Here is a 62,746-nt window from a genome sequence, read left to right on the forward strand (position 1 = left end):
GTCCTATATTTTTTGTGGAAAATGTCCTATATGTGACAAGTCGATCACTTCTACCCCTGTAAAACTAAGCTTTTATAATTAGCATGGGTGCCCATATGCAAAATTTTAGGGGTGGGAGTCTCAAATATTTTACCCATGGTTTAGCAGGATGTTTTCCGCATGGAAACCGATTTCAGTAAAGATTAGAGTTATTTAAGTTTGACACTTTTAATAACTTATACACTAATGGTTGGAGAAGAAATCTTTTTACATTTTTGCAAAGAAAACAGTGCTAAAAGCAAGGAAAGTTCTAATTTCTAAGGGGGGAGGCTTGAGCACGCACTTGCCCCCCGTATGGGCGCCCATGAAGGCATATTCTGTTAATCAAATATTGAGCAGCAGAAAATGGATTTGAGAAGGGAGGATTCTTTTCTTTTAAGTTAATAGGTTATCCAGTGGTGGATCCAAAATCCGTACAACTTGGGAGAAGGAGTTGTGTGGATTTTAGGCCATAAAGAAACCAACTAAGCGGTACCTTAAAATTGAAGAATAAAACAATAAAAACTTTGAAATATTCATGAAATACTTCCTAGGACAATTGAATAGTTTATAAGCATTAAAAAAAAGTTAAGGTAACTAATTACTTCAGCTGTTACTCAAAAAACTTATGAATCCGAAAGTAACAATTGCTCTTGGAGTAACCACCACCACAAGGAAACAAAACCTAATAAATGTCGCCAGTTTGAAAACACTTAGCTTTTATTTTTAAATAGTTATGTCATTTGTTTGCCATTAAAAGGACCCATTTTTGCCTTTTACATGCCAAATGTGGTTTTATTTGTTTGTATTTTTGTTTATTTTTGTCTTTCTTTGATGCCACGCATAATGCAAAATATATGCGTTTTTCTGTAAATCTGCAGCAATATTTTAGCATCTGCTTTTGGTTTACAATATTCCTTATTATTTCTTTAATAGTACATAATGTAAACCATATTGAGCAAAAATACAATCAAATTTTTTTGAATAAAATTTTTATTTGATTTCATTGCTCGGATATGGATATTTACCCGATCCACTTCAGTGATCACCCACTCAATAAATAAATTAAATTAAAAAAAAAAGTTTAAAGGGCAAAGGAGGAACAAAAATTGCTTACATGTAGTTTTGTGTTATAAGGAACTCATTTTAAATGCAAGAAAACATGGGCTTGTAGAAGGAATGCATGAAATTGCTTCTATAAGCTCACATCTTTTTGCATTGAAAAAATAAGACTCACTGAAATTCCAAAATCACATGTCTGTAATTGCTATCTTTTGAGCTTTTAACGCCGTTATTGTTTTGATAATTTCTAGCTAGTGCTAGAATTCATTTGTAATAATTCTATAAAGTAGTTCATAATGTATATATATTTATTCATTTTGCATCTGTTTTGTAAAATTTAGACAAGTTAAGTTAGTTTTGTTAAAGCTAAAAGAAAAAAAAAACCTATTTGAAGTACTAGGGATCAATCTAGACAGAAATTAGATCTTTTATGGACCCCCCAAAACTGACTCTTCACAAAATTTTAACCCCTTAAAACAGACCTTTCACAAAACTCCCAGCTTCTAGCAGTCACTGAAAGTTATTTTATCTTCTGACCATGTAGCCACTCCGAGCGGAATGAGTTGCGTGCACGCACTGTAGCATCGGAGGAAGGATGACATTTGGCTTGTGCTGCTCCATGATTGGAGGGATTTCGAGTGTGCAGCGCGCGGGCCTGTTGGTGGTCTTTGTTTTATACCGCAGGCAGCGTGGCTACTGAGTAGAAATTGTTGGCGGATGCCTTGTTGCATGGTGTATTTGCTTCACTGTGTTCGACATCTTGAAACATCGGACTAGGAATGCAGTTTTTACTTTATTAAAAGCTTTTATTTCTACTCTGAAATTTATTAAAGAATGATTGATAAATATATCACTTTAAGATGTTTTTAGCCATTTTTTTTATTGTACTAGTCTGAATAATCATGTTTCTTAGCCATTTTATAACTTTCGAACAGAAAGTGCATGAGGAGTGAGTGAGTGTTCGATTCAATCCTTTCTTCTTTCCTAACATGCTTAAAGTATCATTTATTATTATTTTTTATAAGGAAAAGTTCTTAGGGTCTTTCTTTTTTTTGTTTCATAATATTTCAATTTTTTTTCACAAAATTCCTAAAAACGGACCTTGACAAAAGTTCCTGGATTGACCCCTGACATCATAATGTATTGTAATAGTGATGTAAGGTGAAGGATGCCTCACAATTTAGAAATACTTACACCACCCAGCCTTAGTTTGTAGCAGCACCCTATTTTTTTTTCATTCTCTTAAAGTTTGATTTTGTTTGAATGAAACTTAATCCACATTTATTCTACATAATTTTTATCATTATATTAAACACCATATAGTGCATATTAACAGCTGCCTCTTAGAAAACAAAGCATTAAAAATTCTTAAAGTGCCACCATCTTAGTTAAATATTTTAGTTGATGACTTTTCATCCAGAAGCTCACATTTCTTTGCATTGAAAAAGGTGTTCCTTGTAACACCGAAACACGTGTCTGCAATATCTTGCAATATTTGTGCTTTCTGACGTTGGATTACTGATTTTTTGAATATGCATATTGTTTGAAAAGTTCTATGTAAACTTTATGTGATCTTTTGTTATGATAGGTTTTACGTTATCAAAGGAAAGGAGTACCTTTATGGGTTTCCTCAGAGAATATACCTTCAAATTCAGATATTCCTCCTTGCTGTTGTGGAGCAAAACGTGATTTTGAATTCCAGGTAAGCACATATTTAATTATTCAATAAACCTGATGATGATGATGTCGTGTCTGTGATAATGTGCATTTATGTGGCTCCAAAGCTGTCATAGACAGCCTTTGCAACTTCGACAGCCTTATGTGTATAGAGTAGGTCCACTGGGTCTTCTAAGCCGATGTTTAAAAGTTTGGCCTGGATTGCTGGACAGCTGAAGATGTGTTGACGAAACAGTGGGATGTCATCAAGGCAATGAGAACAAAAGTTGGCGTAACTACGCTGTCCGTCCGCAGAAATCTTCATCCCTTTTAAGTGATTTGTCCTAAGTCGGGTTGTAGTAGTCTATATGGCTCTGTCACAGTTCAAATCTGGAATGGAGTTTCTTTTATTAGTCTTCGGCCAGCAACAGCGTTGGCGTCAACGAGGGTTAGGGAGTTGGATGGCTGAGGAGAATTACGGGATGCCTTTGCGAGCTCAACGACCTTCTCGTTACCAAAAAATTTACATGAGCCAGTATCCATTGTAATACAATAAACCTAATGTTCATAATTGAAAATCCTGCTACCAGGGTTCGTATGCTCCTTCAAAAACTCCTCCAATACTCCTTCATTCAGGAAATTTTCCTAAACGGCCCTTCAAACTCCTTCATTTTGGTTTTAATTCCTTCAAAACTCCTTCTTTTTTTAGTTCAAGACTACATAATTTTTCTCTGTGACATGGCTTAAAATACTTCAATCGACAACTTAACATCATCACTAGGGCAAAGGTATATTTACGATTTTGATGTAGTAATTTTATATATTTATTTTTTTCATAAAGATATGATTTACAAATTGAGCATAGGAGTCATAAAAGTTGAAGGTGAAAATATTATTCGATGACTAAGACATTTCATAAGTGAAATAAAACATGCTTAAATGGTACTTAGCAATTTTTTCAAGTTTTATAACTATTGCGTTTCCCTCCACCACACTCTCAGCAGCAAAAGTCAGTTTGTCTAATTATTATTAAATATTTAAAAATACATAAGTAGATGTACTATATTAAGCAATTGTGCTAAAGAAAACAATTGTTTAGTAAATCACAGTTCTGACAATATAAAAAGGGTCATCCATGTTTGATGTCATAACTTGAGGGGGAGCCGGGTTCATGAAATTGTGACAAGGGTAAGAGAAAGAGTGATAAAAATTGACATCACACAGTTGTTACAACACTATGTTATGACATGTGACGAGGAGTATTAAGGTGAAGTGTGACATTTTGTGACAAAGGGGAAGAGGGTCAAATACGATGAATAAAAGTGCAACACCATTTAAGGACAGCCCATTAGTACTCCTTCAAAATCTCATTTTACTCCTTCAAAACTCCTCCAAAAATCCTTCATTTTATTTCTGAAATTGAGTACGAACCCTGTGCTACATTTCACTTTATTGTTACTTGTTCTGAGCCCAAGCAAGGTACTTTTAATGGAAACATTTTTCATCTGATTAATTGGCTAAAATTGACCAGTTATAGTTAAAGCAAAGTGGCAGATTACCAATTGCTGCAGATTATTCAGTGCATTCCTCATTTTCACTTTTAACAGATACAATTGAGTTCCCTTTTTTTAGAATTTTGTTCTCTTTTTCCCTAGATACCATCAAAAAACATGCTGGGAGCTCTGTATAATAGAAGTTTACTTTCACTAAACTCTACTAAGACTAAATAAATCTTACAGCTTTCTACTTGAGTCAAAAGTGAATTTTATTTAATGTGTAAAAATTTGTATTAATGAATGCCTAATGTAAGAGTGAAGGCTTTCACGGCCGGTGTCAATATTATGAAAGGATTCCGGGCTGTTGTGCCGTGGTCTGAGTGTATATTCTCCAAACGTTTCGGCTGCATCTGCAGCAGCCATCCTCAGTGGTTCCGAGTTCGTAACTTCCAGGGAAGAGACTTCTTGGCAACTGATGCAAGAGAGAGTCGACAATTTTATCGGGCCTATGACGCCTAAGCATCTTTACCCGGAATCAGATGAGAGGTCGAATGAGAAGGAAAGGGGATGAATAATTTTGACTGGGCCTCCAGGCATTTAGGATGCCTGGGAAAAACCAATTCTAAAAAAAGGGGGGGGAAATAAGCTTATGGCCTCGCTAGGGCTGTGAGACCGCTTATTAGGGCGTTGATTTGCTGCTGCTGTGCCTGGAGTTGATGTAGAACTTGGGTCATAAGCGACATGAGTTGCCCCATGTCTTGTCCTGGAGTGGAAATCTGCTGCAGAGCAACTGGTCGAGGAAGAAAGTCCGTAACAGTAGAACTGCGGGTCCTTCGGGTCCAAGCGTTGGTCGGCTGGGCTGGAAAAGTTTTTGGAATCCTGGGCTGACGAGGTTTCGGCTTCTCGGGACATGTAGGTGCGTTGGCGGTGTGGGCGCCCCCGCATAGGGCGCAGCAGGCTGGGGAGGAGGAGTCCTTTCGGCATTCAAATGAGCGGTGCTCCTGTGCACATTTAAGGCATCGGGGAGTCCTGAAGCATTTCGATGCGGTGTGTCCGTAGCGTTGGCACTTATAACACTGTATGGGCGAGGTCTTGGGCCGGAGTCGCTCGACGGAGATGCGGAGGTAGCCAATGTGGCTAACCCCGAAGATGTCATCAGTGTTTTCCCCCTTGTTAATGATGGCAATGTAGAGGGGGAGAGGTCTTTTCTCTGGTCCAGCTTGCATCTGAATAACCTTGGAGACGTCGAAACCTAGGCCTTTTAGGTCACTCTTGAGCTCTTCTGTAGGATGGGTGAGAGGGAGTCCTCGGATTACTACCTTTAGGGGCCTCTTGGATGGGAGGGTGCGGCTGTGGAATTGATACTGCTTATCATGTAGGTATCCTTCAATAAGCTCAATGTCATCAATGAGCGATGGGAAGACTAGCAGATCGTCTCCGGAGATTTTACCTTGCAGATTTCCAGCACACATCTTGGCGAGGGTGTCCAGGAGTTTCACAGGTTCCGTGGCATTTGCGACCGTGATTGGGGGGGGGGGGCCTAGGCTTAGGAGTAGAGGGCTTGGTTGGTGCATCAGTCAAGCTTGGATTTTCCATCATTTCTGGATGGGGAGGCTCATCAACCTTGCTGCTGAGAGGCTCGAATTTGTTGCTGAGTGCTAATGCGGGAAAGTCTTTTGCGTCTGGCGTTGTCCTGTGGGCAGATGATTTCTTAATTTTCTTGAAGGGGGACTGCAGTGGTGAGTCAGGATCATTGTCGGAGTCCGTGTCGATGTCCAATGGTTCATCGGGGTGAAAAAGTTGCTGGATCTTTACATTTGCAGCCTTCAAGAGTTGGGTCGTTTGATTGGTGATGTTTCCTTCGTTATTGACGCTCGCTAGCAGAGGTATATCAGAGATGAATTTCTCGAGGTAGGCCTTGATTCCTACGAGAGTAGGTTCGTCGATCGCTTCATCGAGTCTTTTCTTGATATAATGGTAGTCATAGCGGTATTTGTCGAGTACTGCCTGGAAACATGGGTCCTTGGATCGATATCTGTATCCTGGTCTATCATTCCGAGAGGAAGTCGTAGAGGTAGTTGACGCCGGAGAAATAGAAGCGCTGCCCTGGGGGACGGTTTCGATGACGGGGGAAACCCCGCTGGCCCTGAAAAGGGCCTCTACGCCGTTATCCCCGGGAGCGTTCAGTTTCCTCCGCGGGTTGTGCCTCGACATGGCGAAACGGAGCGGAGAAAGAACACGTCTGACTGGTTCGGTCGCTCAGCTCGGAATGAATGAATGATGAAATGTGTGTTGATGCAAGTGTCGAAGTGCTGTCAACATTTATAGGGCATGGGTCCTCTTGGTTCTGGACTGGGATTGGCTGGTGAACGTCTGTCTTCATCGCTTCCTGATTGGAGCTTAGGCTCTCCTTTTCCTGCTCGGGGATTGGCTGCTGGGGATTCAGCTGAAGGTCCGTCCTTGTTTCTGATTGGCTGGAGGTTCTTGTTGTTTTGATCCTGTTCAATATGGGATGCCAGAGCTTGTTTATCTTTATTCCTTCTTCTTTTTTGTTGAAATTATTTGGATGTTTGAATATCTCGATGGCTTCTCTGTTCAATCTCGCATAATAATGGCAAGTCCTTGAAAGTATTTTTGTCTCTTTGAATTTGATGTCATGGTTCCCCTCACTAAAAGTGTGTTCTGCGACTGCTGACTTCTGAGTGTGGCCTAGTCGGCAATTTCTTTGATGTTCTTTGATTCTAGTGTTGACGCTTCTCTTAGTAGTTCCAATATAGGTAGATCCGCAGGAACAGGGAATCTTGTAAACACCTGCGGCGGACAAGGGATCTCTTGCATCTTTCACAGATCGTAATAAGTCGCTGATTCGGTGGGTGCGTTTGAAAACAGTCTTGATATTGTGGCGTCGCAGAAGTCTTTCGATTCTATCGAGCATGAAATTTCCCACCTCACAAATGTTTTCCAAGCCAACGGTTTTTCAAAGCAAGAGATCAAAAGAGCCTTCCACCCCAAAATAAAAAAACAGCCGCTTAAAGAAGATCCGATCAAGTCCACAGCCTACCCCTGCTATCGAGCATGAAATTTCCCACCTCACAAATGTTTTCCAAGCCAACGGTTTTTCAAAGCAAGAGATCAAAAGAGCCTTCCACCCCAAAATAAAAAAACAGCTACTTAAAGAAGATCCGATCAAGTCCACAGCCTACCTTCTGCTATCGAGCATGAAATTTCCCACCTCACAAATGTTTTCCAAGCCAACGGTTTTTCAAAGCAAGAGATCAAAAGAGCCTTCCACCCCAAAATAAAAAAACAGCCACTTAAAGAAGATCCGATCAAGTCCACAGCCTACCTCCCCTACGTTGAGGACGTCACTGATAGAATCGAAAGACTTCTGCGACGCCACAATATCAAGACTGTTTTCAAACCCACCCACCGAACCAGCGACTTATTACGATCTGTGAAAGATGCAAGAGATCCCTTGTCCGCCGCAGGTGTTTACAAGATTCCCTGTTCCTGCGGATCTACCTATATTGGAACTACTAAGAGAAGCGTCAACACTAGAATCAAAGAACATCAAAGAAATTGCCGACTAGGCCACACTCAGAAGTCAGCAGTCGCAGAACACACTTTTAGTGAGGGGAACCATGACATCAAATTCAAAGAGACAAAAATACTTTCAAGGACTTGCCATTATTATGCGAGATTGAACAGAGAAGCCATCGAGATATTCAAACATCCAAATAATTTCAACAAAAAAGAAGAAGGAATAAAGATAAACAAGCTCTGGCATCCCATACTGAACAGGATCAAAACAACAAGAACCTCCAGCCAATCAGAAACAAGGACGGACCTTCAGCTGAATCCCCAGCAGCCAATCCCCGAGCAGGAAAAGGAGAGCCTAAGCTCCAATCAGGAAGCGATGAAGACAGACATTCACCAGCCAATCCCAGTCCAGAACCAAGAGGACCCATGCCCTATAAATGTTGACAGCACTTCGACACTTGCATCAGTTGCCAAGAAGTCTCTTCCCTGGAAGTTACGAACTCGGAACCACTGAGGATGGCTGCCGCAGATGCAGCCGAAACGTTTGGAGAATATACACTCAGACCACGGCACAACAACCCGGAATCCTTTCATAATAATGAATGCCTAAGTTTTTTTTTTTTTTTTTTTTACATTGCTCTATTAAATACTTTAAGTGTCATTGAGTTAATAAAAACATTTTGCATTCATTTATTTATTTTGTTCAGGAAGTTCATTGACAATGTTTTTGTAAAATTCAATATTTTACTTTATATATGTTTGCAGGTGATGCCACAACTGCTGAATTATTTGTCACTAGATCAAGTTGAAGAAAGTATAGACTGGGGAACGTTACTTATTTATACATGTTCTAAAAGCTGCCAATATGGAACTGATGGCTATTGTAAAGAATTTTTGTGGAAACAAGATTTCTCTGATTCAAAGGAATAAACTTTAAAAAATATCTTTTCTAATTCTGATTTCTAACGTAATTGCAGAAACTGACGAGAGTAAAAAATGTGAAAGTTTTAAAACTTGATTAATGGGCAGTGATGAATATGTCATATAAATTGTGGTCAGAAAATCTAGATTTTCAAGTTAAATAGCTAAAAAGTATAAGAAAGAAAAAACACATTGCATTAAACTTTAAGGAGACATAAATTAATTTTACTAGTTTGATAATAAGTTAATTTCTTTTTGCTACGTATTTCTGGCCACATTACCCCCAGAGGGTGGGGAAAGTGGTCATAAGAATTCTTTAGGTAATTTATAGCTAGTGAATCTGATCAACAACCTGCTGAATCAACTCCAAAGTTGAATGATTTTCCCTTCTCTCCTCATATTTCATGCCTCCACAGAAATACTAACTGCAATAACTGATTATTTGGATAGCTTACACTTAAATTTCATGTATCAGAAAGCAACAGATTTATTTTTAACTTTTTATTCCTCAGCATATTGTTCTTGATCTCTTATAGTCAGTCATATTGGCGATGTTTTCAGCCAAAGCTTCACTATTCTTTATTTGGACTTGTTTTCTTTTTGTCTTTAATTCTGCACAGCTGAAACAGGTGTCAATGCTGTTAGATAGAATATCATCAGAATAGCTTGTTTCAAATTTTTTACAGATAAAGTTCTAGCACAAAACTTACATGTGGCACCCTTCAAAAAAGTTACTGGTCCTGGGGACCAGTTAGGCATGAAGATATACTTGTCCACGAATGGTATGACTTGTCCCATACCATTTAACACAGAGGTTTCCAACAGAGTTCGCCAAACCAGGCCCAGCCCGAAAAACCACCCGGGTTTTTCCGAAGAGGCCCACTTGATAAAACCCAATATCTCGGTAAAGTGATTTTTTTTCCAGAATTTACTTTGGTATTGAAAATATTTACTTCAGAAACAAACTAAACATATTACAACCATATTGATCAATACCATGTCTTGAACTTCCATCTTCCTTTCTGGACAATTTATTCAGTTTTAGAATTTGAAACTAATAATTTCAATTATTTAAATTATTATTAACTTGGTATAAATATCGAGTTTGTTTATTGGAGTTGCGTTTTAAGAACCTCGCTCTTTTCCTATTTCTTTTTTCAGCAAAAAAGTTATGTCCTGTTAAGCTTTTATGAAAAATGCAAGCATATCTACTCATAAAATTTAAATCAATATAAAAATATTCCTATTATGATTTAATATTGTAATTTATCGGTTACCCTCTTTGTTTAATTTGATGACTAAAAAATGTCTGCGTGCAATCTTTCCACTTTCATTGTGTAATTTGTCGACGGTTTCATTGTTTTTTTTTTCTATTCTTAAATTTTTTTTTAATGATTAAACAGCATAATTTAATATTTTTAACAATGTATCATGTAACTAAATCCATACATTATTACCGAAGAAGTCTTAGTTACATGTTCAATTTTAAAAAATTAATCAATTGGTTATTAAACTGTCTTTTTTTTTCTTCTTTTTTTTCTTTCATCATACAGCAGTCAGAAAAGGAGAAGTATAACTACACCTATACAGATTGTACGTAGTACAATCCAAAAGTTCGAGTTACAAAGTAAAGTTTTTGAATGATGCAAGTTTACGCGCATGACAACATCACAAGAGAACTTGCGATCATTAACTGAGGAGGTGTTCAAAATGGATATTTCGGTCATCCATATGTTCTTATCAGAGCCCAATTTTCCAATAGACAGAGTAGGCAGTTGCCTAGGGTGGCAAATTTTGCTTCAATCTCTCTTTTTTTTAAAATCATTATTATTGAAAATAAAACATCAGTTCTTTTTTAGTTTTTACCCAAACCAACGACATAACTGGTTCCAACTTGTCAGCAGACTTGACGGGAATTGTTGAAACCACAGAAGATGCGGTGTAACAAACTTTGGGTAATGGGTAATCAGTTTCATTTTTAGCTAGCAGCAGGGACGGAGTACATCTCCTATAGAAAACATACACTTTGATCTATACCTTCCAATAATTTCTTTCCCTTAACTCCAAGAAGGTCCTTCTGTAGCGCATCAAGAAGAGATCCTCAGGTAAAACAGACATAACATCTGGTTTCTCTTTAAAAAACTATGTGCAGACAGGATTTTATTCTTCTTATACCCTTAGGAGTGTTCATCATGAAACATTACATTACTTGAATGTTTAGACAGGGCGGCGACAGATCAGGGAGATCAGGGAAAAGTCAGGGAACTTTATTAATCAGGGAAATATCAGGGAATTTTGAAAAAATATCAAAAAATCAGGGAAAATTGATTTTATGAAGTTTTTTTTTTTTTTTTTTTTTTTTGCATTACAAAATTAAGTATTCTAATTCCCTACGCATTTTCCGCCAATTATCTGTTAAAAAAAAAAGTAAAATTAATGAGGTGCGATTATACACTGCTGCATATTGGTGCATCTTTTTTTTTTCTCAACGTCAAAGTATTGAATCTTACTTATTAACCACAGGATGAACTTCCTAAGATTGCATTAGTGTCTGTTAGGTTGTTTATTTTACTTAGCTTGAAGTTTCTTTTCACGCTTTCAAGGCTACGTAAAAATAAACAACCATACAGGCAAAGAGGAAACCTTCGTTAATGCCTTAGCTCCTTTGTCTTTATTCCATTGTCTTGAAGTAATTATCCTACTGTAATTACGATTTCAAGAAGAAATCTTTGGTTTTTGAATGATTACTGATAAAAGCTTAAAAGTTATTACTTCTTCACAATTTTAATTTAATTGCTAAAATTGAACTTTCAGTAAAAAAAACTTTTTTGCCATTATACTATTTGTTGCCTCCGCAGATTATAAAGGTTTTGTTTTCTTCAGACTTTAATGATTCTTTTAATTTATAACCAAGTTGTAGTCTTCTTTTATATGTTTTGAAATTAACAAAGTGCTTTTTTTTTCTGTTTTCTTTTTTTTCCCTTGCATTTCAAAGTTGTTTGTTACAAAAGCAATCTAAGATTTTTTTTTCGTTACATATTAAAATCATTTGAAATAGAGTTAACTTGTGTACTTAAGTAAATATCTTTTTTTTTGTATTGTTAAAATGCTGTATTCATTCATTAAAACCTATGTTCTTGATTAGAGAAAAGCTCCCTTTGAATGGATGTCAAATGGTTTCATCTGTTTTGCATAAATATGTCAATTAGTTATATAAGAATAACTACATTACTTCTATGCTTTCACTATTACTTTTTATTCTTGCAACAATTATTATACTGTTTGAAAATTTAGTTCAAAATAAATTCAATTACATTTTAGTTCTATCAGAAATACACACATGTTTTTAAGAGTGATTTTAATAGTTTCTTAAAATTCTTATGCTAAGTGGTTCCTGGAGGTAAAATATTTTTTAAAAAATTTCTATGATCTTTCCATGTAGAAAAATTTAATATACTGTTTTGTAGGATTTTTTTTTTTTTTTTTTCAAAAAACTTGATATGTTTTTTTAACCATTTTATTAAAAAAGTAGCATCTTTTTAAAATATATCTTTAGTTCAACAACTTTACACAACTTAAAACGTTTAAAATACTGCATTTTATACAAACATACAATGGATTTCAAGTAAAACAAAGAAAGAAAACCATTATCATAGGTAACGTAAATCAGGGAAATTTGGTGAACTTAATCAGGGAAATCAGGGAAAAGTCAGTGAACTTTTTTTCACAATTCCTGTCGCCACTCTGTTAGAATTTGAAAGTAATTTGTGATTATTACTTCCTCTCAGTAAGTTAGTTAAAACCTACTCCCTTCGGAAAGGCTTAAATACTGTTTTGTCCATTGATTTGTAGAAACCATTTATTTGTAGAACAAACCGGAATGTTTTTTTTTTTTAACATGTAATGTTTATTTGCTATAGGTAGCGTTTTAAAACGCCACAACTTGATAGGTTTAAGAAAAATATATGTTAGAAGATTGAAAGAAAAAGGAAGTAAACCGAATGATTTGAAATTACGCTGTAATTTATTGCGCAGTTAATTTTGTTCGGTTACTCCGTTAACAAAAATATGAACTAAATTCTGTTTCAGTCAACTTAAATGCCGTAGTCACTGTCTTATGTAAGTGTTTAAAATCGAATGCAAAATTTCAGGCACACAAATACTAAAAGGCAAAACATAATTATAAGAAATAGCTTTTGAATTCATCACGCTTTTGAAACAAACTAAAAAAAAACTCTTTAAGCCTTGTGAAGATTTAAAGCCCCATAAAGATTCAACATGCCTTACAGATTGCCTAAAAAGTTTGTGATTGCGAATTTTAATAGCAATCAAAATACTTGCAATATTTAAAAAGAAAAACATGGGGTGCATGCACCATATGACTAATAAGAAGTATAAAGAATACATGTGTATATATGTATATATATATATATATATATATATATATATATATATATTCATGAAAATAAAGCTATGGGTGATTTCGCGTTTAGTCAATTCGCGATAACTTGAATATTACTGTAACTCAAAAGTTTTTATCAAGTCCTGATCCCTTTGTTTGTAATTCCATGCTAATTATTCTCAATATCTCAAAGTTAACTTCCTTTAACTCGAAGATTTTTCAGAGATGTCTTGAAATTTATTTCGAAGGAACGAAAAAAAAAGAAAGAAAAAAGTAATTCTATAAGAGAAAAATTCTTTCACTTTGACTTGCAATTCCTGCACAATAGACCTCTAAAGCAAGGAGAACACATGTTGAGCCTATTCTATGTCACTCAAAAGAGATTTTCCTTCTGCTAATTTTCTCAAGGTTCCGATTTTTACAAAAGTTTTAGACAAACTCAATTCAAGCCTGGTACTAAATCGCAAAATGTTACAAGAAACCATCAATTTAAAAACTACTTTTCAAAGGTACAAAATTGCTGTTTTGCAATAATCAGGCACCCCTTAGCATCTGTAACTGTGCAAGTTGCTACGAGTTTCTTTGGAACCTGGGGAAGGGGGGGGGGGGGCTTTTCAAAGGGTTTGTTTTTTATTAAATAACTTGGGTATGCATATTTCCATCAAGTTCTTTTCTGGTGCGGAGTGAGATTATAATATTGTACTAATCATAATGAGCTCTTTAGGGTCATTCCATAGTGACTAACGTAACATTCAGAGCTGATTTTCCAACTCTTTTTGCTTTAAACTCAAAGATTGAAAATACAATTTTAGTTTTAATTTTGGGTTTACAATGTACATGGTGCATATGTATTATTTCTGCTAAGATTTTAAAACAAAATTATTTCTAATAGATATTTTTTCAACAAAAATTGCACTGTGACTAACGTAACATTTTTGCAACCCTAAAAAATGATGCCTATGTTACTAGGCAAAAATTTCTGAAAGTTAAGCAAGTGTTGAAAATTAGCTGATATATTCGAAAACTGGAAACTCTACTTTTAAAAATATAATTAACAATTATTAAAGTTGAAATTTTTTGGTCTTAAATGCTACTTTTACTTGAGATGGCATGTGACTAACGTAACCATCGAATGACAAGCAATAGATACATTCAAAACTATTTATTTTGAATAATAATAAATGTGGAATAGTGATAATGAACAACTACATTACCTTTATATGTTTTTCAACTTTTTATGTCGCAAAATTAATTTTTTTTTTTATCAGTGTAAGAAATTTTAAAAGGATGGCTCCCTTGTAACTCAATTGGGCCAGACAAAAAAAACTTGGCTTTTCCAAACTGAATATCATGTTTTGGGCCATTTAAATCCTTGTTGAGTTTCTCTCAAAAACCTAACTTTGTACATTTCAGAATCTTCATCGAATTCCAAAATTCAGCCAATTTTCCAGTTATCATCAAAAAATATTCTTTGATGATACTACTTTTTAATAATAAAGTATTCTACTTTTTAATAATAAAGTATTCTTCTTTCAGGTTTACTGCTTCATCGAATGGTGTTGTGTCACCTGAATTAGAATACAAACTTACGCAAAACTTCCTAACAGTTTTTACACAGTGAGCAGACTGAATGCCAATAAGAGCTTTAACACTTCTCATCAATTTTTCATCTTTCGCTACTTTATGCGAAATCTCACATGCCGATATAAATAAGCACTTTACATTTAAAGAGGAATGGACTTCGTTAAAAAATTCATTTGCATTAGTAACAATTGTTCGGCTTTGTATTACTTTCTTCCATACATGAAGCTTCAATGTTGCACCTACGCCATCATGGGGGTCCTTGCCATGATATGACTCCATGAAGTTCCACTGAGAATACAAAGCGTCCATAGGCATTAGTGCCATGTTATAACGGTTTTTGAAATGGGCTGCTGCCCCATCCGACCGCACAATAACTTTGTTAATTGTGTAATTTAAACTATCTTTGCAGTTCTTAATTAACATATCATTAAATAATTTGACTTCCAGGCAAGAATGTGTTTTGGTGTCTGATATTACTGCAAATGTTTGAACCACTAGATCATCATTGCGACATTTCCTGTAATAAGCAACAGCAGTGTATATTGTCACTGTAGCATCTGCAGATGTTTTCCAGTGTGCTGCCATTACCTCATTCTGGTGTTTTATGGAGAAGTTCTCTGCAAAATCTACTTGAAGTAATAGCTCTCCCTCTTTGAGATTGTCCTTCTGCTTTCTCAATTCTCTAGCTTGTGTTCTCGTGTTGAACACATGTTTAGGATACTTCTTAGTTTGTTTTACTAATTCTTCTTTGAATTCCTTTCTTCCTCTTCCAATTCTTCCTTCTCCTTTGAAAGATGTTTTCCCTTCAGTGAAAACATCTTCTCTTCTAGTTTCCCGCCTTTCCATTGATAGACAGAAATGTCTATTTTTTAAGTCCACGCTATCAGCAATGCATTTTTCATAGTTGTGCTCACATATTTCGCACCGTTGTTTCATACATTCACTATTTTGCTCATCACACACAATTAACGAGATAAGATCATTCCCACTTTGCACAGTAACCATGCTTTTCCACGTACATTTTTTTAATAAGAAAGTAAAATTTTCACAGTAAGGGCAGCAGCGTACATTTTGATCCTTAGAGCCCACTGTTTGAACTTCCTCCGGCCTTAACTCACAAAACTTAGCAAATCCAATTTCTTCATTAGGATCGTTTTTTTTATAAAGTTCATAAACTTCTTTCAAATTAAACATGAGCAAACGCTTCTGTAGTTCTTTTTCTCTTATTGGTAACAGGGTCTTTTACAGATTTAACATCTTTCTTTCCAGGAAGAATTCGCGAAATATCATCATTATAATAAAATTGGATCACTTTTTGTTTTGTAGTATCTGACAAAGTTAATGAGTGTCTGTGGGATTTAGGCCTTTCTATACAAATTCCTATATCTGATGCCAGCTTTTGGATAACTTCACTTTTCCTTCTGGGGCTGTTAGGTAAAGAATTTCGCGATTTCTTCATTGCTTTTCCCAATGCTTGCCTAGTAGAAAAAGGAGAATCTGAAGATGTGGAGGTAATAGATGGTTTTTTTCTTAGCACGCATCTTACGCATCCTTAGTTTTGATGCTTCTCTTTCTTCCTTTTTTAATTTCATATCTGTAGCTGTTCTTTTCTGTAAAACCTGCATCAAAGTTTTAGACCTTTTTCTTTCAAGCAGTTTTTTTTTTTTTTTTTTGCACCCTTTGATTCCCCCGACTTCTTCTTTTTCGTTCTGCAGTATTCATTTTGCAGCCTCAAATATTTCAGATTTACTCAATGTATTTATTTAGTCTAAACTGCAAATGAAATAGACACTAAATTAGTTAAGTTTTAAACAACATTAATCTTTTTTTAATTGTTATGTTTGTCTTATTAAAACTGTTACGTTAGTCACACCTATTCTGTTACGTTAGTCACACTAATATTTTTGTATTTACTACGTCTAAAATAAACATTTTGCAGTTTTTAAGTAGCTGTGATACTGATTTAAGAAAATTAATAGTTTCGAGATTTAAAATTTTTTAGTTTAGTTTTAAAGTAGAAAACATTGCATTTTTGTGACTAACGTAACACAAAATTAAACAGCAAAATAACGTCGATAATTAAAATGCTTACTTTATAAATTCCATGAAAACAACAGTCAATTCAATAGGATCTAGGTCTAAACTTTTAAAAAATATATAATTGTTTTGAAAATTCACAGAAATTTTATCATTATAGAAGAAAACAATGACCTAGGTATTTTGCACTTTCTAAGCCTTTCCTGCAACCATGCACTTCAAAAGCTTCAGCATAAACACCAAATGGATTTTTTCAAAACTGTTGCTAGATTTATATACTAGAAAGGTTGCTGAATAAAATGATAGGTCACAGTTAAGCCTCAGAGACATTTTTTTTTTTTGCGGTTCAGGTTGACATTTCTATGGAATGGCCTTTTACTTAAAATCTATTTTCTACAGGAGAGGGAGGGGAATTTCATTTTTAAAAATCATAATGCATATTGTAATCTGATTCTTCCTAACAGATTAAAGTATGCGTTAGGTTGGCAAAGATTTAATTAAGATTGTGAAGCAATCTTTGGAAGTTGGTGAGAAAACAGGGTATGGAGCACCCCTACTTGATTTAAAAGCATCTTAGTAAAACATTGCTAGGATATTTTTGTCGAAGACCAAAATGGTAGTTTTAAGTAAGCACTATTTTTTTTTTCTTTTTCTTACTACCTCTACATTTTTAAAGACAATTTTACAATGGGTTAAATTTAATGATATAATGTAGATTATGGGGTGCAACGTAAGTCTACCTCCTCATGGTGCGCCCTGGGTGACGCTAAGTGATCAACAACTTTGGCATGTGCCTTGTTACTGGCCACGATTGTCTCGCCAAGCATCTGCAATGAATAAAAATCTTGTCAAGTCCTACATGAAACATTTGAGTCACGCTGGACTGGGGACACTTGTGGAAGAAATATTGGAGAGCTCGACACAGGATGAACAATTTATAGACTTACTGTAGTTTCATTTTAGTTCTTACATTTTTTTTTTCAAACTTTTGTTCTTGTTTCTATGTTTGCTTTTTGTAAATACAGTTGTCTTTCAAACCATTAAAATTGGTATTTTGTTTAAATTTTGTATGAGAGCATCACTTCTTTTATACAAAAACATATTATTATTAAAAGTAAAAACAATAAGTTGAAACTTATTTTATTGAAGCATTTATATTATTTTAAAAAATACTACACTTAATGAGTCATAACTATTTTTCAAATTATCTATGGCTATATATTTTTTTATTATATAGATAGTTTATTATTTTGTGATTTGCTAAACAAAACATCTTTTATCCTTTTCAACATTGATGGTATTAATGCAATATGTGTATCAGCACACTTAACAACACACTGCTCAAAATCTTTCTTGAAACCAGAAACTTCAGCCTCGGTTGTGGATGCAGTAATTTTATCTCTGATATTGTCTTGACATTGCATAACACAGCGTTGAATTCTATCCTAAAAAGTATAATAAAAATTCTTTTACCATTCAATTTTGTTCCATTTAATAATTTACAAGTTTAAAAGAAACAGGTAAGAGTATTACTCTACCTGATAATTAGTAAGTTCATTTTGTAAAAAATTTTGGGCATCCGTAATAGTAGAACTGCAAGATTCTATACATCTGTGCACTTCTTCCATTGAGGCTGATGGATTGTCACAACAATTAGCCGCACATTTGTGCATATTACCCTAAAATTAAAAAGTTGTATCAATAAAGTTGATTAGAAATCAAAATTCAAATAAAAATATTATTACTTTAACTGTACTTGTTCAAAAAATAAAGCAATACTCTAATTAGTTTTTTACTGTAATAAAACTTTCTTTTTAATTTAAAAATGCTTTTTTAAAACATACAAGGGTTAATCAAACATAAACCGGAGTTTCTTTTAAAAAATTGTTTGTATAAACCAAAAAATTTTTACACCAGATATCCTTTTTCTACTTAGTGTCCTTCATCTGATACACATTTGTTCTATAAAATTGCCAAATTTTTGATGCCATTGTGATAGAAAGAAGAGGGATATGGGAGGTTGTCACTCATAAAAACCATATTTGAATCCCATTCTTTTCCTTAACATCCTCAAAAACAGCTTCAATTCGGAAAAAAAAAAAGTCTGTGCAGGGTCTCTCAAGGAAGGGGTGATCGCCTCCATTGCCCCTCCCTTGTATCCGTCCTTGAAAAACACTCAATAACAGCTCAGAAATCTTGAAAGTAAGAATTGAGGAAAAATACTTTCAAAATATTGCTTTCCAAAACTGAATGATTAAACTAATGAAAGATTGAAAAGAAAAAAAAACATAAAATAGCCAAACCTGTTGTATGATGTAGAGAAAAGCACAGTATGAAAATAGCTTTGCAATTCACTTCATATTTATAACAAAGTAAAATCTTGAAATAGTCTTAGAAATGAAAATTAATTATTTTATAGCATTCAATATTCATATTTTCTGCCTTTTTTCATGCTAGGAATCAAATTGATTAAACAGACATTTAGATCATCTCTAGAGTGTCCAATTTCAGCCATAAGACAGTTCCTCATTTCTATTACAATATGAGTTCTAGAACAAGCATCCTTTCCTGGACTGTTTCTAGGAGGGGGAGTGGGGAGAAAAATAAGTTATTCCCTGTTCACTGTAGTCGGAGTTGTGCATGAAAATCAAAAAATAAAATGAGACATTAAAGACATTCCACATGAGTACCAAAGACAATGAGACATTGGACATACCACTTGATAAGGTTCAAAAAGCCTTCCAGGAAAAATTCAGGGTTTTGTGTATGGAACAAGCACTTAAAGGCTCGTTTGACTTCAGTATTGCTTCCAAAGCGCTTTCCCTCTAAATTCTCCTTCAAGGCCGTCACTTGGTGCAAGATCAAGGCTGTATGGCGGATGGTTTAGGTGCTTCCAACTAAGAGCTGCAATATGGTTTTGCGTTTCCGTTTCCAAGTGTGGTCTCGGATTGTCATCCAACATCAGAATGAATCCGAGAAGGACAGACCGCTTTTTTCGAATAGCCTCTTTCAATTTCGACAGGGTGTCACAGTACCCTGTAGCATTGTCTGTATGCAAAGCCCGTTTTCCTTGAGGTTGTTATGACAAACGGCTCAACATGATTGGTACTTATGTTGACGAATATAGTTTTGGTTTCTTCTTATGTCTCCTTATATTATTTGACTTTCATACCATTCTTCATTCTTAGTTCCATTTAAAAAAGATTAATTGTGAATCATGGAGTCTGGCTGAAGTGGAACATTTTAAATTGGAAACCTTAAGCTTTGACGGTAAAGTTGGATGCAAAAATAAAACTATACTGCAGCTAACTGTGGGCTGATTTAATATTTTGAGGTTACTGAACTCAGGGACTGATTTAGGGCAGGGCATTCGGGGCCCGGGCCCGGGGCACCAAAGGAAAGGGGGGCACCAAATTTCTGTCATCATTTTTTTTTAGGGACCAGTGTTCGGGGCTTCTAAGTAAAGGGAACAAAAAAATTTTGTCATTTGACTTTTTTTTTTAATTGAAAGAATATTAGCCAATTGTTGTGGAAAACGATCAGTTTCGCTATTGAAGAGAATTAAGTGTCCTTTGCGTACTCTCATTTCTGATGGTAAATCATCTTTATTAGCTCTATTATCAATAGAAAGAAGTTTGACCAGAAACTTGATTATGAGGATTATAGATGATATAAAGAATTATTGATGCACAGAAAGCACATTATGATTCATCTTTACCATTTGTATCAAAGTTTTTCCATCTGCAACTGTAAAAAAATTTTTAACATGAAAACCATAAATTTATTTTAGATTTATATTAAATGATTTCTTTGCAAAACATCTTAATTATTAACTTTTTTTCTTATGAAATCGGTATTTTAAGTTTTCTTTCTATCAAAATAATATCCAACACTTACCATTATATTTTTTGTGGGGGGGGGGGGGGGGGGACACCATATTTGTCAGTGCCTGGAGCACCCAGGTGTGTAAATCGGTCCCTGACTGAACTACTCAACTATAGCATCCAAAAAATATATATTTCACAATTCCTGTGTGTGTATGAATAACTGAACCCCTCAATGATTCACCTTTGGGGAAAGTTAGCATTAAGTTTATAAGGGGTCAAACTTTAGTAGTTTCGAGAGGGATTCATTCTACTATAAGCTGAGCTATAGTAACATGGTCACTTGGTGAGACTGACATCAAATAGGGGGCCTTTAATGTTATTTAACAGCTTGATTTATACACTAAGTTTTTTTTTTCCTTAATCGTTTTTGATAGCCTCATTCATAAAAAAAAAAAAAAAATAGAGAGCCTTTGGAGTCAAGATTTTTAAAAAGTTGCCACAACCTAATTAACCTTACCATAACCTTGCCTTCTATGTATGCATATAAATGTATAACACGCCAATTACTTTTCTAGACCCCTTTAAATGACGGAAGTAGACGCGACAATGAAGTGATTGCAAAAGAAAAAAAGATTAATATAAAATTTTGTGCTCCGATCGCCATACCTGCATTTTTCTCATACAAGAACTGTCGATTTCTTCAAGCATTGAATTAATTGCCTCTTTTACACGTGCACTTGCCATCTCAGCCATGGCTCCTGATATATGATAGAATTAGATTTCTTTAGCTGTCAAATGAGAAATTAATTCTGTACAGATTTGACAGTATAACTTTCCTTGACGCAATCTTTTAAAAGATTGATTTTACTCAATGAAGTGATTTGTTTTGATCTTGAATGCGGTGCGGTGATGATTAAGAAATGGTTACAGTGAAGAAAGATATTTAATGAAAATTCTGTGTATTTTATTATACATACAATTTGGATACTTTAAATTAGATTCCTAAGCAAAAAAGGAAGTATCTTCACAAAAACATATCACTCGGTTACTCCTTTCCTACACCTAAATCAGTAAGGACTATTACATAAATTTAAACTGAAGTGAAATGTTGTGGATCGTCCACAAAGCGTCTGCTACGATTTGATTCAAACACAAACATGATTCTTAAAGTATACGTTTTTGTTTATAGTGTGAAATTTTTTTAATCAAGTTTGTAAAAATAAAATGTCACATTTCTAAGATTTGTGTCAGACAGTGACCGAGCTATTATTATTAGCATCTTGACTTGTAAACACAATGTCTGTTTTTTTGTACTGCCTATTTTTACTACTTCCTAGTTTGTGTTTTACCGCCGCAGAAAAACTTTTTTCTGCGGATGTTGAAAGGTATTTTCTATCTTCGGGATTTCACAGGTATGGTTTCATGGAATGTGACCTGATATTTTTTAATGACTAAGATTTTGAAACTTTCATTCAGGGTTGCCGCCACTGAGTACCGCTCTAAAAATAGTTTCTTCATTAGCCTGTAATGTAAAATACGATTTTGAAACTTTTATTCAGGGCTGCCACTAAGTACCGCTCTAAAAAAAGTTTCTTTAGTAGCCTGTAATATAAATAACGGTTTCTAAAAAAGTTGTCGGATGCAGAAAATAATCTCTTTTTAGCCTACTTTCCCAGTAAGTCAGAGAAAGAAGAAAAAAGCATGAAAGAAGGCTTAATGCATCTTAAAAATATTCCGAAAAACAAAAAAAAAAAGTCAAAAATAAATAAAATGGTTAGATAAATATTGAAAAATTAAAAATTGGAAAGTAGGGTATTGAGATGGGGGAAAATGTCTGTCTGTCCTCCCCTAATAACTTTTGAATGAATATTCTGATTCGAACAATTTTTTTTTTGTTAGAAAGATCTCGGCGAAGACATCTCATTCCCACAATTCATTTTTTGATTAGAATATTTTTTTGTTCAATTTTGAACAGTTCAAATCTCTTAACATTAGCACCTACGGGGAAACTGAAAGTCAATATAGATTCCGAACTTAAAAGTGGATTTACTTCAAACAAACTTTGTTGGAAATAGCTCTTGACGACCTACTCCCGACTCCGACAATTTTGGTGCTCCTGACTCCAACTCTGATTCTTGTACCCGAAAATTACTCGGACTCCGATTCCCCGACTTTGAATCTGACTTCATAATTTAGGCAAAAATTTATGCACGAAGGAAAAATGACTAACTCCGACTCTTGGAAATTCGACTCTGACTCCGACTCCTGTATCAAATAATACGTCTGACTCCGACTCTGCAAATATTGGCAGACTTGCGGACTTTTTGGGAAAATGACTGATTCCAACTCCGAGCCTTTGAATTTAAAACTTTCGGCTCTCGAATCTAACTCTTTTGCCCCAAAATTAGATTTACTCAGACTCTGACTCCGCAGCCATGGTTTTTACTGTGAAATAATTGTTTTTAATGTGTTTTGATTTTATTTTCAAGCTGAAGTTTTAATTTGTGTATTCAGTTTTTGGCGCTTTATGTTTATAAAGATATGCACAGACGACTTTTTTTTTTTTTTTTGAGAATGAAAATTATTTCTTTAACTTGGCATTTTATTGTTTTTATTTATTTTTGAAAGTACATCAATTCATTCTTAAAAATCTTTTTGGCAACAAGGGATTTTTTTTTTTTGATATGATGTATTTATTTAATGAGCTTTTAATTTGAATTCTTTTTTTTTTTCCTTTTTGAAAGCGGTTGAAGATTGTTTTTTTGATGGAAAAAATGTATTTAGCTGCTTTGTTTAATAGGTGCTGCTATTTTATTTGTTCTTTTATTTATTTATTTTTTTTTACGTATCTAATTCTTTAGATAAGCTAGGTATATTTTATTTCTCGAAATCAGCTTAAAATATTTAAAAAATATGTTTGAAATAATTTATGATTTAAGCTAATTTTGAGAATACTGATCAGATACTAGAAAGTCAATATTGGTACAGTGAAACCTGTGTAAGTTGACCACTTGTGGTGCTCTACTTTAGTGGTCAACTTAAGCAGATGGTCAACTTATAGAGGCTGAATTATATGATAAGATCTAATTCTGTGCCTGAAAATAGCGGTCAACTTAGACAGGTGGTCAACTTACAAGGGTGGTCAACTTTACAGGTTTTACTTATATGGGAAAGTCGACTCATTTAGTTCTAGACAGAACTTCTTGTTTTAAACAGCATTTATATCATGTAATGCAATGATACTTCAATTAATAGTTACGCTTCCTTACCTTGGCTGCATGGTATATGTGGAAAAGCTCAAGGAGGGGGGGGGGGTAAAGTTTACACCTACCCCTACTTTACCACGTTCTATCTTAACTAAATTAACTTAATATTTTGCTTAAGGGATACTTTCCCTGAATTTATAAAAAAATTAAACTTCCTAAGACAGGGTGGCGACAGGAATTGTGAAAAAATGTTCCCTGACTTTTCCTTGATTTCCCTGATTAAGTTCACCAAATTTCCCTGATTTACGTTACCAATAATAATGGTTTTCTTTCTTTGCTCTACTTTAAATCCATTGTATTTGTATAAAATGCAGTATTTTAAACTTTTTAAGTTGTGTAAATGTTGTTGAACTAAAGATATATTTTAAAAAGATGCTACTTTTTTAATAAAATGGTTAAAAAAAACATATCCAGTCATTTTTTTTGGAAAAAAACCCTACAAAACAGTATATTAAGTTTTTCTATAATGGAAAGATTAGAGAAAATTTAAAAAAAAAAAATACTTTACTTCCAGAAACCACTTAGCATAAGAATTTTAAGAAACTATTAAAATTACTCTTAAAAACTTATCCGTATTTATGATAGAACTAAAAAGTAATTGAAATTATTTTGAACTAAGTTTTCAAACAGTATAATAATTGTTGCAAGAATAACAAGTAAAAGTGAAAGAATAGAAATAATGTAGTTATTCATATATAACCAATTGACATATTTATGCAAAACAGATGAAACCATTTGACATCCATTCATAGGGAGCTTTTCTTTAATCAAGAACATAGGTTTCAATGAATGAATACACCATTTTAACAATAAAAAAATAAAGATATTTACTTAAGTACACAAGTTAACTCTATTTCAAATGATTTCAGGATGTAACGGAAAAAAATCTTAGATTGCTTTTGTAACAAACAACTTTGAAATGCAGGGGAAAAAAAAGAAAAAAAGCAAATTAGTTAATTTCAAAATATATAAAAGAAGAATACAACTCGGTTATAAAATTAAAGAATCACTCGAGTCTGAACAAAAGAAAACCTTCATAATCTGCGGTGACAACAAATAGTATAACGGCAAAAAAACGGCAAGTTTTTTTAATTGAAAGTTTAATTTTAGCAATTAAATTAAAAACAAGAAGAAGTAATAACTTTTAAGCGTTTATACTATTAATTCAAAAACCAAAGATTTCTTCTTGAAATCGTGATTACAGTACGCTAAATACTTCGAGAGAATGGAATAAAGGTAAAGGAGCTCAGGCATTAATGAAGGCTTCCTCTTTGCCTGTATGGTTGTTTATTTTACGTAGCATTGAAAGCGTAAAAGGAAATTTCAAGCTAGGTAAAATAAACAGCCTAGCAGACACAGAAGCAATCTTAGGAAGTTCATCTTGTGGTTAATAAGTAAGATTCAATACTTTGACGTTGAGGAAAAACGATGCACAAATATGCGGCAGTGTATAATCGCTCCTCATTAATTTTACTTTTTTTTTTTTTTGAACAGATAATTGGCGGAAAATGCGTAGGGAATTAAAGTACTTAATTTTGTAAAGCAAAAAAAAAAAATTTTTTTTTCCTTCATAAAATTAATTCTCCCTGATTTTTTGTAATTTTTTCAAAATTCCCTGATATTTCCCTGATTAATAAAGTTCCCTGACTTTTCCCTGATCTGTCGCCACCCTGTAAGAATACTTTGGGCTAGAGTTAATGAGCCATAAGCTGTACATCTGTAGGGTAAATTATAATGAATAAAATGTCAAAAACAAGTATATTTTTTACTATGTTTTTACCAATAAAGAGCTTAAAAATAAATACAAATGCAGAAACAGTTGATCTGTAATATGTTCTATGTCGATTTATCTTACTTCAACATTTTTAATCTAATTATAGATTAATTAAATTGTAATAAAACCATAATAGTATAAAGAATTGTGATTAAAAGTGGCATTTGTTTTTAAGTAGGCTTGCCAGATTTCTGAATTGTTCAACCCGGACACCGGAATGCCTCCTCCCCCGCTTCACTAGTATTCCAAGGAGTACACAACCCTGGCGTTTTTGGAGTGTTTTACAGGGCAATTTATTCTCAATGTAATGAATAAATGCTTACTAATTATGAACCTTAACCAGGGGTAATAAGGTAATTAAAAAATGACATAAATAGATAAAATTTGAACATTTCATTTCCGAGATGTCAGTATTTAGAATTTGTTTCAGTTAGAAAAAAAAATTTTGAGGAATCAAAAAACTGAACAATATTTAGATAAACTTCTCATTTTATAGTACATTTTTAGAGCCTATTTTGGTTTTAATGTTATTGCAAAAATTTTTGGAAGCTAATCCGGTATTAATTTTAAAGTCAATGATACATATGATAAAATAATTACCCTAAATAATCATTCACAGTTAACTATTTTTCAACTTTTTTGGTCATGATCAAATTTATCTTTTTCCGGGATGTGAAGTAAACTGGCCGGAACACCAGGATTTTGTTCGAAAACCGGGACTGTCCCAGGCAAAGCGGGACGTCTGGCAAGCCTATTTTTAAGCAGTTTTTTCCCTGAATTAAATCAAAATAGTTAAATCCTGTTAGTATAACAAACTTCAAAGAACTACGTTTGTTTTAATTGAATTCAAGTGTTGTTATGGCAGTTACAATGGGACTCGACATTTATTTTGTTGAAATGGACATTTTGTGGTATTAGTATTTACTGTCGTGAGATTTTTTGTATTAAGGACAATAAAGAAGTAATTGTTAAGTGAAACTTCTCACCAAGTTAAGGAACAAGACCATGACTAAAAAAAGCAAATAGTAAGAGAATAAGATGCAAAATGCTTCAGACAGTATAGATTTTATTATGTCAGGTGAGATTAGATTATTTATTTGTGGACTACAGATTCTGTACATAAAATTTTCTCTATGAGAAACTTTACTATTAAATGTACTATCATTATACATGATGCATTAATTTAAAACTTAGTTAAGTGAAATTTAATTTATTGTTACATTTGTTGTTTTCTTTTGTAGAATTTTAGTATATGATGTTATATTACAAGAAATAAACAATGCAACAGCCGTACTGATTAAAGAAATGTTTCCAAAAGACCTTTACGTTGATCCGTTTGAAATTTTAAATGAAATGAATGAAAGTAAAGTTAAAGTATGGCTTTTTCTTTTTCAAACATAATAATTGTACAAATGCTTATTATATGCATGCCTAAAACTAGATGTAATTTTTAAAAGATTTATCTTTTTTTTAGATTGAATTTTTTCTACATTATTACACTTCATGTTCTGATTGGATTTCTTTAACAGTCCATTAAAAGAAATTTATACAAATTTATGATTTAGAATGTATTTCAGTAGGTTCATTTTTATCTTCCAACATAAGCCCGAGAAATTTTATGCATTACTAAGGATGCATCTACTGCAGGTGATATATTAAGGAAGTGAATAGAATTAAAACTGTGAAAACAGGTTCTATTTAATTTTTTAAAAATGTTAGTCTAAATGAACTAGCAGTTTTACGTCTACAGTATTATATTTCAAAATATTTTTTAAATGTTTTGAATTCAGTTTCAGTAACCCAAAGCTTAGAAAGATGATAAAAAAAAAAAAAAAAAACTATGGAAAATACTTAAAATTTAATTTTTTTTAATGTAAAAGTGTCAAAACATAGAAGTTCTTCCAGCTTCTAACACATAAATGATATTCATCCCCTTTTTTTGATTGGTGGTAGTATGTGTTAAAAATTTTTTAAATCAACAGTAGAAAATTAGAAGTTGGAAAAAATATTACATTGCTGGTATTAATTTTTTTACACATTTCAGTACTGATTGAAAATATGTTCTCAAATTTGAAATTAAGTAGTAAAGTAAATCTGTATGATATTTGTATATTCTCCAATAATAGAGTTAAATCTTGTTAAAATGAATTCAAAGAGACCTTTAAAATGAGGTCTTAGCTGTAATTAGTCTCATTTGGATCCAATGCCCCCTTAAGGCTGCTCTTCAGTGAGGGAAAACATTGAAGTTAGGGTGTAAATGACTTTCTTCCTTGAACGACGGGAGTGAACCTGAATCAAGTGATTGACACTTCAACAGCCAATGGAGTGGACGGTAACCGATGTAAGGCAGGAACACGTGACCTGTCACAGCTGTCATTGTTCTGGAGGGAAAGGAACCCCTAAATGACCCCCGTCGTGAAGAGCAATCAGGGAAATTAGCTGGCGGCCAAAACCTCACTTGAACAGTACCGAAGCGAAGGTTGAACAGAACAGAAAATAAAGTCAGTACCAAAGGGTCTGCGGTAATTTTTGAAACAAAGTTTCTGTTTTTTTTTGGATATGCGTTCCCAGATTTTATATTCATGAAAAATTGATGAATGAAATGAAAATTTATCATAAATTGAACAGGAAAAACGATTGTCTTATTTTTTTTTAAAACGATGTTCTCAATTACCACGTCCGAATCTTATTTCGTTCATAAAGCTAATTCGTTTCTTGTCTGAAGTTTAATTAAAGAATGCAATTTTTTGCGTTAGGATAGGATTATATATATATATATATATATATATATATATATATATATATATATATATATATATATATATATATATATATATATATATATATATAAAAGGGAAAACATAAGAGGTATAAGCTTAGTGTAAAACTGTGGTGTAGTCCCGGAAAAAAAGGGTGAGGGGTGAGGAGGGATGATTACATATCGGTTATCGGATATTTACAGTCAAGAGGTGGAACGATGCTGATTTTATTTTTAATTATTGGGAGGACGGCAGAAATGGCGTAATCAGAAAACAATTTCTGATCAGGATATGGTTACATTTCAAAGAGGGGGGGGGGGGGGCGGGATCCCGCTATTTTTAGTGTATGTATATATATATATATATATATATATATATATATATGTGGTCGAAAAAGTTATACTTCTGCAATTCGATGGAGGATATGCAACGCTGAACTGACATTTTTGTTAATTAATCAATTAATATTTTAGATATTTATTTATATTTTTCCGGTGATTCATCATGCGCAGGGCTGCATTTGTTTACTATCAGTAAACAAATCATCCCGCAAAAACATAGATAATCAGCATGGTGACTAGAGCAGCATACACAAGACTAAATGATTAATATACTTCTTAAAATTGAAACTCTTTTTCAAAAATAATAATAATAATAATAATAATAATGATAATATTAATAATATTAATATTTTACGCATCAGACGAAAAGTGCAACAGGCTATAATAATAAGTAGTTGGTAAGTCTTTTATTGAAGTGTATTTTCGAAGCACGCAGTTACATGATGTTTGAGAACAGGGGCGGCAAATAGGGGGGTCAAGAGGGGGCGGTCGCACCCCCAAATTTTTTAAGCAGAATGATAGAAAATGGGTGAATTCAATTTATGTAAGTCGGAAATCAATGTTCATTAAAAAAAATCTCGCTGGTTCTCAGTAACTATTTGATGAAGCTCGACACATTCCCAGACTAGAAAAAGTGTTTTTCGTTATTTGGATGATAACTTAGAAATTCAAGAAGTATTTTTCGGCCTTTTCTCGGCTAAATATTTCATACTTGTGTGCCCAGTGTAACGATGGTATGTCCAATATGAGAGGCTCGTGCAAAGTGGTGTGGCTGCATGGTTTTCTCAAAAAAATTCCTTGATATTTTACATTCACTTTTACGCTCATTTTTTAAGTGTATATTTATTTATTGAGTGTTCATCGCTTTCTTTTGCTAGAAACACGTTTTAGCTGCTCAATGCATTATCTGCTTTCATAGAAACTTCTTAAAAATGCATGTGCTTATTGAATTTAAAAAAAAAAAAAAAACATATCAACAAATACCTTTTATGGGACTCTATAGTTATGCAATCTCGAAGTGACACAAGATGGTCTTCAAGAGTTAAAATCATAAAAACCTTTCTCTATAACTTCAAAGCAGTGATTTGACGACTGTGAGAATTATTGCAAAACGATTCTTTCAAAAGCTCATGCCCTTCAAAGCATGTATGACTTCGTTTGAATTTTTATTCAATTTGTTTCTATTGAGGAAAGTGTTTTAAAAATGCTTTACTCTATCAAAACATCTTCAATCCGCCACACTTAATTTTCGGACTATTCAAGCCACAGTTCAATCTACAATTGATCTGTGCGTTCATACTACCATAGTTCAATCTGCAATTGAAATTGAAAATAGATTTTACATAGATGCATATTTCAATCAATGGTGAAACGTTTTCAAAAAAATTCTTCCTCCGAGCCAATTTGAAAAAGGCGCTAAAAAAAAGAAAAATCCACATGATGATGTGAAGTCAAACACTGATTTTTTAATATTTTGTATGAAGTAATAGATTGTTTTTCGAATAAAATTAACACAAGATTTGATGATAATTATTTTTCTGCATGGTTGGATCTATATTATCTGGATTGGATTTTTTGAAAACGAAAAATAAAATGTTTCAATTATGAGTAAAATTTTTAGCACTAGGCAAGAAAAATTACAGGCAATATACCGACAGACCAGTTATCACATCCAGAGACTGCAGTTCCGTCCTTGTTGTGGACTCTTCAGCCTGGAATAGTGAATAACAGAGCTGGTGGTAGATGACATCTCATTGAAGCTGAGAGTGCCCACGAGACTAGATTATTCAATGATGAAAATTAAGCTCCTTGCAATTTTTTAAGTTGCCTGTGTGATTTTGAAGAGCAAGACATAAAAAGTGTTTTTATACATAACTTTGTTACTTCAATTATTTTTTAACTATTCCAATCAGCTCAGCTGGTAGAGAAAATTTTTTGTTAGGTTAGAGAAATATTTTCGAAGCACAATGAGCAAAAGAAAAAAAAAGAAAGAAAAAACCTTTTCTATTTAGCTGTACTGGCAAAACAGCACGACACTGGGTACTGATAGTAAGACGATTCCCTGCTCTTCCGAATTCCAAAAAACATGCATTAAAACATTTCCAAAAGGTATAAAAACTTCAGTATCGAGATGTTTTGTATGATAACTTTTTTGAAAATGAATCAGAATTTTAATTGCGTCTAAGCACTAATTTTTATTCATATTAAACCGATTTTATGACCACTACTTTTTGTTAGCTAATGTGTGTTTGTTACCGCACTGTGATAATACATATTTAAGAAACTCGACCCCCCAAATGAAATGCTGAAATGCCGCCCCTGTTTGAGAACATTTGAAAATACATTTCGTGGGTGGAATTACACGAGCAACAGGGAATTACTTGCAATAATGTACTTAAATTAAAAATACAAGCTGCAGTTTACTTGCAGTACACTTGGAACAATGTACTTCGACTTATTCAAATGCAAAATGTTAGGAGGAATAGAATAACTTTTTAAAACTTTTTTTTTTCTCTTCTCAGGTCTTTTTTTTTTCTAATGGATTTCAATTTTTGGTTACATTAGCTACGCATTGCTTTCTGCGATTCAAAATAGTGATAATAACAATAACAATAATCAGAAATGCTTTTCTTTCTGCGGATACTATGGTGAGAAAAGCAACGGCTAAAAGCACAATTTTCAGAAAATTCATTCATGCTCGCATTTCGAAATGAAATGAAACCTCTTTATTACCACACAATGTTGACAGCTGGACATGCAAACGAAGTCCTAAACTTGATAGCTGCACTCAATCAAGCTTTCATTGATGCAAATTATTGCAATCAATCAAACAATCGTAACAATTACGTAGAATATTCCCTACTTACGTCAATTGTTTGCTCGTAAGAACGTGAACAATGTCTTACATACGTAATTTATATTCAGAAAAAAATAACAGAATTGAAAATATAATCCGACATTTGCAAATCACACACATTAGTATACTATCCTTTAAATTTAAAAAAATTTCAATTTTTCTTTTTTTGTATAAAAGTATTCATGAAGCAGAATTTATAAATTGTTGAGTGTACTAACATTTATTGCTTTAATTTTTCTAATTTTTCTTTTTTTGATATCTTCTCGACTTCCCGGGGAAATTTTAAACTGTTAGCAAAATTAGGGTAACTCAAATAACTCTAGAACGTGGAAGAAAAATCTGTCAGGCCCAATAAAAACTTTTTGAATGATGTAAAAGACAGAAACACATGTATCTATCTCTATTGATAAAGATGTTCTTGATGTTCTTTCGACTTTATTTTTCTATGCTTTTAATGCAAACTCGTCTGTTCCACGTGTCTTCGCGAGCATGTCCCTCCTCCTGGGTGGTGAAGTTCATTTCCCCCGCTATCGACTTTACTTATTCCCGACCCTCTCGATTTTACACAATACTTTTCAGACAAAAACAGCATTCAGTCAACAACGTCCAGCATCCAGCCCCTGGAATTCATTTGAATGTAGACGTCTTGTATTCAAATCATGACTTTTTCAAATATAATTCGGATAGGAACCATTTGTAGAAATAAGAAATCCAACGAGTAGGGTTCTACCACAATTCGTGATTGTGGAAAACATAATGTAAATTCAAGACGTCAAAATTCAAATGAAAGCTTATGGGCTTTCTTTTCTGTTTGGTAGTAATTTTTTTTTTTTTTTTTTTTGAATTTTTTCCCCCAATTTATGAATAATATTAAGTAATGATAATGTTTCAATGAAGCTTTAACACCATTTTAAATCGGGTGTTCCAAAATATCTTCAATTTTTAAATGTGTAAATTGTAAATAAAATATGCACCTTAAAAAGCATGAGCTTTGTGCAAGGAATAGATAAAAGTCAAAAACAACGTCTTAAAAGCACAAGTAAAAGATGTAAATTATAAGTGTAGAAAATGCATTGCTTGATTGAAAACTTGTGGCTATGTATTTGTTTTTGAATCCAGGATATTAAAAAACTTTGACATTTGACACTTTGAATTAAAATTCAACTAGAAATTTTGGTTTTTCGTACTAATATTCAAGCCCAATATATTGTATTTATGGTTCAGTTCCCTTCTTGTTGTTTACCTTTTTATAGCGAAATTGAAGCTGTAAACGAAATTGTTATTCGGTTCCTTAGACTTCACTATGAACAGGCGCGACTGCACAGTGCATACACACAAATATATATTGATAAAGACCGGCTAAAATTGAAAAACCTTAGGTTTCAGGGAAATGTTTTAGACGTCAGACAAATTATTTGTCTGAGCTTATGAAAATTTCAGTGTAACACGACTACCGAAAGATTCTTCGAACATTGTGTATTCATCCAGTTAAAAACAAAATGGTCAGTGTTCTCCCCCTTCCCCCATCAGTTCTCTAATTATCTGTAAATTTAAACCAGTGGTTCCCAATCTTTTGCACGTTGCGACCCTTTTTTGACCAAGTAAAGGACCTGTGATCCCGTAGCCTACATGTCAGTAAAGTATCGCTAGGTGTGGACCTAACCTGGCAACATTGTGAAAGCTACGTTAGATCCTACATTACAAAACTGCTATGTTAGATTCGATCCACTCCCAACTATGCTGTGGTAGGAATAATGTTTCGACCGAATAAGAAACGCTACACGACCCCATTTGGGGTCACGACCCTGGGAACCCACCCCTGCTTTAAAACAATTTTTTATACTCATTCATGCTTTAAAGAAATGCAGGTATGTATCATTTTTCTCCTTAGAAAGTTTTCAAAAGAAAAATTCAGTGAAATCCTGTTACAACGTATATCAGTATAACCAAATACCCGTTTCAACCAAATAAGTTTTCAGTCCCGATTTTGAAGTTCATTGTTACTGAATTTCACTGTATTATGAATTACATGATCAATGTGTACATACCTTGTAAAGAATTTTTTACGAGTTTGGCTCGAGAAATTATTTTCAAAAATGTTTGTTGAGCTGTGGAAAGCATTTGATGCGTTTACATTTGTAATAACATAGTATAATATAGACAAAAATAGAGGAATACGGTTTTAGACCCCGGGTTTTTTTTTTTTTTTTTTTAGAAATGGTCGCATTATTTCGAACAAAGTCTCAAAAGAGTGCTGGAAATATTTTGCCAGATTTTTTATGGAGCAAAATGTCAAACAGTATCTACCACCTTTTTCAACGAAATTCATTTTTTCTCGAATTTTAAACAATCAAAGAATGGATATTTCAAAAAAGCAAAAAGTACACGACACAGATAGAGGCTTGAAAAATACTCGGAAAAAAATTTACATGAAAACTTCAAAGGAATTTGTAAAACCTTCACCCAACTTTCCCCGCAGGTTAACATTGGATCCGTCGGCTTTCAGACTCTCAGTGAAAAGCATCCTTAAATTTGCTTATAAAGTAGCATTAATATACATATTTATCTTTCTTTGGATGCACCAGCTCCATTGTTTATGCCTTCTTGATGTAGTGAAAAGTAATGGGGGTAGTGCATCCCCAGAAATAGAAATATTCATTAATGCTATATTATAAGCATACTTAAGATCATTTTAATCTTAATTATATCCGTGAATTAATTTGAATAACTCGGAAAGGTTCTTCACTGAAGGTCTGCGATGCAACTTTACGCAAAATGCGATACTTCCTTTTTTTTTTAAATTTACAACGTGAATTTTTTTTTGTTCGGATATAGGGTTTATAGGTGTGAGTCCTATACTCTGGTTTCATGCCAAAAAATAAGGGAAAATTGTAAAACAAACCCCTAGAAAAAGGATGGGTTTTGATGATTTTAAAAATATAATAAGTGGTAATACCCCCCATGAGTTAACCAATTTCTTCCATATGTTCTTGCATACAAACTTAGCACCTCTCTAGCCCTTCAGAAAAGTATTAATGTATAACATAACGATCCCTTCCCCTCCAAATAAAAATAAAGGCTATGAAACTGTCAAAAACTGAAAAAAAATTGCGGGCGACATTTCCAAAAAAGCGGGACGTGTGAATGGAAAAAGGTGGTCATATTTGGATTCAGGAGGTCATTTAGCACAAGAATTCACAAGAATTATCTCAGAAGCACTCTTTAAAAACTATATCCTTTCTAAACACAAATGAAATCGTTAAGATGTTTCCAAGCATGTGGATTCACTTTCAAAAGCACTCATTCATTCCTTCATTGAAAAATGCCTCCGGAAAAGAGGGGAGTAGTAAATGGAAACGGTCGTTTGCGCTAATGATTGTAAATCTTATACACCTCATCCGGTTTTTCTCCTCAAGAAAGGAGGGATCGGTGGTAGGCGTGGCTTAGTAGAGAAATTGAGTTTTTTCGAAAATATTTCAGATGGTTGGAACTCCGATATTTTTTTAGAAATGGTCGCATCATTTCAAACTTAGTCTCAAAAGAGAGCTGGAAATATTTTGCGTGTTGGGGCGTTCTTAAAATTTCGATAGCACGATTTGCAGCTTTTTTACAGAGCGAAAGGTCCAACAGTACCTCGTTTTCGAAAAAATTCATTTTTTCTCGAATTTTAAAAAATCGAAGAATGGACGTATCAAAAAAGTAAAAACTAAAATACACAGACATAGGCTTGAAAAATACTCAGAAAAAAAAATTGACCCGAAAACTTCAAAGGAATTTTGTAAAATAACATTCAACTTTCCCCGTAGGTTAGCATTGGATCCGAAGCTTTCAGACTCTCAGTGAAGAGCACCCTTAATACTAAATGCCTGTTGCTTTCTCACTTTTAACATAGAGCAAAAGTGATCCCGAATTGAGGAAACAAAGATAAGTCAATTTTGGTACACCTGCCATTGCCACCTATCGGAGGGTATTAGAAAGTAATAGCGAAGAACAAAATCGGTTAATTTCAAAATTTAAGTTGACCTATTAACAGTTTGATTTTAATTGTTTGGATCCACCATCATAGTGATGTCATCCTTGCATTAACACCAGCTAACATTGAAAGGTGTACTAGAAGTCAGCGCGGGCATTTGACAGAAGTACACTTTTTGAGGCAAATGCATTAGGCATTTAGTATTTAAGAGGGCGTTGTCTGGGACACAATAAACGGCAAACAATAGGACAAGGATTGAAACTAATTCTACTTCATCTAACAGTAATTTGTATCAGTATGTTTGAATTAACAAGATTTCACTGTTAATTTATTTGATTGAATCAAATTAAAAAAAAAACTGCTTTTTCAGCTGTATACCCTTTTTAAATGATTTAAATGCATTGAAAAGACATAAAATGCTTTTTGTATTAGTCATTTGAACTGGTTTCTTTGACTATTGTTTAACTTACTTATTAATAAAAAAATAATTTTGAAATCTTTTTTAAGATTCAAGTTCCATTGAAGTTTATTAATGCAGAAGCACCCAAATATTTTGCCCAGCCATTTGGTATAGAATTATGCAGCACTTCTGTGAGTAACTTCCACCAGATTTTCCTACCAATTCACAGTAGGTATCAAGAGCCACATTACTGCAAAAAGTTTGGAGATAACATCCCTATTGAAATGAACATGCCACTACTCAAATTCATTTTTAATGGTAAGTCTTAAGTTTATGTAACTAAGCTCTTTTTATCCAAATAACTAGTAAATATATCAGTAAATCTGTAATTGATACATTAATTTGATTTCCACTAGTGTATTTAATAGGCAATTAAAAACAATGGGCTATTCCAGGGAAAACAGTCATTTAGTCTCGCACATGATGCCTCATATATGCAATTTAAAATAATACTTTAATACATTAATGAACAAATTCTTTCTGCTTAACAAGTTACAAACTTATGTGTGGTATGTTAAGTAAAAAACTTTGTCATTACCCTTTAAAATCATTACTTTTTAATGAAATATATGAATTGTCACGTGCTGCTACAAGCGGTTGTCTTTTGTTCAATGGTCCAATTTTTAACCCTTTATAGGGCCGTTTTTTCCCCCAGCAATGCATCTTTGGGATTTGGGACCGATTTATAAAAAGGAATTTCATTTAGCTTATTACCGAATTTGTTATTGATTTAAAAAAAAAAAAAGCTTGTTTCGTTGGAAGTTTGTTTCCCATCACCCGCTGGGAAATAAGCTATTTTTTTTGTTTTGCATTACATTACGTTTGAGGCAGCGGAGGACATTTTCATGTTTTGAGTAAAATGCGTTTAAAGATTAAGTCCTAGGTAGGCTTTCATTGAAGTTTTTTTTCTAAGTGCAGAAGAACCTACCTGGGCTACTTATACTATCTCTTGAGTCTCTACTTATACTCCTGTACAGAGGAGAGGTTCCACTGCTTTTTCTACTATTTATTTTTAATTTTGTCACTAACATCCCTTTGCTTCTCACTGCCTCATATGACTTATCCTTCCAGACCCCAGTGTCTGCTCAAGAAATAGCACTTTTATATTCCCAGATATAATTTAACAGATCTTTTGTGGACTTGAATTTACATTTATTTTCTCAAAATGTTTCTATTTCATAAGAATTTTTAGAAGCTAAAACACTTGATTTTCGTTAAAATCAGAAAACAAACTTTTTATTGCACTAAAACTTTTTCACTACATCCTGTGCAGCAAGTAAAAATATATAATAAAAGTACATTGAATAAAATTGGTTTCAAAAAAATTAATTGGTTCAACCCTAAGTGGTATGAAAAATTCATCGAGCACAAGATATGTAATGAGAGATGCGGAGATAATAACTCAATGCATGACATTGATTGATTTGCCACAGAGTGAGTTTACATTCCTTTTGAAAGATTCGATTGCAAAAAAAAAGTACACAACTTGATGCCACATGAGTTGCATTTACGAAATTTAAACTTGATTCGTGTTTACCAAGATACATAAGAACTATACACGTGGATAAGACGTCATGGAAAGCTTCTCAAAATGGATTTGGGGGACAGTCAAAATTCATGTTTTTAATTGCCTACAAATTTTCACACATATGTACAGGCACTAAAAATCTAAAGTCAAAATTTGTTAAGATGTTTCTGGAAGGGAAATTTATACCAAAATTTGAGTGGTAAATTTTTCCTAAAACAAAAGAGTTTCGATAATTCCGGCTCACCTCTCCTTGGATTTTTTTTATCCGGAAAATTCTTCCAGATTAAGTTTAAACTACTGGATGACATGAGGAGGAGCACCTTTTACTTCCTTGCAATTATCATCACAAAACATTTATCACACTAACTTCAACATAAATTTCCATTTCAATTATGTCTTAATTAATTTTGACTTTAGTTTTTCATGTTGTTCATATGCTTTTATGTGTGTGAATTTGTAGATAACCAAAATATGCAGTTTGACTGTGCTACTTTGACAAGTTTTGTCTTGACGTTTGTGTTCGTATATATATGCACCTTGGATCATACAAAAACTACTAGTAGTAGTAGAAGATTTAAAAATTTCGTGTAAGCAACACATGTGGCATCAAGTTGTACACCTCTTTTTTTTTTTATTAATGTAATCGGATATTCCAAAAGGGATGAAAACACGTTCTTTGTGGAAAATAAATGTAATGTATTAAGTTATCTTCAAGGCATCTCTTAAATGCTTAATCCATATCTTCGATGAATATTTTGTGCCACTTCGGAAGTGTCATTAACAAACCTCTCAAAGTACTTTTATTATTCGCTGTATGTATTAATAGGTTTTACAGTTGCAAAATGGTTTTATTTTCAGATTTTAATGAAAATCAATTTCTTAGCTACTAAAAAATGTATTTTAAAATATAAATGAAGCACCTTGGATTAAGCAGAACCTTGAACTTTAAAGACTCTGTTGTACTTCCTTTTAGTTTTCAGAAATCCGAGGTGATGTGAGCCCCAACTTGGATTATAAAGACTCTACTGTATTACTTTCCATGAAATTTTAAAAAACTAAGATCAACATATAGAGGGACATTTGCCAGTTATTTTAACACATCTTGTTCTCTTCTCATGTGCTTTAAGTACAGCACAAGCAACCACTTTTATGTTTTTATTAAGTTGGCATATGGTTGCCAGCTTTAGTTAATCAGGAAGTCATGTTCTTTTTTCCTCCAGGCCTTCCTTTCCATTTATGACTTGAAAATCCAGAAATTAAGTTGAAAATCTATACATTGGTGGTAAAACGACTTCCTGTCAACATTTAAAAAATAATGAAGTTAGTGAGAAGTATACTTCCCATGTGATCTTATTAAGGGTTAACAAAATAGTGTTTAGATGTTTTATAAGTGACACCATTGTGTTGAGGAATTGTTGTTTGCACTCTCGCTTAAAGCATCATCACTAAAACAAAAATAGAAACTGTTTTTAGAAATTAGCTTTAGATGTTAGAAAGGTACTTTTGACATAATTTGCATACCATTTGCTTAGCTAGTTAAGAGAATATAGATCAGATACTAGGGAAAACAATATTGGTATACTATACAAGAAAGTAGGCTCCTTTAATTCTGGACAAAACTTCTTGTTTTAATGGTTCTAAAATTTACTGCATGAGTATGTATTGTTGATACATCTAGTGAATGTCCAAGTTTTTAAAAATACTTTTAACATGTATTTAAATCCATAGATAATGAGACCGACAAATGCAGCACTAATGCACTAGAACATTCCTGGAATGTAGTAGAAACTCTTCAAGTAAGACCTATATAAATCTTTTTAGAATTAGAAGTATTTTTATGTAATTATTTATGTAATTATGTAATTATTTTTCAACTATGTATGCAGGTTGTTTGTATTTCATTGGGATGAAAATTATTTTTGTTACACCATCAATTTATTTTTCATTACACCTTAAAAAAAAAGCTCTGTAACCTGAACTGATACATCAATATTATTCAATACTGCACTTGCAAGTTATGTGTATTAGTAAAACTCTTATGTGAATGCTACAACCTCATTCACTAAACTACCTGTACCAAGGCTGGGTGATGCATTGCAAATAACCTTTGTACACCTTGCATCACTAAACTGGTCTACAATCGTTCCTTTTTTAACCTCGTTAATTGATTCGAAATGCTGGGAAAGCAGGGACACCCCAATATAAGGTCAATGTGACCTACCAAAAATGTTCTTATCCCACAATTTTTTTCTAATGCTTCGGTAAATTTGGAGACTACTTTGATTGGCATTGAAAAGAGTGTAAGAATATAAAATACTGCATTAAGTAAAGAAAAAAAAATGTTATTCCCCGTTCAAGCTTCCTAAGAAATAAAACTTAATACTTTGATGACTAAGTGCTAACTACTTGCTTTCAATCATCGATTTAATAAGACTTTAATACTGAGAAAGTAATGATTTCAAAATTATTTTCCAGGTTAGCAACCAAGATTTTACTGTTCCTGTTGGCTGTAAAGAAGACTTTTTAATAACAATAACCTTAACATCTTCCACTTTGGGACTTTCAACAATTTTTTTACTGCTATTCATTTATAAATTTAGCACATACAATCAACTCTGAATTTATATCAAATGTCTTTCTGCTTTTGTATTTTTAGAAGGTCATAAATTATAACAAAACAGATTATTGTGCAATAAAAAAAGCCATTTCTTGCCAAAACTTTATTTATACATTACATTTATGCAACCATGGCAGAAGCAGTAGAAGATTCACTGAAAAAGAAATAAGATTATTATTAGCTTTTTGCTTATTAATTAAATAGCAAAACCTAATCCTAATACAAAATTTTCAAAATACCATTATTTTTTAAAAATTGAAGAACATGTTTAAAATATACTTCTGGTCATCTGAAAATATCCATCCAATTAAGATGGATGCATTATTTAAAAATGTAAGAGGTTCATTTCAATGAGTCACTAAAATACTTAGGCCAAAAAGGTTTTATTTCTTTTTCAATTAAATATATTAACTCAGGACAGGGAAAAAAATAACATTGTATTTATTAAAAATAGGAACATTTTGACCAAGATCCAAAACTTTTAAATATAATATAAGTATTGAAACAACAAATACAGTTAAACAGGAACCCTGCTTAGCAAACATTTCACAAGGGGGGAAAAAAGCTTTAGTATAACATTCAATTTGTTAAAAATACAAAGCAAATAGGCCCAAAATAGAAGTTGAAATGTAATATCAAGGATAGCAGAGTCAAAAAGCAAAAATTTAAGGTGATAAATTTACGTGTTAAGATAAGTTTTTGAACAAACTTAAAAGCAACTGCATTAACACTTCATTTCTTAGCGGTAAAAGAATTCCTTCAACATCTATAACATTAAGAAATACTATTTATTTTTTGGTACACAAAAAGGAAAATTCATTTGCCATACATGCTGAAAACAATTAAGGAGAGAGGAAACAACCTCTTCTACAACCTAATTTCCACAAAATGAGCAAACTTAACGTAGCTGCCTAAGTTGAACAATTTTTAACTTTAAAAAGAGTGGAACAAACGGATCAAACACTGCACTGCATGCAACTTTCAGTGATACATATCCTTGATGCTGGGCATGAACAACCCCCACTCCCCTTCCCAGCACAATTTTTTTTTTTTATAAATTATGAAAATTGAAGTGCTAAAAACCATTTTTTAAAGGCACAAGGAAATCAATCAAGAATGAAAATTATTTATAATATTGAGTAGTTTTGACGGAAGCTATAATAATTTCTAATACATCAACCTATTTCAGCATTTAATTTAACACTGGATGATTAAAAAAACTAAGAGCTTTTAATTGAGTGTCAGTTCCTTTACCTGTAATCTATGCATTTTAAGTACAAAGAGAAATATTGATGAGTATAACATTGGGGGGGGGGGGATACAGAAGCTTACAGAAATGCTACACGTATTTTGGCAACTAAATACAATTTTACAGTGAAATAATAACAACCTCACAAACTACAATATTAAGAGAAAAAGGGCAGAATCCAAAACTAGAAAATATCTTAAAAACTGAAATACTAGAACAATCAAATGGCATAGACAACATAAGCAGTGGCATATCCAGGATTTTTCCAAGGGGGAGGGCTCCCTAGATCTTTGATGTGGACACGCCACTGAACATATGTATGCTTATCATACTATGTCATTCGAACGGTAAGAGAGCTTGAGGAATACTTACTATTTCCAATTGGGTGGGAGCACTCTTTTGGCCTTGAAATACCTGGCAAGTCTGTGAATTCTGCTTTCAATGAGAATAAGACGAAATTTGGAGTCTTTGTCTTTCCTGTTTCTTTCTAAATGTTTCCTTACTGCAACTGCTTTTTTGATAAGGTGATAGAGATCTTCAGGAAGGTCAGGGGCGAATCCTTTAGCCTTCAAAATACGTAAAATCTTGTTGCCAGTGACCCACCTAACTTGAGCAACACCATGTGAATCTCTCAAAATAACACCTGAAAATAGAATGCAAAAGCAATTATCATAAAATGTTATTATGCTTACGTATATTCATACTTAACTGTCATTAAACTTATTTATCTATTTATTCATTTTTTAAATTTTTTTGTCAGCTGCTGTAAAATCTCTCTTCAATTTTTCGGGCCCTTGTTCATTTAGATTAAATTAAGATTTGTTTGTTTTTTTAAATTATGTTACACAGAATTATGATAAATAAGAATTACTAAAAGTATGCGAAACACTCACTTTATATTTCGGTTATATTTGTTCTATGTAATTTCACTACAAAAGTTTTGTCAAAGTCGACTTATTTAAGGTTTTTCTTTGCGTATTACCCACATTACCTTGTTCATCCCAATTTTGATCATTCGTATTCTGTTCAGGTCAGGGTTGTAAGAGTTTCGGCCAGGGTTGGGTTTTTTGCCGGGACAGTGGAAAAAACCATGGCAAAAATGGAAAAAAACGGCAAAAATGGAAAAAACGGCAAAAACCTAATTGCAAATAAAGTAGCATTATAGTGTTAATCAAGAAATAGTGACAATATAATATAAATAATGTACTTAAATATTTTAGTTATGTCTCTCCATGTTACTTCTAATTTATAAGGTAAAAAATAAATAAAAAACAAATGTTGGGATTGCAAAACTTAAGACTTTAAATGTTTGCTAAAACAATTTTTTCAGAATGAACCAATTCCTTCAATGCTAAAATAAAGAATGTTTACTTAATCTTAGTAAATTAATAAAAAGATTGAATTCTAATTATATATATATGGACAATGCTTGTCCCTTCAATTTAGGTAACGTTGAAACTGATACAGAGAACATCTTATTTAAAATAATTCTTCTTTTATTTACATTATGTACAAATGCCGCCTCTTGGCTAACAAACAACTGAAGAGAATATAATTGAAGCTTTGATTGCATCTAATTAAGGTTGTTAAGACAAAATCAGTCCTTGGACGTTATAAAGAATAAATGAAAATGTTACTTCCCGGTGGTTCCAGTCCGTGGTATGCGGAATAGGTACTGTTGAGGTTGACTTTCCCGAACTAAAATAGAAGGGCCGGTTATACTCCAGCGACCTATCAGGGGTCTGTCCAGGATTTTTCACAGGGTCCGTTTTTTGTGAAAAATAAAATAATTTTGTGAAAAATCAATTATTTTTGTGAAAAATCAAATAATTAAAAAAAAAATTTCTTGTAAAAACGAAAGTTTAGACTCTTGAGATGGTGGAAACTGCATCATTGACACTTAAAGTTGAGTGTTTTCTCTCTTTTCTGTTGAGAATATCATTCTTGAGTGTTTTTTTAGTATTTGAAGAGAGGGGGGAGGCATCGCTCCCTGGGAGATGGGCACCCCTCAAGTATCAATATTTATCTACCATTCTACATCATGTTAAATTATACTAGAAATGTTTTTTGTATAGTATTTAAAATAGTAAGAAAAAAAATTAGGCAGGGGTTCAGCATTTAACTTTTTAACCCAAGACACTGTTTAAGAGCACAGAGTTTCGTTCAAACCATATAAACTCCGTGATTTTCACAAAAATAAAAAAATATTTAATTTGTTTACCTCTTAACTAAGCGTACTAAACATCGAAAATTCTAAAAATCAGATTTCCACAGCAGACGCAAAGAGATTGCAATCTTCAAAGTGAAGGAATCAAAAGTATAAAAACTGCTTGTAAAATAAATATTTTTGATAAAATTACTTTTGAATTGCATTTTAGAGTCCTATGATAAACATAACATTAATATCTGGACACAGTTGAAGCAAAAATAAATAAATAAAATAAAAAATAAACCATCGATTCAGCATTTTAATTATTGACTCATAAAAGAAAATGGAATTCCCTTTAAAAACTTGAAATAAGCTTTGTTACAAAAATAAAGAGGCTTTTCATTTATTTGCATCCTAATAAAGCGAAGTTAGCTTGAAAAAAAGAATAAAATATAATTCTCATATCGGATGTAAAAAGATTGCGTTTTTCAAAATGTAGACATCTATCGAAAAAAATAACGGTAAATAACAGTTTATTTAAAGTTAATTATCCTTTTTAGTATCGCAAAATACCAAACCCATATAACTTTCTCCCAAAATAACAGTTTAACATTGCACCACCAGACACTAAGTGGCGATAAGTTTAAATTTTGTAACCCTATCTGAAGCGATCACATCCGCCCCACCCATACTATCCTTTGTAGTTCTTAATTCATTTCGCTGTATATTATTGATGATTAAATCATGAGTCGGGAGAAAAGTGCTTACTACGCCTATTCAGAGAATGTTGACGCTTTTCCAAAGAAGTTTACAACAATACCGCTGCATAAAACAAACAAGCAAAATTATAAACCAAACTGACGTTCAGCTGTTAATTTCTTTCAAAGAAACCAACAACAGGCATTATATTTATTTGGCGGTAGTAATTATTTATGGCTTGCAGGAGCATCACAAGAGTGCCGATTTTTTTTTTCCTTTTACAAAATTAGCTGATTTTGTACAAGTTGATTCCTCTAATTTAACTTTAAATATGCTGTATTATTTTAATTTGAGATTTGCTCTTTCAATAAACAATTTGTAAAAGATCCGTTTTTGTTTACCAGAATTTTGTGAAGGGTCCGTTTTGGTTGATCGGATTTTTGTGAAAGGTCCGTTTTGGTTGATCGGATTTTTGTGAAGGGTCCGTTAACGGACCCAAATTTGCTCTGGCCAGACCCCTGCTTATGGATTATGCGCACAATGCAGCTTATAGGAAATACCTCGAAACAGTCCAATCGACTACTGCTTGATCTATGAAAGAAATGAAGACGACCACACATAGCGCAACTCGCGCTTTTATTCAGTTCACAGCGTATGACGTTGAATCTCCTAATTTGCATTTCAGGGCGGAGACTCTCCATATATATATATATATATATATATATATATATATATATTTAATTAATCACTTTTTTTTGATCCCACTAAGATTTTTAAGCTATTTAATTAATAACAGAATATTTACTTGAATATAGAAAAATATTAACTTTTCCTCACTAAAGAAATAATGCATTTTTTCTCACTTACTGGGAAAATGGATAGCCAAGAGAAGAATTTAAAAAGAAAAAAAACTGATCAATATGTGCATTCTATATTTATTCTACTTTTTAGTAATACTAGCCCACTCTACAGAAAATGGCAAAGCCTTTTACCAAAATCTTATGCTTTTACTTTTATATAAAAGGAAAAAAAACTGTCCGTAAGTTTTTAACACAAAATCTATTTTTGCCACTTTGGCAAAAACCTATTTTTGCCGGGCGGTAAAAACTGGTTTTTTCCGCCCCCGGCAAAAACTTGCCAACCCTGGTTTCGGCCATTGATGGTTTTAACCATGGATACAACTGGCTTGGATAAAATCAGTTTTGTCCAATTTGAACCATTGGATGTGAATATAGGAAATAATAAAATTTAAATTCAAAAGTAAATGAGTACATAATTAAAAGACATATGAAACATCGATCCCATGATCTGTCATTAATCATTATTAAAGTAAACAGTTAATTTTACACCCAAGGCAAGTAATAAATAATGGCATGTTTAAAAAAGTTAGTATAGTAGAAATATGTCGTAATTCTTTAAAAATGTTTTAAATGTTTTAATATATACTTGTATTTATAGTTACAGTGGCTTCCAAAAGTGTTCGTACACCTATGACTTTCAATGAAAAAGGACCCTATGCATTAGTTAGAATCAATATTTCGGAATAGGTATTTAATTATAAAATCTATGATCTATTTTTAAAACTACACGAAAATTTTTAATAAAACATTAAAACTTAATTTTTTTAAAATCAAAAACCAAAAAGTGCCGGAAATTTTATCTCACAAAAGTCTTTGTACACTTTGAAAAAATGTTAAAAAATTAGTAAATAAAATAACTTTTTACAAAATTATTATTTAGTAGAATATTATGCAGTATCAACAACAGCTTTTAAATGTCTGGGAATATATTTCATTGTTCTTTCTTATTTTACGCAATCTCTGAATAAGTGTTCAGCCGCACTTCGAGTCTTACTGTTTCTAATTTGCTTTTTTGTTCCAATGGTTTTACTTTCCTAATCTAGCCACCAGATATCTTGAAATATGTTCCATTAAGTTTAAATCTCGCGATCGAGGAGATATTTTTAAGTTTAAGGACAATTTTTGAGGCACCAAACGCAAATGTGTACTTCTTATCGTTCTTCTGATAAAAAACAAAGTTGTTTCCGATTGTCAAATTTTTGGCTAATAGTTTTAAAAAATTTTTGAAATATTTAAATGAACAGCATGATTTATTATTTCATCAAAAAATTCCAAATTTCCAGGTCCTGATGCTGTTATGCACCCTCACACAAGAACACCTTCACTGTCCTGATTAACTGATCAAGCTAAGTTCTTAAGATTAAATTCCTCATTTTTTCTTCTATTGACAATTATACAACAATTTAACCAAAAATGTTGAATTAATTTTTATCTGTAAGTAAGACGTGATTCTAAAACGTTTTTAACTTATTTATAATTGATTTTGCGACGAAAAGGGTAAGCTTCCTGTTTTTCGCACGACCAAAAAAATTTCTGCGGGAAGAGGTCTCATTTAATCCAGCCAATCAGAGAACTTGGCGAACAATTTTAGCTGAAAATTAAACATAAAATGTTTCATTCAATTCTGCAAAAACTTTTTCAGAGCTCAAATGTGTATTTTTCATAATTTTTTTAACTTCAAACCTCTGATCATGCTTTGTTAACTTTGCCAGTTGACCTTTTCTTACCTTGTTTTCAATCCAATTCTTGTCTTTAAAGCATTTTATCAAGCACTTCACTATAGAATGGTATAAATTAACTAATTTAGAGACATTTCAAAACAATTTATGGCTACAGTGAAGGAAATAAAATCAAATTTCGAATTGTGTTTGTTGTTTTCTACGCATACCTGCCATTTTAAGATAATAAGCAGAATATTAGGGAATAAATAAACAAAAAATTAAAGAAAAATGACTTTAGAGTGTCATTACAATGCAAAAATAATTAAAAAACCACATATGATAAATTCATATCATGAATTTATTCGAAAATATTTCAGTGTACGATGACTTTTGTGGCATATTTTTTCTGTGTCATCATTTTTTGACAAATTTTAAAAATAAAACTTGGCAATATTTTGAAAAAACCTACTGGGTTGTTTTCAGAATGGCATAGGAATGGTGTGAAAAAAAATTGGGCTTTATATTCGAATTTAGTTTTGCGTTATTTTGGTTTTACTACAAAATTTCAAGGTGTCAGACACTTTTGGGAGACACTGTATATGTGCACAAAATAAATTTCAAATTAAATAAAAGTACATTACCAGGGTTCATACTCATTTTTAAAAGTGAAAATTAAGGACATTTAAGGACTCATTGGAAATAATAAGATAATTTTAGGCACACCATTTCAAAGTTTCCCAGGGGGGGGGGGGTTAAGTACTTGATACATATTTTATATACACATACACAAATGCATAACATTGTTCCCAAACTACAGGAAAAGGAGCAATTGAATGTGATGCCCCATTATCAGTGAATTATATTTTAAAATGTCATACATCACAGAGATGAGAGTGATCTGAGATCAAAAGAAAAGAAATCCAAAAAAAATTTTTTTTTAATCATGCAGAAAAGGGTTGAGATCAAAATAGCCCTTGAAGTCTATGACATTCCAAAATTGAACAAAAAATGGCAAATTTACCAAATTCAAAGATAATATGAACTTTTCCCTTATTAATTATCTTTGAAATAATTGGGTAGTAATTAATACAATACACGGCACATATTGTTCTTAAAGCATTGCATTTATTTCTCAAATTTCAGTTATAAAAAAGATCAGGAAAATTAGGATAAATGTAGAAAATTATTTGTATATTAAATCATTGTTTCTTTAGCATACCTTATTGGAGTGAGAGGGAAATTGAAGAAAAAGAACTAAAATCTTTTTTCAAGGTATTCAAACTATAGTTTATTACTGCTTTGAATTTGTTATTGTTACTAGCATCCCATTTTGTGCAAATTTGCTGCATTGCACCAATCCTTGCAAGTTTGTTTTTATTTCAATATAAATTTTGAAAGAGAGGCAGCAATTTCTAGCCCCCCAAGTCCTGAAATAAAGAGTTGAGGGAGCTAGAGTTCAATCTTGGCTGTATCACTAAATAATGCCATTTTCGCACGAGGAGAATTAACGAGTGCCTAATGCTCGGTCAAATCAGATCCGAATGACGAGAAACGTGAAAGTATACGACGGGAACTTGTCAATCCGTTGAATGCTTTGCGCATATCTATAGGTCGGATACCGAATCCTCTCCCGATGGTCGGAGCTCCAACCACTGCGTTGCATTTAACCTCTGACAAAACTGGGTTTGTAAAGTTTTTAACTTGGTGATGATTCATAGTCATTGTGAATTTCAAAAGTAGTAAACCGATTGTTGCATGCATGATCCAGCAAAAAATACAAGTTTTGTGTAAAATTAACAATTTAATTTTCTTGTAGAACAAAACTTGTCCTCACCTCTTCCCATCATTTTAGATTTTTCAAGATAGTGGTCATCTTATTACTTCTCAAACGGTCCAATAGTTATTTGCCAATATGTAACAATATATTCATGCAAAATAATACATAAAAGTAAACTATAATAGTAGATATGTAGAGACTTATTGGCAGTCTTGCATAATATAGATGAATGCGCGAACAGCGTTCGCAGAAAAGTTTTGGCTCTGCAGAAATTTTTTTTTCAAACTGCCAAAGTTAATAATAATAATAAAAAAAATAATATAAAAAAAATTTCAGGGATTTTTTTTAAAAAAATGCCAGTTTATTTCTGTTGAAACTTTTCTCCAAAAGCCTTTTAAAGCACACGTGTGAAAAAAATAATGGTTTTGAGTTTTCTTCGGTTGATGAAAATTAAACACTAACTATATGTTATTGTAAAAAAAATTAAATGATTGTTTTTAGCACTTTTTTTGGCCTTTTTCACACATGAATATACATTTAATTCTTTATTAAGGGGTGAGTTAGGCAAAATAATTATTTGCAGAAAATTTTCCAGTTAGGATTTGTGTTTGCAGAAAGCTTTCCATTTTATCTGTTGTTGCATGCCCCCATGGTCAGCAGAGCTAGACCAGGTCCATGAGTTTGTTTACCCTCAAGAAATCCAGCACCAGCACTGGTTCTTCAGTCAAATCCCTCCTGGAGAGCCCCAGGAACGACAGTAGGTCAGGCGAGGCCTGCTCAACGGAACGCTTGGAACAAGTCTGAAAGGTCTTCGACTCCTCTGAAAATTTTAAAGGTTTAAAATGTCCACTACGAAAACAGGCAAGAGTTGTTTGTTCCTGTCTGTCAAACCCAGGGGTCAGGGAGTTACCAGGTCGTGAACATCTGTACCAATGGTGTTCTGGCAGGACAATCCAAGTGACATTATCCCTGTGCTTAATCTTTGAGTGGATCTCCTGAAAGGTGAGTGATGCCGTTGGCTCTGAGACCTCAGCAGCACCAACTTTCACCAAGGTATTCGCAATCTCATTACCCTCTATTTCCACATGGGGAGGGATCCACTACTGCATGTGAATTTGATGAGAGACAGAAAGTTGTTTTAGTTTGTCGAGTATTGAAACTTCTACACTATCTCTCACACTTTGCCGTCTGATCAGGTGCTGTATTGCACTTCTGATATCGGATAGAATCTAAATTTCGGTTCCATGAGGGCAGAAGCTCCAGAGAGTCTAGGGCTTCATCAATAGCTATTAGCTCACTACGGAACAGAGCAGTAATTAGGGTTTCTCCTCTGAATCCTCAAGTCAAGGTTTTGCGATTTGATGTAAATTCCACTACCAGAGTGCAGTCTTGCATAATATAGACGAACGCGCGAACGGCGTTCGCAGAAATTTTTTGGCTCTGCAGAAATGTTTTTATGAACTGCTAACGTTGATTTAAAAAAAAAAAAAAAAAGTTTTTTTTTTTTTTAAAGGGAATTTTTAAGAAAATCCCAGAGTTTATTTCTGTTAAAGCCTTTCTCCAAAAGCCTTTTAAAAAGCACATGTGCAAAAAAAAATAATGGTTTTGGCAGTTTTCTTCAGTTGGTGAAAAATAAGCAAACTAGATGTTATTGTAAAAAAAAAAAATGATTTAAAGCACTTTTTTTTTGTCTCTTTCATATTTGAATATAAATTTAATTTTTTTATTCAAGGGTGAGTTAGGCAAAATAATTATTTGCAGAAAATTTTTCAGTTAGTATTTGTGTTTGCAGAAAGCTTTTCATTTTATCTAAGTCTGCCAGAGTGGTTATTATCATCTCTACTGCCATTCCGTGTAGACTCAAATAGCGTCAATTGGAATCTCTCCAATTCTCTCTAGAGCTACTTGTCTTAAATAGGCTGGAAGATCTGTTTGTTTATTCACTTGAACCGGTAATTCAGGATGGAAAAAGACGCGGTCAGGATCATCTGCTGGGTCTAGATATTGTATCAGATGATGTGATTCCATGGTATTATCGATTATATTAAGAGAGGCTAATTGGCTGAAGGGACTGTTCCTTCTGAGCCTTTGATTATTACGCCAATTTTCAAAGTCCATTTTATCCAAGTCTACTTATTGGTAAAAATAATAAATCACTGCCTGCAACAAATAAACAAGGGCTAATGCTTATGGTATTTCAAAGGTTTTTCTCATGTCCTGGTAAAAACATATTTTTCCCAGTAAAAACGTAACCCTGCTAACAGATAAATTATAACCTAAATAATATATAACCTAATTACACGCAATGCACTAACATTGCACAAGCCTATTTTCCACATGCACACAATAGATCAGTGGTGCTGAAGGATCTCAGAATGGCCGACACGCCAAACTCCTAACCAAAAACGAGAGAAATTGATACCTGAACGTAAAACCGGGAGAAATATTCAAAAAAAGGGCTAATTTACAGGTCTGCCACTGCTATATAATACTTGTGATTCCCACTTGTAGCGTTAGAAGATCTTAGCTATTGGAAGGTTTTTTAGTTGTGAAACATACGCACATTTCGAGTGCAGTTTTTAATTGCCAGTGCCTATTTGGCTAAAATAATTTCAGAAAACATCAATAAAAAGGTGGATTGGAAATACAGTCGACGCTCGATATAACGACCATGATATAACGACCATCTCCGTCCCAGAGAAAAAGGTCTTTATAACGAGTGGTCGTTATAAGAGGTATAAATTTAAAAAATGTACACCGTCATCATGCATGCCCAAATGTTTTTTATCATAGGAATTTTTAGAAAAGTAGGGTGCAAAATATTATGACAGAATATTAAACAAGTTTTAAAGTAGAAAATATAGGGAGGAAAATGTTACACACTTTCAGATCTACTACTACTACTACCACAACAATTTCTGAAGATAAAAACCAGAAACAGAGGTCTGCCTTTTTAGCAGACGTGATTTTTACAAAACATTATTTTCTGTTTCAAAATATAGGTGATAAATTGTGTTTCTCTTGCTTTCCAAAGAAACATTTAAAAGTCCCTCGAGAACCCCAAATCTTCAAAAATACTAGATTCAAACACCAAACTACCAATACATCTGTCAACTCCCTTTTCTTAGGAATCTGGAATTTTCTCGATTTTTCCTCCCATTATTTTTTCTGTGCTAGCTGTGGTGAACCCCAAACCACTTAAAGTTGGATTTGACATTGAAAACTGCAGGCAGATGTCCGTAAACAATAATCAATGTCATTTTAAGCTACAAATTTGTTTTATTGGAAAGAACACAAGAAATAGCGTCCGCTGATTCGGTCGCTGTATTGGATTAGTCGATACAGAACGGTCGTTATAACGAAAGCAAATTAACATAGAGTTTATAGGAACAAAGTTGGGACTTCTACCACTGGTCGTTATAATGGGACGGTCTTTATAATGTGTGGTCGTTATATTGAGCGTCGACTGTAATAGGAAAAAATACTTTTGGGGGCAAAATTCTCTGACATTTTTGAGTCATTTTCCCCAGACTTCCAGGTTTTCCGGAGCATATGAACCCTGTTTATTTCTATAGCTACAACATTTTATAATGTGAGAAAACCTTTAAATATTGAGATACCCAAAAAAGCTGTCTTTTAATATTTTGCTCCACAACCAATACAGTTGAAAGTTGGCACATTAGATGGCAAAATGTTATTGGTAATGAGGGTATTTATATTACTAATAAATCATGGCTAAAACAAAAAGTACATACCAATTTGAGAAGGTGTAAGACCTTTTTTTGCTAGCTTACAAAGTTGTTCAGTCACATCATCAGAAGACAGTTTAAGCCACTACACATGGGGGAAAATAACAATGTTTTAATCTTTAGTTCAAAATGCTGTAATTATATTTATTAATAAAATTAATGATAAAACTTACATATGGAACACTTCTTCTGTATGGTAATGATGACTGGGAAATACCCTTGCTAGATTGAAAAAACATAATTAGAAAATTAGTAACTATGAAAATACATTTCAATTATAACACAAATAAATTAAAATCACTATAACATCAGACCTAGAAAATGTAATCGTTTCCGAACTCAAAGCCTACCAGCTTGGTTGTTAATTTATAACAATTAATAAATAATTCAGTTTCACTTGTAACAAGCAATTCCCGCACAAACAACAAAATCAAGACATGTTGCAGAACTGGACAAATAAAAAAGAAAATCATTTATTTTTAAAGAAAATTTCAAAACTGTGAGAACAATTCGAAAATTATCTGCAATTAGCATTTGCCTACATTATCTGAGTTCGCTTAACACAACAAATGAATAAAAATAATATACAGCTGAACCTCGTTAAACCAGCAACCTAAGTGATGGCTGAAAGTTGGTGGAAGTCGAGGGTGGCGGTTTAACGAATTTCTTTAAATCCTGTACAAATGCATGTCTTCATAAAAAGAAATTCAAAAGCATGAACTTTGAAAAAAAAAAAAAAGAAAAAAAGGGAATTTTTTTTTTTTTTTTTTTTGCAGTATCAGGGTGGCGACAGGAATTGTGAAAAAAAGTTCCCTGACTTTTCCCTGATTAAGTTCACTAAATTTTCCTGATTTACGTTACCAACGATAATGGTTTTGTTTCTTTGCTCTACTTGAAATTCATTGTATGTTTGTATAAAATGCAGTATTTTAAACGTTTTAAGTTGTGTAAAGTTGTTGAACAAAAGATATATTTTAAAAAGATGCTACTTTTTTAATAAAATGGTAAAAAAAAACAAGACATTTTTTTTTGGGGTGGGGACCTACATAACAGTATATTAATTTTTTATACATGGAAAAATTATAGAAATTTAAAAAAAAAAACCTTACTTCCAGAAACCACTTAGAATAAGAATTTTAAGAAACTATTAAAATTACTCTTAAAAACATATGTGCATTTATGATAGAACTAAAAAGTAATCGAAATTATTTTGAACTAAGTTTTCAAACAGTATAATAATTGTTGCTAGAATAACAAGCAATAGTGAAAGAATAGACAGGGGTCTGTCCAGGATTTTTCACAGGGTCCGTTTTTTGTGAAAAATCAAATAATTTTGTGAAAAATGAATTAATTTTGTGAAAAATCAAAAAATTTCGCAAAAAAAAAAAAAAATTTTTTTTTTTTTTTCTTTTTGTTAAAACGAAATTTTAGAATTTAGAGATGGCATAAACTGCATCAATTAAACTTAAAGTTGAGTGTTTTCCTCTTCTACGTCGAGAAAATCATTCTGGATTTTTTTTACTAATATTTGGCGGGGGGGGGGGGGGGGGGGGCATCGCTCTTTCAAGTATCAATATTTATCTACCATTCTACATTATGTTAAATTATACTAGATATATTTCTGTACAGTACTTAAAGTAATTGTAACAAAAATATAAATAAATAAAATAAAATTCAGAATACGGTTCAGCATTCAACTTTTTGACCCAAGACACTCTTAAAAAGCACAGAATTTCGTTTAAAACTTATAAATTCCGTGATTTAAACAAAAATAAAAAGATATTTCAATTGTTTACCTCTTAACAAAGCGTAATAATCATTAAAAATTCGAAAAATCGGATTCCCATAGCGGATGCAAAGAGATCGCAATTCTCAAAGTGAAGGCATCAAAAGTATAAAAACGGCTTGTAAAAGAAATATTTTTGATAAAATTATTTTAAAATTGCATTTTAGAGTCCCATCATTAATATCTGTGGACACAGTTGACCCAAAAAATAAAATTAAATAAACCATCTACTTAGCATTTTAATTTTTGACTCATAACAGAAAATGGAATTTTGCTTTAAAAACTTGAAATGAGAGTTCTAACAGAAATAAAGAGACTTTTCATTTATTTGAATCCTAATAAAGCTAAGTTAACTTGAAAAAAGAACAAAATATGATTCTCATATCGGATGTTACAAGATTGCATTTTTCAAAATGTAGACATCTAAAGAAAAAAAAAAGGTAATTAAGAGAGTTTACTTAAAGTTAATCATCCTTGTGTTAGCATCGAAAAATCAAAACCCATATAATTTTCTTCCAAAATAACAATTAAACATCGCACCGCACCGTAAAAACGCAAATATTGACAAGCTGGCAAAATGATGAGAATATTTTCTAATCAAGTCATTATAAAGGTTCAACGCCAGACACTAAGTGGTGATAATTTTGAAGTTGGTAACACTATCTGAAGCGATCATATTTTTTCCTCACCTTTACTATCCCTTTGCAGTTCTAAGTTCATTTCGCAGATATATATTATTATTGTTTATTAAATCATGAGCGGAGAAAAGTGCTTACCAATGCCTTTTCAGAAAAGTTAACAAAAACACCGCTGCTAATTAGCTGTGATAAAACAAACAACCATTATATTTATTTGGCAGTAGCAATTATTTATCGCTTTCAGGAGCATCCCAAGAGTGTCGATTTTTTTTTTTTTTTTTTTCCAAAATTAGCCGATTTTGTATAAGCTGATCCCTCTAATTTGACTTCAAAAAAGGTTCCAAAAATTATCGGTTTATACACAGAATTATGCGTTATTTTGCTTTCAGATTTGCTCTTTCAATAAACAATTTGACATCCGATCTTGTTTATCAGAATTTTGTGAAAGGTCCGTTTTGTTTGATCGGGATTTTGTGAAAGGTCCGTTTTGTTTGATCGGATTTTTGTGAAGGGTCCGTTAACGGACCCAAATATCCTCTGGCCAGACCCCTGATAGAAGTAATGTAGTTATTCTTATATAACTAATTGACATATTTATGCAAAACAGATGAAACCATTTGACATCCATTCATAGGGAGCTTTTCTCTAATCAAGAACATAGGTTTTAATGAATGAATACAGCATTTTAACAATAAAAAAATAAAGATATTTGCTTAAGTACACAAGTTAATTCTATTTCAAAATGATTTCAGTATGTAACGAAAAAAATTCTTAGATTGCTTTTGTAACAAACAACTTTGAAATGCAAGAAAAAAAAAGCAAAAAAAAGAAAAAGAAATTAGTTAATTTTAAAATATATAAAAGAAGAATACAACTTGGTTATAAAATAGAATCACTTAAGTCTGAAGAAAAGAAAACCTTTACAATCTGCGGTGACAACAAATAGTATAACGGCAAAAAACAAAGTTTTTTTAAAATTGAAAGTTCAACTTTAGCAATTAAATTAAAAACGCGAAGAAGTAATAACTTTTAAGCTTTCATGGTATTAATTCAAAAACCAAAGATTTCTTCTTGAAATCGTGATTACAGTACGCTAATTACTGCAAGACAATGGAATAAAGGCAAAGGAGCTAAGGCATTAATGAAGGCTCCCTCTTTGCCTGTATGGTTGTTTATTTTACGTAGCATTGAAAGCGTAAAAGGAAATTTCAAGACAGGTAAAATAAAAACCTAACAGACATAGAAACAATCTTAGGAAGTACATCCTGTGGTTAATCAGTAAGACTCAATACTTTGTCGTTGAGGAAAAAAGATGCACAAATATGTGGCAGTGTACAATCGCACCTCATTAATTAATTTTTTTTTTTTGAACAGATAATTGGCAGAAAATGAGTAGGGAATTAGAGTACTTAATTTTGTAAAGCAAAAAAAATTTTTGTTTCTTCATAAAATCAATTTTTCCTGATTTTTTTGTTATTTTTTCAAAATTCCCTGATATGTCCCCGACTTTTCCCTGATTAATAAAGTTCCCCGACTTTTCCCTGATCTGTCGCCACCCTGAGTATGTCACTGATAGTTACTTTTCTCTCCCAGAAGTTGACAAATTATTAGCTATAAATTTATGGCTCGCAGATTTATTTTATTCTGAAACACCCAAAATAGAGTTTTTCTCATGCAGGTTTAAGATTGCTGTCGAAATTTTTGCAGAACAAAGCAAAAGAAGACAATGTCGCAGAATTGTGCTACGAACTGCCGTTTGCTGAAGTGTGCATACGATGTCAATTATAGCTTAAGCTCTTCCCCCGCCTCCTGGACCAGAACAGAAAAGGGGTAAAGAATGAATGATTTCAAAGCTGAGTAGTGAAATGTCAAAATGAAAAGGTTGAAAAGTGTGGGAAAGCTGATAAGATCAAGTTAAGTGTAAATGTTTTGGAAACAATGCTCCTTGGGGACTGAGTGCTACAGGGGGCGGATTGAATAGAAAAAGAGATAAGGAAGCTGGACACTTATACCTGGTGTACCTTGTGGAGTGGCCAATCTAAGTGGATTTGCAAAGGGCTAAGTGCCAGGTGCGTGTGACATTTCAAAGATTTCCTTTTGTGCCTCCCCATGTACCGTAACTATTGAATTGTTTGCCATGGTCTGTCAAGATCACAATAGCAGTTTAAACAGTAATGTTATCATACCAAGTAAGCAGTTTCTGTTGAAAATCAATGGCGGTTGGCTGAAAGCGGGGTGGTGGTTTGAGGAGGAAATTTGCTTTGCCTTCCTATACAGAACGTTTTTTTCACTGCCTCTCTTGGCGAACTAAGAAGATGGGGGTTTGTTGGGGGCAGTTTAACGAAGTTTGACTGTAGTAAAGGACAGTGTTGATCAACTTTCTCTTACCAAAAGGTTGCACCTCATTGTAAGATAGGGCTAGAACACGTAACTAAAGACTAAGGATTACTTAATCTCCAAAATAACATAAAAACATGGAAAAGGAAAGGAAATTACTAATTAAGAATTGTTGTTATCATTACATACTTCTTTTAGAAATTAAAAGCTCCTCCAGCTTTTTAGAAAACAGTTTTTAACTACTTGGCTGCAAACTTGCTATTATCATTCTGAATATTCAATGAAACATTTATTTGTTCTGAATGTTTCCAGTACATAGTTTTCGATTCACAACATTGACCATTACAATAGGCCACATGGATCAACTTAATGGGTCACTGAGGCACACAGGCTACAGGTTAAGCACCACTGCTCTAGTAGGATCGACTTCATACCTACTTGCAAAAATCCTCTAGAGAGAATTTATAAAAAAAAGAGAGAGAGGAAAGGAGTCCCAAATTTCATTTTTAAGTAAATGAATTGAATCCACTTTATGCATGGAAATTAACTTATTTTCTACTTCAAAAAGATGTAAAATTAGAACAAATTCTCACTACATTACAAGTAGCAGTATTTGCTTTGATATGACAAAATACAAGTGAAATAAAAAAAAGTAATTCATCTAAACTTTAACAGACAGAAGAGTCTAAAATGGAAAACTTGCCTCCTGCCACATGCTACTAATGTTTTACATATTTGAATACGATCATTAGTCATATTTAACTAAATAGTTTATCCTGACTACGAGATATCTGAACTTGCACATAGATTATGTAGACATGCATTTTAAATTGATGTTTTATTACAACTACCACCCATGATAAGATGAGAAGACCAGAAAAGTGTTTCTATTTCCTCATTTGTTAACAGATCACCTTATCATAAGCACATAAGTTCAAAGAGTATGTCAAAATTTTCTAAGATGTAATATTTTTTCTTTTTCATTTTCACTGAATAAAATGCGAAATTTTGTAAATTTGCTATAAGGATTACAATTTTCAAAAAAATAATAATAAATAAATAAATAAAATAATAATGAAAGGGGGCTGCAAAGTTGAACCATAAGAATCGATTTGGGTGTGTAAATGCAAAATCAGGACACTTACTCTTACCACTCTGGTCGAATTGCAATAAATTGTCTTCTATAAAGGCAAATTTTTATGAAATCTTTTACAAAAGCAAAATCTCAAGAAAAATGTATGGCAGGCTGATTTCTTACCGCTAATGAAGCGTGACAAATCACTGGAGTTTGTATTAGTAAAAACAAAATAACTTTTTATTTCTGTCGAATAAAAAGATCTTCAAAAGACAGATTAAAGTGATGACAAATTGTTATTGAAAAAAAAAGGGCTGGAGAAAACGTACAGTAAAAGTTATATGTAAATACATTCAGAGTTGAGCATCGGAAATCCACTGATAAACCTAAAAGCGTTAATTGCTACGTGGTATATATAAATCTACACAGAAATATGAATTAGAATTTCGTCATTTTAATAAATAGAAAATAATTTTGAATATTATACATTACCCGGGAGCGTGCATACGACCCATGTTTAATTAATTTACGGTGGATACTTCAGCTAACCACGTTTCGCTCTTGATTACACAATAATGGCGGCGAGAAAAATCTGTACAGAGCTGTTGCCATTTTTAAAAATAGCACATGCTAAAACCTTCTAAAGGCTGGACTTCAGCAAAAGGAAACATAACCAATGTTATACCATGGAAACCAAAGTCCTCATCACGCGGAAGCGGGATTCAAAATGGATTTAGCGCATTCTGAGTGAGAGGTAGCAATTTGAGAAACATTATGGGAAAAAAAAAATAATTTGAATTTTGACATTTGAAATTCAAATTACGTTTTTCGCAATCACGTGTATGTAGGCGTATATGTTTGTGTCTGTGTGTGTGTGTGTCAGTGGCGGATGGGCCCGGCGGGCAGCCGGGCAAATGCCCTTTGGACCGCCTCTGTTGGGGCCGCATTGAATCTTTCAATTAAATAGTACAAAAAAAAATGATATTTCTTTTCTTTCCTTTTTTCCTAATTAAAAAAAATAAATAAATAAATATCTCTGAAAATTTCATAATAACCCGGTATATTTCTAAACGACTTATAAGAAAGTCGCTGCTAGAAAAGTAATGGTTACAAAATTCAAAAAAAAAAACTCCGCAAACTTATGCTGTGAGCAATCAGATATTTTACTGTGTGTCTGTAAATTCAACGGTTGGCCGATAAGGTAACTTTGTTGCATAACTGACCTTCTACTACCCTAACAGCTGCCTGTAATAATAGTCTGAAGGGGACAATGAACATGTAAAGGCAGAGGGTCGTCGCCAGGGGAGGCGTAGAACTGAAGCTGCCAATTTTAATTTAGGGATGAACAAAATTAAAAAAAAAAACTAATTTGAAATTTTGGCATCTTGAATTCAAACTATGTTTTTCGCAATCACGAGCGTGTGTGTTTGTGTAGGCGCATGTGTGTGGGTGCGTGTGTGCGTAAGTGTATGTATGCATGTGCGTGAGTGAATGTTGTGTACGCGCGTGTGCGTGTAGGTGTTTGTGTGCGTGTGTGTGTGTGTGTAGGCGTTCGTGTGTGTGTGTATGTAGGCATGTGTGTGTAGGACATGGAAGCCTCCGACCAGGAAAAGCTCAGGACCGGGGGACAGCCGCGCCTGGAGGACGGCCGGCGGTGGTGCTGCAGAGGCCCTGTTCCAAGCTGAAAAAGGAACCGGAACATCAAGGACGGTCAAGTGAGAACAATAAGCAATCGTGATTGCTCAAAAATAAAGAAAACATTCTCAGTATTAAAAAAAAAAAGTAGTAACATAATATCAAGTGGAATTCCCGTAACAAAAAGTATTTTTTCAGAAAAATTTTGAAAGAAAATGCAACCCTTGAATATTAACCAATTAAACCTTTGAATATATTATTTAGGAACATCCACGGTTCTTTATTATAATTTACCTAAATAAAAGCAGTTGAAATTTTTCGGGACATTCTGACAGATTAAGAAATTTTTTTTCAACGAAAAAAGTATAGTACGTAGTTCAAACCTATGACATGTTTCAACTTAGTACAATAAATTAATAGATTAATAATTATGGCGGTTTCATAGGAGCATGCGTTAAACAGAAAAAAAAAAGTTAAAGTGCAGTAGGAGATTTAAAATATTGTGATGAATACCAAGCTTTTGAATGCATAAATCGAAAATACAATAAAACTTTATTAAGATATTCCAGCTGGTGGATATTTAAAGTAAAATAAAGTTGGGAGAAGACCTACGGTGTCACTGAAAAGTACCACATCAGCCCAAAATGTTAAAAGATTATTTTAACGAATCGCAAACACTTTAATTTCAAACAAATTCAAACAACAGGTTGGAAATTGAAAATTTCACTATGAAAAAACCAAAGAACTAAAATGGTTTTGGAAAAGAAATACTGCGAGGAGTTTTTTCCATAACAATTGTACCAATAATTTAATAAAATGATAGGGAGTCAGCAAAGAATGTGGAAGGGAGAAAGATCCTCGAACCCTACCATTCATTTTACACCTCCAAGGTAGATTAAAAACGAGTTTTAAAACTTTTATTTTGAAAGAGTGCAGGGAAAGTTTCTAAATCAGAACCCAGTCCCATCTCCTATTGCCTATCGTTACCAAAGATGGCCTACATCTTGTATTTAGGACTCAAAATTCGAAAAGCTTCCAGGAGAGTGATCACCCAAATCCTGCAGAAGCACCTCCACCCCATCTTTAAGGATAATTTAAAATTTCCTTTTTAGGACAACAATTTAGAAAATATTCAGAGGTCATCGAATCTCTCCTCCCCCTTGTATCACCAAAGATGGTCTGAAATTTCATTTTTAGGGCTTCAATTCCGAAAAGATTTCTAAGAAAAGCCCTCGATAACATCAGTGAATATCATCTACGACTGTGTTTTAGAATTCAAATTTCGAAAAATTACCAAAGGAAGGTCCCAGAACATCTTTACCGACTAAAATTACCAAAGTTCGTCAAAAACTGCGTTTTAAAAGCTAACTTTGAAACTTTTTCGCGTCTAACACGCTCGCCCGTCGCCTCACGTCATTGAAAGCCGACGAAAATAACGTATTTTAGCTTCAATTTCCAAGAATTGTCGGTCCCCTTTTACCTTATTAAGGAAGATCTACAATCTTTTTCTTTAGATTTCAGTAACGAAACAATTCCTGGAGAATACCCTCGAGTCTATTTCCCTTACATTACCTAAGATCATCTAGAATGCATTTTTAAGACAACTAATTTTAAAAAATTCCGGAGGGGGGGGGGAATCGGATCTTTATTATCATTGACATTGTCAAAGATAGTTTAAAGATGTTCATAGAAAATATATTCTCTTTTCACGCGATATCGCGTGAAAAGTTCCCCATCACACACACACACACAACCATTATTGCACGTAAGACTTTGAGATACTTGGGGGGGGGGGGGGGATATCTATCGGTAACAAACTTATTGAAGAACTTCAGTTTCAAAAAACATCACCCTCCCCCCCTCCAAAGAGTGTCAATTGTCACCTAAATTGGGGCGCATCGGGAACTTCAATTGAGAGATTTTGCCTAGAAAGAATTCCTGAACGCCCTCCTTTCTCCCCACTGTTTCCAAACATTGCTTACACATACGTTTTAGAGCTCTGATTTTGAAAAAGTTTTGGGGGAATCCTCCAAAACTCCCTCCCACAAATATCACCCAAGGTCATCTAAAAATAATGTAACAATACGTTTTTGAAGCTATAATTTCAAAAATTTTCCAGGGGAGTGCCCCCGAACCCCCCATCATCAGCACGAATATTGCACTTTTTACTATGCAGGTGTTCGTATTATTGATTATTTTTCTCCGTATTCGTAAACGCAGTTCTCCTAATTTGAATCCTCAAATTCTAATGGTGACTCCCTTCTAAAACTAGAAGATGAATCATCCGCTCTATCTTTTAATCTGAAAAAAGAAAAAAAAAAAAAAACTAAAGGGCGAGGGGGGGAGCGTCTCCTCTTCAAGGAGCAAGTCTTAAGGGGCCGACTGGCCTGTAAATGCCTGGGCCGGTTCATGCTGTCCCATCCGCCACTGATGTGTGTAGTTGTGTATGTATGCGCGTGTGTGTAGGATATGGATGCAACCTGGAGACGGCTTTCGCTATTAGAGCATCAGCATCGTGAGGCCGGTCGACGGTGGTGCAGCAGAGGGAGGCGGGGGGGGGGGGGAATAAAATCAAAGGACGCCAACAACGGTCAAATGAAAACAATAAACAATGTGACTGCTCAAAAAATAAAATTGAAAAATTAATTTGAATTTTTATGTCTGAAATTCAAACTATGTTTTTCGCAATCACGAGTGTGTGGATGTGTATGAGGGCGTGTGTGTTTGTGTCTGTGTGCGGGCATGAGTGTGTGGGTATGTGTGTGTAGGTGTGTGTGTGTGTGTATAGTTGTGTGTGAATGCGTGTGTGCATGTGTGCGTGTGTGTATGCCTGTGTGTGTATGTGTGCGTGTGTGTGCGCGCGTGTATGTATGCGTGTATGTGTGCGTGTGTGTGCGCGCGTGTATGTATGCGTGTATGTGTGCGTGTATGTATGCGTGTGTGTGTATTATATGGACGCAACCTGGAGACAATTTTCGCTAGAGGAGCAGCATCGTGAGGCATGTTGACGGTG

The 62,746-nt window shown here is 33.3% G+C and overlaps 4 protein-coding genes across 6 annotated transcripts in view; 2 read left to right on the plus strand and 2 right to left on the minus strand.

Annotated features, from left to right (window-relative positions):
* Window positions 1–8,935, plus strand: part of LOC129225518 (programmed cell death protein 2-like) — a 20,106-nt gene extending 11,171 nt beyond the window's left edge. Inside the window, exons 3-4 of the mRNA XM_054859948.1 lie at window positions 2,669–2,782; window positions 8,538–8,935. Of these exons, the coding sequence (XP_054715923.1) occupies window positions 2,669–2,782; window positions 8,538–8,702 (279 nt within the window). The 3' untranslated portion in view covers window positions 8,703–8,935. The remainder of the gene's footprint in view (window positions 1–2,668; window positions 2,783–8,537) is intronic.
* Window positions 8,936–15,788: 6,853 nt separating this feature from the next.
* Window positions 15,789–40,120, plus strand: LOC129225519 (phosphatidylinositol-glycan biosynthesis class X protein-like). 3 transcript variants are annotated; one of them, XM_054859950.1, is made up of 5 exons: window positions 15,789–16,190; window positions 26,825–26,957; window positions 36,021–36,231; window positions 39,230–39,297; window positions 39,977–40,120. In XM_054859950.1, the coding sequence occupies exons 1-5, from the start codon at window positions 16,183–16,185 to the stop codon at window positions 40,118–40,120; spliced, it is 564 nt and encodes a 187-aa protein (XP_054715925.1). In that variant the 5' UTR covers window positions 15,789–16,182. The 3 variants fall into 3 exon arrangements, with proteins under 3 accessions (XP_054715925.1, XP_054715924.1, XP_054715926.1); XM_054859949.1 differs by lacking the exon at window positions 15,789–16,190 and adding an exon at window positions 21,673–21,955; XM_054859951.1 differs by lacking the exon at window positions 15,789–16,190 and adding an exon at window positions 21,694–21,712.
* LOC129225522 (protein FAM136A-like) lies at window positions 17,841–21,451 on the minus strand. The gene is made up of 3 exons (XM_054859954.1): window positions 21,210–21,451; window positions 18,255–18,395; window positions 17,841–18,161 (listed from the first exon to the last, which is right to left on the minus strand). The coding sequence occupies exons 1-3, from the start codon at window positions 21,294–21,296 to the stop codon at window positions 17,946–17,948; spliced, it is 444 nt and encodes a 147-aa protein (XP_054715929.1). The 5' UTR covers window positions 21,297–21,451; the 3' UTR covers window positions 17,841–17,945.
* An 86-nt stretch (window positions 40,121–40,206) lies between the features above and the next one.
* Window positions 40,207–58,703, minus strand: LOC129225521 (40S ribosomal protein S13). Its single transcript, XM_054859953.1, has 5 exons — window positions 58,591–58,703; window positions 52,436–52,484; window positions 52,269–52,347; window positions 41,740–42,010; window positions 40,207–40,272 (listed from the first exon to the last, which is right to left on the minus strand). The coding sequence occupies exons 1-5, from the start codon at window positions 58,611–58,613 to the stop codon at window positions 40,239–40,241; spliced, it is 456 nt and encodes a 151-aa protein (XP_054715928.1). The 5' UTR covers window positions 58,614–58,703; the 3' UTR covers window positions 40,207–40,238.
* Between the last annotated feature and the right edge of the window lie 4,043 nt (window positions 58,704–62,746).

The sequence above is a fragment of the Uloborus diversus genome, chromosome 7 (assembly GCF_026930045.1).
Source record: "Uloborus diversus isolate 005 chromosome 7, Udiv.v.3.1, whole genome shotgun sequence".
In the NCBI taxonomy this organism is placed as follows: domain Eukaryota; kingdom Metazoa; phylum Arthropoda; class Arachnida; order Araneae; family Uloboridae; genus Uloborus; species Uloborus diversus.

Excerpts from the sequence above, each read along its gene's own strand:
- LOC129225522 (XM_054859954.1), bottom strand. The coding sequence starts at position 21,296 with ATGGCTGAGATGGCAAGTGCACGTGTAAAAGAGGCAATTAATTCAATG. Across the intron at positions 18,396-21,209 it reads CTTGTATGAGAAAAATGCAG|GGTAATATGCACAAATGTGC; the intron begins GTATGGCGATCG and ends TTTTAATTTTAG. Across the intron at positions 18,162-18,254 it reads ATGAACTTACTAATTATCAG|GATAGAATTCAACGCTGTGT; the intron begins GTAGAGTAATAC and ends TATACTTTTTAG.
- LOC129225519 (XM_054859949.1), top strand. The coding sequence starts at position 21,840 with ATGTCTGTTTTTTTGTACTGCCTATTTTTACTACTTCCTAGTTTGTGT. Across the intron at positions 21,956-26,824 it reads CTATCTTCGGGATTTCACAG|AATTTTAGTATATGATGTTA; the intron begins GTATGGTTTCAT and ends TTTCTTTTGTAG. Across the intron at positions 26,958-36,020 it reads TGAATGAAAGTAAAGTTAAA|ATTCAAGTTCCATTGAAGTT; the intron begins GTATGGCTTTTT and ends ATCTTTTTTAAG.
- LOC129225521 (XM_054859953.1), bottom strand. The coding sequence starts at position 58,613 with ATGGGTCGTATGCACGCTCCCGG. Across the intron at positions 52,348-52,435 it reads ACAGAAGAAGTGTTCCATAT|TGGCTTAAACTGTCTTCTGA; the intron begins GTAAGTTTTATC and ends CCCCATGTGTAG. Across the intron at positions 42,011-52,268 it reads TCTTACACCTTCTCAAATTG|GTGTTATTTTGAGAGATTCA; the intron begins GTATGTACTTTT and ends TTCTATTTTCAG.